A 72,089-nucleotide genomic window follows, 5' to 3' on the forward strand; every position below is an offset into this window, starting at 1 on the left:
ATTATTAATTTTGAATTAATTATTATTTTAATTGGTTTTATTGTTATTATTATATTTATTCTTAATGTAGGGTTAAATTAGTAAAATTAAAATTAGGGTGTAGGGTCATATTGGTAAAATTAGAATTAGGGTTTGCTCTATCAGGTTGACATGTGGCTAGGGTTGCCATCATGACAACCTTCCATTTATACTATTAATTAATTTTTTTAATGTGAAAGATAAAAAATTTAAAAAAATAAGATAAATTGTTATTAAAATAGTTAATCAAATAATACTTATTTTTTAATATTTAGAGAGAAAAAAATGTTTTATTATTTAATTGATTTGTGTACTTTTTATGATTCTAAATAAATAAAAGTTCGTAAATTTTTTAGGCAAATATAATATTATATACATAAATTAATAAAGGAGAAAAACATGATTTTTTTAAATTATTCTAAATTACTTATATAGATGATGTTATATTTAATAGTGGTAGTTGATATTATATTATTATTTTCATTTTATTATTATTATTATTATTATTATTATTATTATTATTATTACTGTGGCTTAATATTCTATTATTATTATTATTATTATTATTATTATTATTATTTTATATTATTATTCTCATTTTATTATTAAATTAATATTTTAGCTTAATATTCTATTATTATTATTATTATAAAAAATAATATATATAAAATAAAGGAGAAAACATGATTTTTTAAAATTATTCTTAATTACTTATATAGATGATATTATTTTTAATAGTGGTAGTTGAATATTATATTATTATTCTCATTTTATTATTATTATGATTAATATTTTAGTTTAATATTCTATTATTATTATTATTATTTTATATTATTATTCTCATTTTATTATTATATTAATATTGTAGCTTAATATTCTATTATTATTATTATTATTATTATTATAATGTAGAAATAATTTAATAAATAATATTATTATTGTTATTATTAATAATTATTAATTTTGAATTAATTATTATTTTAATTGGTTTTATTGTTATTATTATATTTATTCTTAATGTAGGGTTAAATTAGTAAAATTAAAATTAGGGTGTAGGGTCATATTGGTAAAATTAGAATTAGGGTTTGCTCTTAGATTTGCTATCAGGTTGACATGTGGCTAGGGTTGCCATCATGACAACCTTCCATTTATACTATTAATTTTTTAATGTGAAAGAAAAAAATTTAAAAAATAAGATAAATTGTTATTAAAATAGTTAATCAAATAATACTTATTTTTTAATATTTAGAGAGAAAAAAATGTTTTATTATTTAATTGATTTGTGTACTTTTTATGATTCTAAATAAATAAAAGTTCGTAAATTTCTTTGAGACAAATATAATATTATATACATAAAATAAAGGAGAAAAACATGATTTTTTTAAAATTATTCTAAATTACTTATATAGATGAAATTATTTTTAATAGTGGTAGTTGATATTATATTATTATTTTCATTTTATTATTATTATTATTATTATTATTATTATTATTATTATTGTAGCTTAATATTCTATTATTATTATTATTATTTTATATTATTATTCTCATTTTATTATTATATTAATATTTTAGCTTAATATTCTATTATTATTATAAAATATAATATATATAAAATAAAGGAGAAAACATGACTTTTTAAAATTATTCTAAATTACTTATATAGATGATATTATTTTTAATAGTGGTAGTTGAATATTATATTATTTTTCTCACTTTATTATTATTATGATTAATATTTTAGTTTAATATTCTATTATTATTATTATTATTTTATATTATTATTCTCATTTTATTATTATATTAATATTGTAGCTTAATATTCTATTATTATTATTATTATAATGTAGAAATAATTTAATAAATAATATTATTATTGTTATTATTAATAATTATTAATTTTGAATTAATTATTATTTTAATTTAATTGGTTTTATTGTTATTATTATATTTATTCTTAATGTAGGGTTAAATTAGTAAAATTAAAATTAGGGTGTAGGGTCATATTGGTAAAATTAAAATTAGGGTTTGCTCTTAGATTTGCTATCAGGTTGACATGTGGCTAGGGTTGCCATCATGACATCCTTCCATTTATGTATATTACGATTTTTTTTCTAAATTTTATAATCATAATAATAAATATAATAACAATATTTTAAAGTTTAAAATATTATACAATGGCAATAATATATTATAAGTCAACCGCGCAACGCGCGGGTTATATACTAGTTAATCTAAATGTTAGTTAATCTTGTGTAAAATATAGAAATGACAAAATTATACTACTAATATAATAAATAAAATTTGAGGTTAAAGCTAGTGCATTGATCGTGTAAAATAATTTTAAATTGTCATTTAATTGGGATTCATCATTTAGCCATATCACATAATTTTTTAAAAATAACACTATGGTTTGGCGCTTAACATGGTCGTGATTGGTTGCCAATGTAAAATTATTTTACACTGTCAGTGTATATCTTTTTTCTCATAAAATTTTAAGAGAACTAAAAAAAAAACGTAATAAGCATAAGAAAATAAATAACTTAAAATAAGTCAATTTCTTAATCCACTCATTGATACTATTAGGCACTTAGCGCAATTTCATTTATGTCCTCAGTTTCGGGAGATGCATACCAGAAAGTATCTTTTTTAACTAAAATTTGGTTTTTATTAGAGCTATGTAACACCATTCTAAACCCCCGCGATAATTAATAATTAAATCAGAGTACATGCAAACAAGGGTGCCACAATTGATAATAAAATAAACATTATTTGTCACTGTCATGCATTTATTATGGAATAATCCTTCATAACTCATCAATCTCATGTTTACACAGCGGAATAAATTATCAAAATAGCATTTCATCATCAATACCCCCAATCGTCAAAATTAATTCAAAACAAACAGAGTTATTAAATTAATTTCAAAACATAACGTTCCCCAATGTTACATCTATCAGAGCATGAGACCTGACGCTAACTAAACGAAGACTCATGAGCTAATCCTCCTCACCAAGTCGAAGCCGCTATCCTCAATCTGAAAAATATAGTGTAAGGGTGAGTCTCATCGCAATTAACAAATATTATTGCATCATAAATAATAACACATCATAGTTACATTAATCACCCAATTGTATTATATTCAGACAATTCCACAAATACACAACCAACACATCATCACTTCATAACACCGAAACACATTCAATCATGTTATGAAAATCATGCATATGAATGAACTGACACTATGCATGTGGTACCAAACATCATCAATGAGAATAACCCACCGACCGATCCAACATCTTCAAGATACGACCCTGCCAGCACAAATTCCACACGATGGGAATTATGCCCTTCACTAATCCCCTCATCATCAGGATTCAACCCTCAACAAATGATTATGAATGAATGCAACATATATAACATACTTATATCATCATCATCATCAAGTATGTTTGAATATATATTAGCATCATTCAAATATCGTCCAATTATCATCATCATACAATTCATAAATCATCACACGATTATTACTTCAAACATAGCATGTATTAACACATCGCATCACATATATGTACAATACATCATTCATCAAGAAATAAAATCATGTTTCAAAATAATTTAAGTTACACCTCATTTCATCATTTATACACATAGGTTATCTCATAAGGTTCGTCATGCTCGAAACAGCACCAAAAACGGACATACGGTCTGAAAGTTATGGCCTTCGAAAAATTTGTTAAAAATTTGTATGTTGTAGGTCGACACACAAATTCCATAGGTCGATGCATAGAATTTTCTGTCCCCCTCGGGTTTGATCAGGTCGACCCATGAGTCGACTCATGCTGGCCTTTTGGGAACCTATAGGTCGACGCATGACTTTCATAGGTCGACGCACGCTGCGCTGATACATAATTTTTTTCTGTGATTTTGACATCTTTCATCTCCCAATCTCAATCCAATCGCACCATAACAGTCCCCATACCAAAACATCATCAAATAACATCACATAATACAATTATAACACATTTTAGTGGTCATCTAACACTAAAATCATTCGTCAATTCATCAATCACATCGATTCAACAAAACAACCTAAATCTCCCAAAACCCCAAAATCTAAACATACAATCCAATCGTTCTAACTAATATGCCTAATCAATATCATTACTTAGGATACGATAAGAGAAGTTAATCGGAGAGTCCCCCCTTACCTTAGCCAAGTTCTTGATTTGGTCCTCTTCCTCTTTGGTTCCTCTTTCACGTTCTTCAGTTCTCTCCTTCAGCTTCCCTTCTTTTCACGTTCTAACTCTTTTTCCTTATTTCCTGTATTTTATGAAAACATAAAATAATTAGTAATGGGCTTACTCACTTAGTACCCCCACATTACTAACAACATTCGGCCCAATGGTCCTTAATCCATAATTCTCCAATAATCCCAATTTAAAATACGGATATTAATTAATTAATTTAAAATTTCAATTAAATTAATAAATCAGAATTTATGGGGTGTTACAAACTACATCTACGAAAATATTTTAAACTAGTAAACGTTAGAAAAAACTTCAAAATAATTCAGTTCAGGAAAATTTCCATAGACGCATATCCTAAAATATAGCTCCAGAAGTTTCTGCTATATTTTAAACCTACTGTAGTTCACTCCTGAAATTATATTCTAACTCTCTTATGGGAAATACTCGAAAATACCTCAGAAATTTGAAAACTTATCGATTATATTGAGCTTGAGTGATTTGTAGTGTGTTGACCATTGAAGTTGGTGCTCTCTGTCGAACTCGAGTGAAAATAATCTAGTTTGGTGGAAATAATTTTTTTTGAGGTTTTAGAGAGTTTGAAGATGAAAAGTGAATAATGAGGGCGATACCGAAATCTTGGAGGCGATTACCACAAATTTCACGGAAATTTGAATTTTCGAGATTTCTTACTGGAAATTTTAAATTTTCCAGTGCTTTTTTAAGGCAATTGTGACGAAAATTTCTATTAGTTCAATTTTTTAAAAAAAATACCAAAAATTATGAAATTTCCGTTAATTCATTTTTTAATTAATTTTTTGCCTTATTTATTTGTTTCAGTGAGGACTAGGGGTAGAGATAGTTCCGTTGTGGGCAGACTTGTTGATAAAGCGGAAGCTAAGGCCCTAAGGGATAAGACAGAGACTTCCCAGCTATGGGTTGGAAGATATCCTCTGACTGGTTCTCATCGAAAACGGTTGGCTAAGCAGGCGATGTTCCGCGCACCTCGACTCCGGACTACCAGAGCTGCTTCAACGGCGGAGACATATGTCCCTGTTTTTTTGTCTGAGCAGGTACCTTTGGAGGGAGCCAGCTGTGCATGCACCCAATATGGAGGAGGAAACTGTGAAGGTATCGGTTATGGATGAGTCAGTTATGGAGGAGCAGGTATCCGATGTGGAGGAGCAGGGGTACCTGTAGACGTGGTTGTTGAGGAGGCATCTGTGGCAGTTGATGAGGCATTTTCTACTGATCCAAACCCCACGACATGTGCGTCTACAGAGCCACCAGTTCACAATGATAGAACCTTTCCAAGAGGACCTACTGACAAGTCCGTGCTCACAAGATATACTGACCATGTCGCATTCCGTATATGGCAGGGGGAGGTATATATGTTATATTTTTTATTGCAAATTATTCATCATGGTTCGATTGACTATCTGAAAAGCTTATTGCTTCTTTTTTTTTAATTTTATTTCTTACAGGAGCTCCTAACGTTGAATGTCGCATGCCATGGTTACATTTAATGACATGTACTCTCTTTACGGACAAGTCAGGTGTTTACATAGATGTTTGCTACCTTTGGCTATTAAGTAGCATAGACACTCCAAACTAAGCTCGGGGAGCGTCGGCGTTGACTATGCTATACACGATACTTCGAATTGCTTCCCAGCCTGAGACCAGATAGCCAGCTGGTTATTTAAGCCTATTACATGTATACTAACATTTATTTATTGATTTTTCTTTGGTATTTGAGTCTATTAGTAATTTTTTTGGATGTCATATTAATTATTTTTCATTTCTTTAGTGTTGAATATACGAGCATTTCTCCCGCATTTGTGATAGGAGTCTGCAGTCTGTCCCAGCGAGTGCTCCACTAGCAAGGAAATGGAAGGGAAGACAGGCGATTCATGCTGCTTTTATGGAGTACATGAAGAGGCTTGATGCTTTGATAGTAGATAATGTCGTTTGGACACCATACTCGGCGCACCGTCCTCATCGCCCATTTGATGACGCAACATTATATTCATGACATATGAGGTGGGAGAACCACGTGGCTAGACACCTGTCTGAGAGGTGTCTCTGATAGTTTGGTTTTGTCCAGGGTATCCCTCATCAAGTACTTAAGGATCTAGCATGTGGTATTGACAGATGGTTTTAGAGCCACATTATCAGCTCTGTCTGTGGGGGGGCTATGTAGGTGTATTATATTTTACTAATATTATATTTTGCATGTGTATATCTATATTTTTTACATAGACTTCTTATCATCGTACTTATTTATTGCATAATATTTTTGGGATTACATGATTCAAAGATGAACACATCATGAAACGGTATAACAAACATAAATTAAAAATAGTAAACATGAAAACCTAGGTACTACCAGATGGTTCTAGACATTTCAACATCTTTATTATGTCATCATCATCTAGTTATCTGTGCATCCAACTCGATTGGACTTTTAGGTATCCTACGACGAAATGATTTCCACATGGCCTTGACATCTTCGTCGGTCTTCAACTCAATCAAGTTGTATTTCACACTTTCATTACTATCAATCCAATCTTCACGAAACTCGAGCTTCCTCACCCTTTTGTTATCAGTATCCGGCAGTAATTATTTCAACTTGTTTGTCAAATTGGCGAGAGATGTGATGTCATCTAGAAGCTTGAATTTAACTGGAGGGTTATTTCCGTTGAAATACACTTCCACCTTAATCAGAAATCGAGGAAGAGACATTTTTTAGATGTATTTTTCTATAACATATGCCCCTATTTATAAAAACGGTGATTCATTCTAGACCAACTAAATTTGTCGGCAAAATCCTGATCATTGAAAAATTCCAAATGACTACACTATCGAAAATTTTAATATACCACTAACTTTCTGGTACTTAGTTGTAAATTTGAAATTTTCAGTAAAAATTTACCAATATCCAAAATTTTAACGTACTGGAAATTTGGTCTGCACTACCAAAAATTTAATCTGTACCAAAAATTTTGTTTTCTCTACCGAAAAGTTCGTTCGAAAAAATTGTTCTACTTTTAATTACCAAGGACATTTCTAGAATAATTAAAAATTAGGGGTGCCATATATAATTCGGGAGGTGGTAATTATAATTCTCACTCTATGAGTGCTCACTTAAACCATGTATGCAGAGCTCTAGCTTTTTTTGTGTTCTTTCTGATTTGTGGTGGGGTTGTTTCTCATGTTCTTCTCGTTTGTGGTTGGGCCTTTAATCGCTAGTGGACTTTTTTTATTTATCTGTGGTTATGTCCTTGGGATTGATATTTCTTATACCTTCTCCGGAGATCCTTTGTAATGCCTCTCTTTTATAATATATCTCTTTTGTGCCTTTAAAAAAGTGTTTTAAAATATTGATTCAAACCGACCATTTGAATTAGAAATTGAAGGGATAATCAACTTTTTGAATTGACTATTAGATCAATTATGTAAACAAATCGATAGAAACTAATGAAAATTGTAGAAAAATAACACTAAATCAAGAGTTTATGCAAACTAGCGGGGAGTCAATGATTTTTTTAAAGTAAAAAAGACGTTGTTTTTTATAAAAACAATTAAAAAATTCTTAAAAAATTCAAAATTTAAAATAGAATTTAGAAATTTAAATTTAAAAAGTACACTATTACGGAAAACACATATAACAACGGTCGCGAAAGACGTATAATAACAGTTGAGCAATCGTTGTTAGGCATGATGTCGTATTAAGTAGGTTATTTACAATCACAGTCTATTTTCTGTGGTAGTAAACTCTATGGCGCGCTACATACAACAACAATTATAATAATAGGCTGTTGTTGTATGTCTTCTAATAAAATTAAAAAAAAAATGCAGCAGTATAACAAGAACAACACCAGTAAGAACAACAAGAGCAACAACAACAACAAGAAGAATAACAAGAACAACAACAACAACAACAAAAATAACAACAAGAACAATAAGAACAACAATAAAAAAAGTACAACAAGAACAAAAACTAATATTGCTAACTCGAATCCATACTTTCCTTGTCTCATTCTTGTTGGAGAAGAGATGATGGTATTCTAAAATTTGTTAATGAAAGAAATTATGTTTTTGAGTTTTGTTTATGAAAGAAATGATATTTTCAACCTTGATTTAGTGGAGAAATAAAGTGTCGTAAATGAAAGACGGCGTTTGAAAATAGAAGATGTAGTTCGTCTAAGTTTTAGGTTTCACGCGGATCACTAATAGTAATGTCTTGAGCATTGATAATCACTAAATAGACGACTAATATTTGTTTAAGGAGAGTGAAAAAACTCGATAAACGTGCTACATACAGCAACAATTGTATTAAATAACTGTTGTTGTAAGTCTTTTAATAATATAAAAATGAAGTAGTAGAACAACAACAACAACAACAATATTTGAACTCATGACATTGCGCTACATACAACAACGGTTGTTTTAATCAACCAATATTGTATGTCTTTTGATCAAATATAAAAAGTGCAGCAGTAGAACAACAACCGTGGTGTAATAATCTTATGACCATGTGCCACTTTTTACCACATTTGGAATTTCAAACCGTGGTGAAAAGTGGCTTACAAATAAATTAAAAAAATTATATGTGTTAGGATTTGAACTCATGACTAGGCGCCACTTTTCACTACGGTTGGAAGTTTCAATCGTGGTGAAAAGTGGGCTTAAAAATGAAAATAAAAGAAAAGCGTCTAATTAAAAAGATTCTACCACGGTGAATCCTTTGGTCTTAGTGAAATAATATTCGATGGCGTTATGAAATGTGCTTTTTGTAGTAGCGATAATAAATAATTGAAATATTTAACTTTAGTTAACTTCTCTCTAGTTTTTGCATGCTATTCCTTTCTCATGCATTCTTTTCCATTCATCTATAATCATGTAAATCTTTTTTGGAACAATTGGTTGGTATCCCAATCTTGAGTTCAATCTCTGCTTTATATAGTTTTTATCTTTAAGCAGTCTACATGCATTCAAAATAGTTCCAAGCATTTTAGAAATTGTTTTCTCTTAGTTTAGGTTGCATTGCATTGGTGGTAGTTTATTTGTATTTCCCGTCGTGGCGATGGCTTTCCGGGGAAGGTTGTTGTGTTTTGTTCGTGCCAAGAAGGAAATGTGGTACTCTTTTTTTCATTTCGAATTGATACAAATCTACGACTGAGTGGGAATTGAGAATAGTTTTTGCTCAATTTACTTTCGTATGAGCTTTTTACTTTCCAACTAGATGAGATAAAATAGGCAATCAATTTGGATTTGTAAGATTTAAAGAGGTTTCAAAATATATAGTGAATTTTCTTTCTTGAGTTGGAAGTCAACTCTCTAGATGTAGGTGCAAGTTGCATCAAATTGGATTATCAATTAATTATGTTATTTATTGCTTTACTGCTCCATCATCTTGTACGAGTTGTAGTGAGTCTGATTCAACTTGTCTAATAAGTTGTTAGGACATCGCGTTTGACATGTGTTCCTAAGAAACATTATTTCAATAAGATTAGATCCTATCTTGTAAGTATAATTCAAACATTATGGATCTATCTAGTTTATCAAAATTAATGTTATGCAAATTCATTCAATCATTTCGATTTTATTACTTCATAGATCTATCTAGTTTAATAAAATTTATGTTATACAAATTCATTCAACCATTTATATTTTATTACTTCATATTATGTTATGCAAGTATTTTTTAATTCATCGATTAAAGATAAGTAATTAGTAATTTATGTGACATTGTTTTTTCTTACTCCAAATTAGTTTATTATATTTCTTAAAAATCAGTCTGATTTTCTTATCAACTAACTTACATATGACCATCCAATGAAATTGACTTATTTGATTTTATCATATTCTAAGTAGTATAACTTTTTTTTAGGCGTGCAAAATAGGCTACCGACTTCAGAATTATGAGTATTAAACTATAGCGCCATAAATTCTCATAAAATATGTGTCCGTTAAATCTTGATTAAATAAGATCCTTATTTATTATCATAGTTAAACTATGACTAATCAACACATAATCTCTAAAAACTTGAGACATCTCTACTAAGTAGCTAAGTAGCATAAGATGTTTTTGAAAATTATAACTGAATATTATTAAATGGTGCATTAAGCTTACTTGTATAGTTAATGCAGAATAGTGAATACTCCATCAGGACAGAGAATGGGCCAGAACTTGATTTGCTATGACATAAGGCTATAACATAAACTGATGCAGACCAATATTTTAACTTGTATGGAGCAAAGGACTAAGATTAGTTGGATCGACAAAACCACCACATTGAAAATTTATAGATGATAACATGATTGCAAATGAGAGACCGAAAGTGAAGAGAATGAATACAAGAAGATAGATAAAAATTGTAACTAATCTAATCTAATCTATTGATAAAAATTGTAACTAATCTAATCTAATCTAGAGATAAAAATTGTAACTAATCTAGTTTTGCCAGAAAACACCTGAAACTTAGTCCCACCTTGGGTCAATCCAGCAACTATTCAAGTGTTCTTTCACATGATGAAAATTAACAACTTCATTTCCAAATGTGTGGTACTTGTTTGTTTCTAAACAATAAAACACGATACTCTCATCATAAAATCTAGTAAAGTAGATTTTGTTTTCCATTCCAGGAATCTTTGCCACTGCAGAAAATGATGTATGGTTGCCAACAAAAAGCATTTGATTGTTGAGGCTTTCAACTTTTATCCATCTCATTGTAGATTCATTCAACTTGAAAACTTTAACCCATTTTCTATAACAACATTCAAATACTGACAAGAGACTGCCATTACATTCAACTAGAAAGCTGTCGAAGAAACCAGTGCATGGAGATTGAGGCTCCACAAGTTCTTTCCATTTTGGTTCTTCTCCTCTTGTTGCTTCTATAACTGCCAACTTTCCTTTAATGCTAAGATAATAAAACAATCCATTATGTAAAGCAGGACTAATGTTGTAGAGAGGAAATTCAATGTTTTCAAATGTGACCTTGTCCCAACCCCGAACACGATCCGAAGGGATATACGTGAATGCCATCATACGGGAAGATAATTCACGTTTATCCAAGTCAATGATCACGCACTCAGAAGATGTTGGAGGATGTGAAAGTCCTACGCACCGGGTATTCCTGATTGGAAACCTTAATTCAGGTGATAACACTTGTTTTTTTGTAAAGGGATTGAAGAAAAATGCACGTCTTTTAATTCCTGCAGCTAGTAATAGCCAACCATCTTTAGAACAGCAAATTTCCCAATCTTCCATCCAGGTCCAAAATTCATCATATGGAAAGTCTATGTTATATTTGTACTTGAGACCATGTTTTGGATGCACGACAGTGAATATCCCGTCCTTGTTCTCTGAGAACACAAGTAAAGGAGATAGTGAAAGATCATCAAACCTTGACATTGACATGTTACTAGAGGATGATCTCCATTGAAGTGGTGGTGCTGCTAGATGAAAGAGTCTATTGGTAGCGCGAAACTGCAAATAATCAAATACGTCAACAATTTGTTTTGCGATCACTTCAACAATGTCTAGAGGAAGTGCAAATTTTTCCTCCGTCTCCTTTAAATGGATTGCACCATACATATTTTCTTTTTCTCTAATTTGTTGAACTTTTCCATTTTCACCTTTGAGTGTATCACTTATTCTACAAAACACATATATATCATTTCATTATGTTAAAAAAAAAAAACATAATCAAATTAAAAAACAGTCCTAGGAAAACATAATTTTAAACAAAAAAAATATAAAATAAATTACCCTATATTTGGCATTATCCATCTTGAATAAGACCGATTTTTGGGTAAATTAGAGAAAGACTGAGATATCATAAGACTCTCGTCTTCAATGTTGTAAATGTAGACAAAGTCCTTATCCTCTATAGCGATATAGACACGGCCTCCTTCAATTTCTGGATTAATTGCTTGACAAGCAAAGGATGAGTCAAGACTTGATACAAAGAACATTCTATCCTTGATGCTTTTCACTTTTATCCACACGGGTCTAAAAGAGTCAAATCTATAAACAGAAACAGCAATAATCCTATCATGTGCTTGCAAAATCTCTATTTTAAAAATTTGATGGTTGGATTCTAATATCCAGTCCATAGGTGTCTGGAAAGCAGGTGGCCACGGAAGTTTTGGCATAGGAAAAAGTATAGGGTTCAATTTAAGACGACCGTTGGGTTTTTGTATTAGGATTTGGACTAATCTAATCGCATATGGCTCCACCGCCGACAAGGATGCATACAAGCAACCATTGCAGTAAACTGGTTTAAAAAAAGAGCCATTGAATCGACCCGGAGACTCTGTTGATCTTCCTAAAACACTCTTTATGTCCTTGTCAAAGTTTACTTGAGTCCATTGTTTGTCACCAAGATGGTAATATAATATTGAAACGGAATGCGATGAGAATAAAAAAATGGAGCGGGGTGGTAGATGATTTAGATGATTTAGAGGTGGTGACAAAATATAATAAGCAATGGTATTTCCATTGAGATTAAGAGATGGAAGTCTGATTTTCCTAAGGTAATATGGGTGCCAGAGAAAGAATTCCCTAAGATTATATGCTATGTAATTTTCTAAAAGATACCAACCATGTTGCACAGTACATATTCTTGATGCCCCAAGTTGTATTGGATTAATACTTGTTGAATATGTTTTGGTTGGATCTGATATGCTGCAAAACGTTTGTTTCTGTCGAAACCCTACTCTAGTTGAATACAGAAGCAAAGGTTTCATCTTCTTCTGCTATCGTTGGTACCAAGGAATTAGGTTCCGTCTACTTCAAAACGATCCTATGTTAACGATTTAGGATTGACAACTACTACGTTGTTATTTCCCCAAAACCCTAATTAGCTTCCCTATTGTTGCCTCAATATATATATTCGCAATTTCGAGATTTAAGGTAACCAATTACTATAAACTTGGATTTTTATTGATTGACATTTATACGCACACTGTCCTATCAAAACTGTTTTATTTGCATTTTAAATCTTAGAATAATTGTCTATTTAGAATATTTATGATTTTTTTCTAGTAATATATTTTTATTTATTATCGTTTATTTTGCTTAATTATTCTACTAATTATAATTTTATTTGCAAATTCGGGAATTTTGTTATTTTTAACAAAATAATCTCCCACTTATTTAATGTTGTATATGAAACAAGAATTACAAAATAATTTTAAAAATGCGATTACAAGATTTGGTGAAGAGAAAATTAAAAAAGACATATATATTTTTGTTCCGCTAGGGTTTGCATGTTTGAGCACTAGGATTTGAATGGTTGGAAATTCTCTACTAGAGTGTGTAGTTGAAAAACATTAAGAGTCTATTTGGTAAGGCCATAAAAAGATTTTTTATTTTTTAGCTTTTAGCTTTTAACTTTTTTACTAGCTTTTATCTTTTTTTTTTTTAAAAAGCTATTTGAAGTAGCTTTTGAGCTTGTGACATTTTCTTCCATTTATACCCTTATTATTTTAACAAGAATGAATTTTTACTCTTCAATGTAGTATTAGCTTTTACCCTACAATATATATTATGATTCAATGTTTAATATTTTTAATAACATCTAAATTATACAATAAATTTTGAAATAATGTTGATATTTCTCAAGTTAGTGAAACGTAATCAAAGAATCAATGAGACTAACTAAGACGGAGAAAATTAAAAAATTTGTTGTATTTTTATGGTATATTAAATAATAAACTTATTTTTATCATTAATTTTAATTAATTTAATTAAATTCAAATTTCATGTATTTCGTTAAATTTATTTATATAATTTATATACAAACTTAAAATATTTTGATGTTTCTTAAATTTTTCACATATTAAAATTGTTTTGTAAGTTTGTATTAATATATTTATTTTTATCAAATAAAAATTAATTTTATAATATAATATGATAAGATAAATAAATCACAAATTTTTTAATAAGAATGTTCTTTCGTGTCATTTTGTATTTATCAGCTAGTGTAACAGCTAATTTATCAAACACTCAAATTAGCTTATCAGCTACCAGTCATCGGCTACCAGCTACCAGTCATCAGCTACCAACTACCAGCTAGTTTTACCAAACAGAGCCTAAATCTTGCAAGATCAACAAGATCTTTTGGAGCACAGCTCTAAAAAAAGTCAAAAGTGATGATTAAAATTTCAAGCAAGATTTGAGTAGGAATTTAGTGTATGAAAATGTGGTTGCAATGGAGTAGAATTAGCAAGAAATTCCTACACCCAAAAGTCCTATAAGGATTCGATGATGGGTAATTCTAATGAAAATGAGCAGAATAAAGGTACTACGACTATTATTTTGACTGATGAAAAAATAGATAATCTCTTAAAGGATGATGAGGAAAGGTTCTGCTGCTGGTAGAAGAAAGAAAGATGAGTCAATATGATTGTATGTCTTTCATATTTTTGGACAAAGAAGAGGAAATGATACGTCAAACCATGGAAATCAAGAGTTTATTGTTAAACTTCTTGCTAGGAAGATTGAATACAAGGCTCTGGAAACTTGTTAGTCGTTTGAAATAGATGTGGGTGAGGAATGAAATTATCAATATTATTATAGGTTTGAGTAATGACTATGTTTTTGTGATAAAGATGATCAATATCATGCTTTAATGGATAAATCTTGGTTAACATATAATCACTATCTAACTATTAAATAATGGAGCCCTAGTTTTCATCTTGATAGTGATCAAACTGTGAAGGTGGCAGTTTGGATAAGATTTTCAGACTTACCAATTAAATATTATGATGCAAAATTTTGTATATTCATTGGTAACATAATCGGTGGAGCAGTGAAGCTGGACAAGAACACTCTTCTTCGAGAACGGGACAAGTATGGGAGATTGTGTGTCGAGGTTAATTTAACAAAAACACTACTTGCTATGTTCACAATTAGAGATAGAGTCTATACGGTAGAATATGAAGGAGTAAATTTGTCATCTCTCAATTGTAGGAAGTTTGGTCATTATATGGAAGATCGTGGAGAGAAAGCAGCTCAGGTAACTAAGAAGGAATACGGTGCCTAGGAAGGAGAAAAATATGTGCAAGAGTGTTTTTGTTCTGTTGTCAATAAACAGCGACGTCCAAAAAAAGAAGAAGAATGATTTGACGATGGTGCACAGTGGTCTGATGATTGTTCCTGTAGTAGTTACTCCTAGATCAAAAGTAATTTATCATTTGTGAATATTTTTCCAAGTACCATCAAATGATTTGTCATGTGTGAAAATCTCTTTTGCAAATAAAAAATTGTTTAACTAGGGTGTATTTTAAACATCTCGTATTCTTAGAATAGAGTGTTTAGTTTGGATCTTTTTTACTTCTACTGTGTCTTCATGTGTTGGTTTGATTCAAGAAAATGGGGAGAGAAGAGGAAATAAATGTTTTTGATATTTTGTGGAAATTGTTGGTGAATGGAAAAAATAAGGGAAAACAATATTTATATTGGGTTTGAAATTTGAAATTCAAATTTCCCTCCTAAACGCCTTTTTAAGCTCAATTTTTGAGGAAACGCGGTTTGGTGCAAAAGTTGGAATCGGGACCACCAGCAAATTGAAGATGACGATATTTGTGAACCGTTGCCGTCGGAATGGGCTCAATTCGATAAATGGTGAAGAAGTTATAAGGATTTGAACATCGAGAAATTCATCTGATCATCTGAGGCGGAAATCTTGACAGTGCAGAATTTTCGTGCATACTGCTCAAAGAATGCGACAAAACTCGACCTTTTGATCAAAATCTGAACTCAATACCTGAAGATAAATTGAAGCAAACGAAATTTGTGAAAGTATGTTGTCGGAATGGGCTCAATTGGATACAAATCGAATAAGTTATGCAATTTTGAATCTTGCCAGACAATGCCCGAAAACGCATTTCGACGTTAAAATAACGATGCTTTTGCAATATTCTGGAATTTCTGGTGCATAATTGGTCTTAGGTCCCAAAATATGAAATGCCAGGGACATTGAGACGGAATTTCTGTTAAAATTTCAACACAATCGGATAAACATTGCAAGAGTTATGAATTTTTTATCGTCTAGAAGATAGCGGTTTAACACGTTTTGCCATTGTAAAACCTCAAGTTAATTGCGAATTCGGGGACCTTCCTCAAAGAAACAATTGTCGACCCCAACACATGAACTGTAGTAGACCTCGAGACGAAACTTTTGGCATATGGCTCGCTTCAAAATGATATCCCAGTAAGAAATTATGAATTTTCAAACATGTGAAAGACAGTTGAACGATAAATTCAAAACTCAAGTAAATTGCGCTTTCGGACATCCTCCTCAAAGAATTGTTTCCGTCCCGAACGCGAAAGATGTAGATATCGTCGAACTAGTCTTGGATTCGTGAGAACCAAGCCCGTACGACCTTTCAGTCGAAAGTTATGAATTTTGCAATTTCACCGTGAAAACAGACTTTCACACTAAACTGTCTTGAAATAATGGAAACTCTTTATTATTTTCTCTTGCTTTTTGAACGAAAAAATAATCGTCTACCATAACTTATGTCGAAAATAAGATGACAAATTTTGGGGTGCAACACCGCGACACCACATAACTTGAACCAACGTCAAATATGGTTCTTGTTCCATTAACTCGAGCAATTTGACTTAAAACATAATGATCATGCTCAAATACAAATAGTTGAATTATGTATGCTAAAAAGAAAGGATTCAAAACATAATCCAAAGATTTGCAATTGAAAAGGAGACTCGATAAATAATAATAAACAAAATGAAAGCTCAAGAGACAAGAAATGAAACCGTATTGGGGTTCTCCCCTTAATATATTATAGACATGCAACTTCATGATCAATTTTTGTTAACGCACTTCGGCCAATGATGCATATCTCTGCGGTTATATAACAACTATAATTTCATTTTATTTTTGTGATCAATTAGGGCTACAATGTTACAAACAAATATATATATACACACACACACACACACACACACATATAGGTTAAATACACGTTACCCCCTGCCATTTTAGCGTATTTTGATTTACCCCCTTAAGAAAATATTTTATGATCCGCCCTTATCTTTTCCAAATTCCTCCATATAAAACCTTGATGGAGAATTTGGCTAAAGATTCATTCCATTTGTCCTACTTGGCCAAGAAATGCTTTGCTGACTGGGAACTTATTGACACGGTGGATTTGAAAAGGGAGAAATTAACTTAGAAAACATAAGACTTTTGATTTATCCCCTTAAAAAGCTAGGGTTCCTAAGTGATACTCATTTACAGCCTAAAGTAGCAACTGAAGATGGCGAAGAGAAGATCGAAGAAGACGACGCCCTCGAAACATGTGAATCAAAAGAATGTGGCTGAACAATCGAAGGAAGCAGATTAATCGAAGAAGATGCAGAGGCTTCTCAAACCCAACAGGTTCGTATTTTTAATGTATGCTCTGTTTTCCCAATGTTGTATGTTGCTAGGTTTTCATCATTTCCCATTTGAAATTTCAGAATATGCAAATCTTCAATGTTGTATTCCACCATGGAGGGGAATTTATAAGGTTGGTTGATGGGGTTATGATTTATAGAGGTGGTGTCTCGACTTTAGCTTATGGGCAACACATTGCTAAGTGGTTAATGGTTTTCATTTATAAGTTGGTGACTGGGTGGGGTTACTTAGAAGGTACCTATAGAATATGGACTAAGATTCTTGAAATCGATGAAAACTATATTCATATTAGGAACAACGATGACTGCTACGATTTTGCTGCATACGCTTGTGCGACCCAATTACATGGTGAAATGTTTGTGGAGCATGACATAACTAATATTGAAGTCCCAATAAGGGCTCTTAGGTGTGTAAATGAGATTGTAGAGATAGATGGATATGATGATGAGGGAGTAGAAGAGTTTGGTGATAATGAGGATGAACGAACCACTGCTATATCAGATGGCTTTGATGGTATTGATGTCAGTTTACCAATTAATGAGGGAGTAAAAAGTATTTAATGAATAGGTGTTCCACATCTACCATCAAACTTAATTAGTGGCCACACAAGGTTATGCCAATTCCTAGGAAGTGACTAGATAATGAGGTTGTTTTGAATGGTCATTGGTTGCCTACTTGGGCAATGGATGAGAAATTTCAAGTTACTCATTCCTATAACACACAAGAGTTTATAGTAGATATTGCCAACAGGTCTTGTACATGCAATTTCTAGGAGTTGGCGGGAATTCCTTGTAGGCATGTTGTTGCAGCCTTAGGTTTTAGGCAACAAAATCCCGAAGTATTTGTTGATGAATGCTAGTCTAGAGAGAAATATGCACTCTGTTATGGTTTTTCTGTGAGTCCCATTAATTGTCAGGATATGTGACATAAAGTTCAAACATAAAAGATTTTACCATCTATGTACAAGAAATTAAGGTCCTGACAGACTAAGAAAGTTAAGGATTAGGGAGTATGGTGAAGATGGTTCTAGAAGGCGATTGCCTAGTGTGTCTTACAGGTGTACAAAATGTGACAAGTTTAATCACAATGCTCAATCATGTAAAAGCACAACATAATATCCAAATGGATTGAAGAGAAAGGTATAACAAATGTCTTATAAAAGCACAAGATCCCCGTTTGCAAATATACACAAACATCATTAAGACACAAACAACATTAACACACAATGCGACACAACTTTTCCACAAGAACTTACCTCTGCATTACGACATTTCCAAAATTTCCTACTGCAGTTTGGAATAGTGTCTGTGACCCAAATCTTCATGGCACGATCGCATCCACACATGTGTACGGTTTAGACTCCAAACGACATACTCTCATTTGTATTGCTGCTTCTAACATTGTTACTTCCAACCATTTCTAGGATTTAGAACTTTCGAATCTAACAGGAAGAGGGATGTGGCTTTTTGAACAAACGATGAAGAAAAAGATAAATTTTTGAACATGACAAGAAGAAGAAGATGCAGCCAATTGCAGAAGAAGAAAATGTTGAAGGAAAATTTAAGAAAATTTTGAAATTTCTGGTAGTAAATATCGAAAATTTCACAAAATATACTGTAAGTCTTATTTGTTTTCGTCAAATTTCCGGTAAGCCTTCGAAATTTCTGATATCGTCAGAGAATTTGAAAATTTTGGTTCTTCCAATAAATATTTGAAAATGTGGTAATGAAAATCGGTTGGACAATTTGGTCTTTTCATAGGTTTGGGAGGTGGCATGTATAATTTGGGGGTGACATGTATAATTCTTGAGAAAGAGCATCTATATTGTGTCAAGAACAACACATGAGTAAGAGAGCCACCATATATTCATCAAAAGCCTCAAAACATTAAGTATACGAGTCTTCTCACTTATAAAATGCCTCAAACAACATGTGACTTCTAAATCATACTTGTATCACACCAATCTCACCTTCAAATGTGAGTTTATCCATTTATATGATCATCCTCAAACCAAAAAAAAAATAATTCCGATATATCTATATCATTATTAGCACATTTACCACGTCAGACACACTTTAACAAGACACAATGCCTGAACATCACCTTATCAAGAAGACTTTTATAACAACAAATTGATCTCTTACCATCGACTTTAATAAATTTAATAAAAATATCCTAGAAAATAAAATAAAAGAAAAATTTAATAAAAATATGGCAACCTTAGTAATAAATCATATAGTGTAAATGCATGCTACTATAGTATAGCTTTAAAAAAAAAAAGAGAGAGAAGAGAAGAACGCTTATCGTGAAAAAGAGGAAAGTTATACAAGGCACTCCTATACTATACTATCACTAGGGTTTCTTCTCCCTTTCTTCATTCCACCGTCGTAGCTCAATCGGAATCGGATCGGTGCTGAGCAGTCATGAAGCTCACCGTCAAGACTCTGAAAGGAAGCCATTTCGAAATCAGGGTTCAGCCTTCTGATTCTGTCAGTTTTCGTTTTTTTTCTTCTGCTTACGCCAATTTTATGCTGTTTCACTTTGATTCGTTTATCTCCCACATTGAATTGAATAATTGAAACAGCTGCTATGTTTGATTTTAATCCAGAAAAATTAATTACTTTTTTTTTAATCATTTATGTGAGTAAATTGACATAGACCTAATGGCCAATTTTGAATTTTGTTGCTACTTGTTAATGTTACTGCTTTTTTTTTCACTTTAGATAATGGCGGTAAAAAAGAATATTGAAGAAATCCAAGGCAAAGATAATTACCCTTGCGGCCAGCAATTGTTGATTCATAATGGGAAGGTGTTGAAAGATGAAACTACATTGGCAGAGAATAAGGTTTCCGAAGACGGATTTCTTGTTGTCATGCTTAGTAAGGTATATTTCATTCTTCGCTAAACCATTTTTAAACAATGTCTCTTTATTATTATTTGAATTATACGATCCCGGCTCAAATAGTTGTTGTATATTTGTTGGATAGGATTAGACTAAGAATAATTAGCTGTATAAGAGACATACTGGTAGACTAATGATGATTTACTCGAATCAGTTTACATGTATAAAGATGATTGTTTATACTAGTGATTTAGATTGAGTGTTACTTCATTATTAAAATTAAATGTTTGATAAAGATGAAAAACTGATAAAGTATACACTTTGTTCTTGGCAAGCCACCTCAATGCCCACCATAGTGTTTGTTTATCTTATTATTGACCATATGAGAAGCATTAGATCTTTTCAAATGGGTTACAGTTTGCCACCTGTTTAAATATGATACACTAAAGTTTATGTTAACATTTGCTTTTGAATAGTTACCTTCATAGTTTCCTTATGCTTTCCAGCATGTATTGTTTGTTTGTGATACATTTATTGCCTCTTTAACCATGATATACCATTGTACTGTTTTATTTGCAGAGTAAAACCTCGGGCCCTGCTGGAACTTCATCTACTCAGGCATGTTTCCTACTTCTTTTTAATATTTTTTGGCATTTAAGTTTTTCCCTGTTGTATGAGCTGGTGATTGTGCATGTGTGACAGACCGCTAGCAACCCACCTATAGCTGTGCCAACACCAGATTCCACACCTGTAGTACAAACTCAGTGAGTCTATTTGAAATAGTTTTCTTCATATAACTTTTTTCACCAAATTCTATTTTTTCATAACTTATTTTATTTGACTGAGCAGATCTGTAAACAACAATGCATCCGCAGCAGATGTCCCAATTACAAAGTATGGTTTTTGTCTCTGTGTTTCTAACCAATTTCATAGTCGTTAATGTTCCCCATACTATGTATTTACTTTTTAAGTAGTTTTTTTTTTCTCATGATGGCTATCAAAAAGCTATTCTTTTAATTGTTAGCAAGATTGTAAGTAGGATAGGAAGATCCTACCTTACTATTTACCGTTTTACAGAAGGGGGTTGCAAGACCGTAAAATGTAAGATTGCAATCAAGATAGTAAAATCCTACTAAATTAAAAAAAAAAACTATATTAAAATCATATATATTATTGACTTGGCCAGATATTATTGGAGAACCCTTAGTTTATTACGTAGCCAGTTATTAATGGAAGTTTTTTTAAATTCATATTGTTGGGAACTTAGACACCCTTATTATAGTAAAAGTAATTTACACCATACTATTTATTTGTTGTTGGGCCGGACTCATTTAAAAGCAACACTAATTATTTTGTTTCCTTTCTATTCCAGCATATGTAAAGCTTTCAAAATCTTCTTCTCCCATTGTGTCAACATCATTCTTTCTACATTTTTTCTCTCTTGCTTCGCAATTTCATCAAAATGTGATTTTACTCATGATCAAGATCTCTAGTACGATGTGTGATTGTGAAATTGTAAGATCTTACTATTAAGATCAAGGTTTTGATAACATTGATTGTCTTCAAGAGGCAAAATGTCATGGTTGTAATTTGAATTTGGTCTGATCACTTTTAGGTTACCCTGATCTAATATTATAATTCAAATTTTACTGATGCCTTGTTCATCAATTTTCTCATTCCTCATCAATCAGACACATTACTCTTGAACGAGTCTTATGGGCTTGTACTGTTGCGGTAACCCAAATTTTACGCTGAAAAATTCTAACTTATAATGAAGAATAGAGTGCTAGTCCAACCATGGGGAATACTGTACCAAACCGAAATAACTAAACCTAAATCCCTACTTACTAACTCAAGCCTCCTAATTATAATTACACCTTGAATAAACATAGCTATCAAATCATAAGAATCTTACCCTCTTGCTGCAATCAACAAATTGAGTTGTTTGCCATTTTCCTATTTCCTGTAATCAAGGCTTCTGAAATACATTTGTATGGCATTTCTGCAGTGTTACCACAGATACTTATGGACAGGCTGCTTCAAATTTAGTTGCTGGGAGTAATCTTGAGCAGACTATTCAACAACTTGTGGATATGGGTGGAGGCAGCTGGGATAGAGATACTGTTAACCGTGCTCTTCGTGCAGCTTTCAATAACCCAGAACGTGCTGTAGATTATTTGTATTCTGTATGCCTAAACTGCTCATTGTTGACTCTATCTTCTTGAACTTTCTGCTGTATCTTATTTGATTTAACAATTATTTTTTATTTTCAGGGGATTCCTGAAACAGCAGAAGTGGCTGTACCGGCTCCTCATTACCCAAATAATCAAACTGGAACTGGTGGTGTCACTGCTGGAGTTATTCCCGGGGCCCCTAACTCGTCCCCCTTGAATATGTTTCCGCAGGTAAAAATTATATTTTGAATGGATTAACAAAAGTCACCCGATTCATGTAGCCGACCCTATTTAGTGGGGTAAGGCTTCGTCGTTGATGTAACAAAAGTCACTACCTTGTCATTTACATCTTTTGCTTTTACTTTATGCTTTATTTTGAGTTGAAATTCTCTCAGGAGACAATTTCTGGCGCTGGAGCTGGAGCTGGATCACTCGATTTCTTGAGGAGCAATCCCCAGGTGGGCATTTTATTCATAAATTTCAACACACTAAATGTTAAGAAATTCATTTTTGACACGTCCATGTTGAAAGAAATAGTGTTTGTATTTAAACTTGTTATACTGATGGAATCTGAGAAGTGGGTCACAATTACAAATACCATAGCATGTGCCACTGTTTGACAAATTTTTTATACCGCACATCACATTAATATTGGATAATGGCTACCTTGTTTACAAATCATATGCTTAATAGAGCAAATGAAGTAGAAAAAAATTTTAGAAAGGAAATAAAAAATTCAATGTTGTGTGCTTTATATAGTTTCACCACATTAGCTTATGCTAGATATTGCAAGAAATCTTGGTTTTTGGTGTATTGTCTTGGCTGGTAAATTGATTTTGTTTTTATACGATTGGAGCTAGTTCAAAATAAATAGCCGTGCGTAGTCAATATGGTCAGATCATTAGTATGTTCATTAGTAGAGACAATATTGTACTGCAGAGCACTCAATATTCTTTATTTGTATCCAACTTCAATAAATTGTTAGTAAATGTTTCTATGTTGGGCATACTCAGTTTCAAGCATTACGGACAATGGTGCAATCCAATCCACAAATTCTCCAGGTATCTAAGTATCTATTTTCTCACTCACCCAATACCCGACTTTTGGTCATGTGTCAATGTCTGATATAATTTCTATTGCAGCCTGTACTTCAAGAGCTCGGAAAGCAAAATCCCAGTCTCTTGAGACTTATTGATGAGAACCACGCTGAGTTTCTCCAGTTGATAAATGAACCCACGGACGGTTCTGAAGGGTGAGTATATACTGCTTGCCATGTATGGTCTGAGATAATTTAACATGTCATCTGTGCATTTTATAATCATTACTTGATCCCATAGTTTATTTATGAATGTAACTTTCTTCTATTATTTAGAGAGAACTTTGATGAGCCAGAACAAGACATGCCTCATGCTATCAACGTGACACCAGCTGAGCAGGAGGCAATTGGAAGGGTATATCTATTTTTACAAAGTCTGACTTCGCTCTTTTCATTTAAATTGATTTACCATATGTACTGATTCATTTTTACTGATATGCAGCTAGAGGGTATGGGATTTGATAGAGCCTTAGTTATAGAGGCATTTTTGGCATGTGACCGTGACGAGCAATTGGCGGCCAACTACTTACTGGAAAATGCTGCAGATTTTGAGGATTAAATTTTTAACCTACATTGATTCATAGTTTTGTTCAGGCTTTTTTCTTTTCTTCTTTTTGCAAGGAGGTGGGTTTGGAAATTTTCTTCTTGCCGTGTCTTTCTTAGGGAGATTTATGTGGTAGAGTTTCTGATTTGGGTTTGTGGTATTCTACTACATATTATTAATGATTTTGATTTTGGTTTTGGTTTGGTTTAGTTTGTATAACAGCGTTTGTATCTTCCCTGTCATAGACTTTTGGTTCCTCTTACAAGAGGAAAACAAAATATCTCATTAATGATAATTCTATTATTTTTTTCTCCCCAATGAAAATTGCACTTTTAGCTCTATTGAGGTTGAACACATGAAAAATTAAGGTATAACTTGAAACCACTAAAAGATTTAAGGTGATAATTTAAATTTAGTTCACATTTACTTCTTTTCGTTCATGCTTGTTTATATATTCTTTCATTTTCATTCTTGGATCTATTAATTTCTTTTATTTAAAAATGGAACCGTTTAAAAATGAGTTTTTCAGATCTAAAACAACAAAAAATGAAAAAGGCTTTAATGTCCTCTATCATATATTCATAGTTTTATTTCCAACTATCTAATGAAAAAGTTATTAAGTTCTGGATGACATTTTTTGCATTTTAACTCATTTATTTTAAAATTTTCTTGACATAATTAACAAAATAAAATTTGACAAACTATTTTTTTTAATAGCTAATCTAAATTATCTCTTTCAACAAATAATACTATTGGTCGATTTTATTAAATAATTTCAAATGCAATTACTCAAATGATAATGATTATATTAATATTCTACTTGAATTATTTGACAATACATTACTAATTTTTTTACTATCATACTCTGCAATCCAATTATCTTCTTCCATCCTGGCACTAGAAACTTCTTAAAAGAAAGATAGAAGATAAACAGAGTTTATAATTGAATTTAGAAGAATCATTCTATCCTCAAGACTCATAAATTTATTCTTCCAAGAAGCTAATTTCTTAATGAAAAATCCTATTAGACGCTTTCAAGTACCCTCCTTCCTCGAATAAACTATAATCGGAAGTCCTAAATACTAAAAAGGAGGTAAGAGACTCCTTCCTCGAATAAACTATAATTGGAAGTCCTAAATACTAAAAAGGAGGTAAGAGACTTGAAAAAGACACTCGAACATTAATACAAAAGAAATACTACTCTTAACAAAATTCATATTCTGATACCAACTTTAAGTTCTTAAAAATAATCTTAATAGTCAACAAATACCTCACCTAAAAGAACTGTCGTCAACATATTAGAGCCACTAACCCTCCCAAACCTATTTTAAATTCAAAGAGGACTCCAATCAAAGTCACACTAAAACACTCCACTATCATAAGGAAAAGAAAATGTGCCGACAAACTCCCTTGGTTGAGTCTCCTTTATTTAAATTTATTTATTCTATAAGCTTACCACTCTTATAAAAAAGTTGTGTTAATTAGATATCAAAATCCACACAATAGGTCTTATAACATATTTTGTATATTTATTTTTAATTCTCTTACTTTTTATGTATTTATATTTTTCAAATATATATAAAATTAAATAACACATTATTTGACATCAAAATATTATCCAACATAAGTTGACTTGATGAATTAGTATATCTTCAACTGCGCCAAGAAAATATATTTTGTCCTAATAAAAGTTTCTACTAAATGATACAAACCCCACTCAAAAGAAGACAAGGGTTTTGTGTACTTTACTTGTGTTCAAAAGTATCCTTTTATGTACTAAACTAAAACATGAGAGTGAGATTGAGTTAAATAGTTACCGTTAGTATCACCAACGACAAAACCACAAATCTAAATAGACACATTATTGCGTTACCCAAAGCTTTTTTCAAATTCAAACCAAAACATAAAAAGTAACATATAGGACCCACCCACTAAAACCACCACCAATTCAATTCAATCATTCAAATATCCAAACACCAACAACAACATTGTTCAAAACAAACCACCAAATGAAGAACAACAACCAAAACCAAAGCCTCGCTCGCATGTTTTCAAATCCACTCAGCGAGATCCAAACCAATAATACTCGTCGTAGTTGCAGCAACATCGTAACAGACAACAAAGAAAACACCAATGTCAATGTTGTTCCTTCTCTTCCAAAATCCAAATCATTATCAACCAGAATTGTCAAGCCTTCTTCATTACAGTTCTGCATGCAAATCAATGATTCTTCTCACTTTTCCAACTCTCTCAAAATCTGGGACTACTCTGATTCCGAAGCTGCTCCTGCTTCCTCTTGGTCCACTTTACCTAACAAGTAAACCAATCTAATCTCTCTTTTCTTGCTTAACTTTTCTCTGTAGCACCAACACCTCTGAGGCGCCGATGTCTCAGTGTCTGTGTCATGTTTCCGGTGTCTGTGCTTCGTAATAACTTTTATCCTGTATTTTTCATTTCAGGTCTTTGATTTGTAGACCATTGCCTATAGATATTGGAAGATGTACATGTGTAATTGTCAAAGAACCCATCCCTAAGGGTCTCTCTGCAACCACATTCTTCTCTCTATATACCTACGAAGGTCAGGGACGGCAGAATAGGAAACTGGCTGTAGCCTGCCACAGGCGGCGGAGAAATGGAAGATCACAGTTCACAGTAGCTCAGAATGTAAAAGGATTACTCTCTTATTCCGACGATACTTTCCTCGGGACAGTAACGGCGAACCTCACTGGATCGAAATACAACATTTGGGATCAGAAACATCGTCCTAATTCCAAATCCAAGAGTAATCAGTCAAATTCAAAGCAGCCTCTTGCTGTTGTTGAGTATGTACCTACAATACCAACATGTACAGGAACTCATAGAAGTATCAAGGCATATATACCGAATCATCAATCTATGTCTTTCAAGAATACTTCACAGGTGCAACATATTAAGGGTTTACCACTGAATTGGAAGGGAAAGTTGGAGAAAGTTCATCAACTATACTCAAAGGATCCACTCTACAACAAGGTAGTTTTATTTGTCATTTATAGTTTTATATGGAACTATTGGACTTTAACTAATTTGTATTTCTAATATCTATTATCTTCCTGAAGAGTACAAAGCAATTTGAGCTTGACTATAGAGATAAAGGAAGGACAGGACTTGTAATTCAGAAATCAGTTAAAAACTTTCAGCTCACTTTAGAGGTAACAATCATCATCATGGAAGTGTTTCTATGTTATATTTTCATGTTTAGCTGACTTGTCATTACTGTGGTTATTAGGAGAATGGGAAGCAGACAATTTTGCAGCTAGGGAGGGTGGCAAAGTCTAAGTTTGTTATGGACTATAGGTATCATTATCAATTCAAATACTTTACTAGTTTTGTTGAGCTTCATTTTTTCACACCATTGATTTCATCTGAATTTACAAAACTGTGCAGATATCCTTTGACTGGTTACCAGGCGTTTTCCATATGTTTGGCTTCTATTGATGCAAAGCTTTGTTGCATAGTGTAACGGGAAAGCCTCGTTTCCACACAATCGATTCAACCTCTGAATTCAAGAAGATATCTTCTGGTAGAGAGGAGTTCTTTACGGGAAGAACTAATAGTTGATTTTGTCTAATCTTCAGCTAGGAAGATATAATGCCATCAAAATATCACAGGAAACTAATGTATAATCATTGTGTTCAGATGAGCAATTCATTACTATTACATGTTTCAGACTTTGTAAACATGGCTACTATTTAACTAAATTAAATTCTACTCTTTGTTACTGCAACAAATTGTGTTCATTTCAGCTAGGTAGATTTTTTTTGTATAATGCACTTTACAGTGCCAACAGAAAAGACAGAAGAGGTACACTTAGGGGAGGATCAGCACAATAAAAAAGACAAACGAACAAACGAATGAAATTGAAACGAAACTATTTGGAAACAAGAGAGACGGCAGACGAACAAAACTAACTAATAATCAAGCCACTGCTATTGATTCATAGTTTTCCACAAGGTTATGATTTTCCATACCGGATTGAAAAACTACAGACAATACAGCAAACTTAACAAAACTCTTATTACACCGAACTTTATTTATCAAAGTAGTTTATGTCGTAGACTTTAGATAACTATATTATGACGCAAACTTAGTAAATTTTCTAGCTATATAAGCTACCACTACTACTTAAAATGGTTTCTTGGCTTGAGTTTTACGAGCAAGGGATGAAGCCTGTGGGTGGTTAGGCCCATTGTGTCAACATTCTCTTCTTCCCCATGTCCCAGCTCCCACTCGAATTCCTGTACCAATCTGCCGATGGCCGTGCAAGCTATCAACATGGCCTGAAGAGAGCCTGCACATACCCTCTTCCCTCCTCCAAAGGCCATAGTCTTGTACAAATCCGCTTGGGCATATTTCTCATCAAGAAATCTCTCTGGAATCCATTGGTCAGGATTTTCCCACATTTCGCTATCCATGTTGCATCCATATATGTTTATTCCAATCTGTAAATAGGAAATGGGAATCAATCAATCATCAATTATAAAGAATATAAGATAGTAAATTTTATTCATAGGATTAAGAGAGCAACCTCGCTTCCAGCAGGAATATGATATCCTCCCAATTCGGTATCCTCTTCAACATATCTTAGCGGGACAATCGGAACAGGACTATGTTTCCTTAATGTTTCATGGAATACAGCCCCCAAGTAAGGTAGCTTAGATAAGTGGTCATCAGTAACCTTTTCATGTCCACATACATTTAGGAGCTCCTCGTACAGACGATCCTGCCATATTAAGATGTAATCAGCGACAATTTGTCAACGTGACAGGAGAAACCACCAAAATGAACAACCAAACAACCGCTAGATGGGATAGGCCCGAATCTAAATTCTAAGAGTCAGATAAAGGCAAAGTAGAGTTATGAACCTGGCGATTTTTGTCTTTGGCAAGTTCATACATAGCCCATTCTGACGTGACTAAGGTAGTATCAGATGTCTCAATAATTGGCTCCCAGAGCAGCATGACCATTTGTTCTTCGGTCACTTCTTTAGCTTCTGATACTAAGTAATCATAATAACAATCTAATTCCTGTTACATCCCATTCAATCAAGTTAGGATAACTCTATCATGGTTTATGCCTAGTTTTGCAGTTGCAAACAAGAAAAACTTACTTTTCCTGATGCTAACCGCTTCTTCTGCTCATTAAGTAGTGCCTTCATGATAACATTTCTTTGGCGATCCACTCTACGAATTTTCATCTCGAAGCTCTTATTTGGAATCCATTTCAGGTACGGAAAGAAATCTCTCCAATCCACCTCAATTGCACCCTCCATAAAATCAACCACTAGAGTGTTATATAAGTCCTCTCTTGATAATGTAGTCGTCAAATCCTCAACATAAATGGATTCAATATCACTTCCCAGAGCCTGCAAATTATCCACAAGGTCAGAGTTTTGTAAATTTTTATGTCGCATTATTCTATTCTCCGAATTTTTTTTGTTAATTTTATATATAAGGAGAAGACTCACTTGCTTTAGTGCTAGTCCGAAAAGTTCAGACACAAATATTTTCCTAAAATCAACAGCAGAATCTGAGAGGGTCTTCACATGTTCATTAAACTTCCTGGACATATTTTCCATCATAACTTCTCTGTGAAAACGGAGTCGCTTCTGTACAAACAAAAATACACATCAGAGACACTTTCATCCAAACCATAAAAGAGAAAAGAGAATGTGTGTGCGTCTGTGTATATTCTATTTACTCAAATACTGAGATAACCATCAAGTTTCGTAACCAACCTGTGCATTGGCTCCAAGAACACTTGCAAGAATATGTTTTTTAACCATTTTGTGAAAATCATTGTAATCACTCATAGCAACCATACATTTATCAGAAGTTAGAATCGTCAGTGCAGTCGATAGCTTCCTTTTTGAAATTGATGGATATCTAGTCACCATTGCCTGAAATATAGAACAATATTATAACTTAGGTAACCAAATTTACAAATAACTTCATGGACCATAGTAACAAACGCTCAATATCATTATCACCGTCTCTACGTACTAATCATGACCGTCTTTGAGGACGTGCAAGACGGACTCCCGCACAGGGCCCAATATTTTTCACGATTAAATCTTGTCTAAATAGAGCCTCATAAATTGGACCGTCTATTTGTTTTTTCATAATTAAATTGGGACTAATTTGCACAGGACCTCCAAAGATTTGAGACTAGCTCTGGTACTAATTAGTCTCAACATATGATTCAAATGACATGTTAATAAAAATAAACACTTGAGAGATTATGTGAAAGAGTTTATGTCAGTGACAGATCTGGTCTAAAACATTAGGTGGAACAACATGTGAATTATAATGAGTAAATGAGAAACAACACAATCCAAGGTTTGATTCAAACTAATAATCTAAGCATGATTAAAACAAAAGATAATAAACTAAGCATAAATTCATCAATTTGATGCAGGAAATGAACCTCTTTAGCAAGTTGAGCAGTATTGAGAACAATGATTTTGGAAGCACCAGCTTTGATGGAAAAAATGGGTCCATATTTCTGAGCCATCTTTGAGAATGTCTTGTGAGGCTTCTTCTCTTTCAATTGCAGCAAATTCCCAATCACTGGCAAACCTGGAACCACTGCAAACACCAAAACACACTTTCATTATTCACCTAACAATTCATTCATACAATACAACAAAATCAAATGAGTCACTGAATTATACATAACATAACATAACATATATATACCTGGTACATGGTTAAGCTTAGAATGTTTGTGAGTGGATCTCTTTAGAAGGAAGAGGAACAAAAAGAGAGAGAAAAAACCCAAAGAAAGTGTGAGAGTATCCATGGTTTCCACTGCTAGTTGCTTCACCAGTTATTTTTTGTATGAAAATATTTTGACACAGAGATTCTATATATAAAGATAACACAGAATCTAAATTCAAAGAACATGAATTTACCTCGTATTTTATTTATTTCATTTAGTTTAAGGAAATTTATTTGGAGTAATTGAGTAACTAAATATTATCTTAATAATTTTATTATTTGATCAAGTTGATTGAATTTGGAGGCACTCTCTATAGAATTTCTTTCATCAGATTCTTTGTCTTACCAATTATATATAGCCAGGTGTGACAACAGTATTTTTATGAAAATTAATTTTTTTTTTGTGACATTAGAGATTTATATCACATAGAGTGTATAATTCAATATATGTTATATTTATTAATTCAATATATAGTAATAACATAAAAAATTATTAATTTTCTAAAATATTTATTTTAGTAAATTAGTAAATCCTTATTTATAGAAAGACTCATGTTTAATATTTAACACACCTCAAATATAGTTATTTTAAATGAAAAACGGTAAGACCAAAAAAGAAAATAAAATAATAATAATAATAATAAATATTAAAAAGACTAAATACATGCATCGACTATCATGATAATATTTGAAATTTTTAAATACTATGTTGACTAGTAAAATTCAAAGAAAATATATAATTTCAAATCATTATTATCTAAAATGTGAGCCAACCCCAATTTTTTTTAGTGAAATAAGTTCATTTTATCACTAACCTTTTTTCTTCTTTATTTATTAGAGGCAAGTTGTTTTGAATATTTTTTATTTGGAATAAAAGATCGACATCGTTTTTTTATGTGTCATTTTAACTAAATAGATATTATTCACATAGATTTTGTTTGAGTTATCCAAATCCTAAGAAATAGGACAAACTAGCGGTTAGACACACCTAAAGACACACTTGAATATGTATGACCACCTATGAGACCAACAAATAATATTTTATTAAATACCTTCTATCTCTAGTCCCTTTAAAAAGTTATCTAGAGAATGTTCAAGGGCCTTTTGTACCCATAAACTCATATTATAAAATTTAATCAATAATTTTGACTCGGGTACATATTTTTTAAAATCTTAAACATCACATACGATCTTTAGTGACTTAATTGTCAGAGTATTTGTATGAATATCCCACCTATAGAACAATAGATTATCATTTGTTGTCAAGTATTCATCGTTACTTAAACTCATATATTCAATTGGTGTAACCATGTTGTCCCTGTCTTTTCCAAAGCTCTAGTCCAACTACAGTGATTGAGGGGTTCTCCCCAAAGAACAAGAATTCTTGAAGTCCCACCCATCAATTAGGAAACCAACGAACTTCGAAGGATCTCTTGGTGGCCATTTAGAAACAACCAGAGGTCATCTAAGAATATAACGACTATTAAGTACTAGTTAAGAGTGAGAGGCATCCCCCTCCAACAGCACCCTTGAGCCTCAGGAGCCAACCACGACGTTGAAGATAAAGCTAAAGAAAATGCTTTATTAACTTAAGAATTCCAACAGCCACAAGTCGCACATTATGCATCCATGAGGCCAATGATATGATTATATGGTTTTTATGAAACCACTTCTCATTTCCAGAGGAGGCATTTAAGTCACTAAAGACTACGACCAAATACTCTGACAATTAAGTCACTAAAGATCGTGTGTGATGTTTAAGTTTAGTTTCGTCCAAAAAAAAGTACAAATGGTGTGGCTCAGGTGACGGTTCCTCGTCCCAATAATGCCACCCCTCCCCCTCTTCGAGGAAGTCTTGCACGAAGAAGAGCTCATCCAAAGGAACTCATTCACCTCATAGTCAATGATTATCCTATTTCTAAGGATCTTTAAAAACCCTTTTGTAAAAGCACCCTTGCCATTTGAAGATTCTGTTTTTTTATATCTTGGAGGAAAAAGACACACGCCTGATGCTTATTTGGCACGCTGACTGGATATTTTTTTTAATTTAATATGCTGACATGGAATAATGTATTTTTATTTGTAATTATTTTTAATTTAACATAGGCATTTATTTATTATTATTTTAAGTTTTTAAAATTTAAAAGATGAAAAACTATAAAATTTTGTGGTCAATGGAAGTTGAACACAAGTCCTCCGTATACCAAGCAAGAGGCACTACCACTAGGCCATGTTGGTCTTCTAAAACTTTTGATCTTAAATTGTATATCTTATATTAATCAAGAGTTATTTTATTTGATATATTAATAAATTAATATTGTTTTATCCAAATATACACTATACAATACAAATTAATTTCAATTTATTGTTATATCTTAAAAATTCATTTCAGTTTATTTTTAAATATATATATCATTTTATTATTATATATTAAAAACTAATTTCATTTTATTCAAATATTTTTATTTTAGTTTATCCAAATATATACTATACAATACAAATTAATTTCAGTTTATTATTATATATTAAAAATTCATTTCAATTTATTTTTAAATATATATTAGTTTATTATTATATATTAAAAACTAATTTCATTTTATTCAAATATTTTTATTTTAGTTTATCCAAATATATACTATACAATACAAATTAATTTCATTTTATTGTTATATATTAAAAATTCATTTCAATTAATTTTTAAATATATATCACTTTATTATTATATATTAAAAAATAATTTAGTTTATTCAAATATTTTTATTTTAGTTTATCCAAATATATACTATATATTACAAGTTAATTTCAGTTTATTATTATATATTAAAAATTAATTTCAATTTATTTATATACATATATTAGTTTATTATTATATATTAAATTTTTTTTTTTAAATATATACTACTATAGTTTATTTATTCAAATATATACTATGGATTGTTTTTAAATTAATTTCAGTTTATTAAATAATATCTATATAATAATGTAATATTAATTAATTTTAAATATATAATAGTGTAAAAAAATTATAATGAAAATATAAAATTTGATTTTTCTTAATTCCTGCATCTTTCATAATTTCATAATATTTAAATAATTGAAAAATAAAATAATATATGACATGGATTTTAAAATAATTATAAATAAAAAATAATAAATACATGTCAGCATAATTGAAATTAAAAAAATTAAAAAACAAAAAAATAATGCCACATAGCATGACACATAGGCACATGAGTGTATCATTTTCTCTTAGGTCTAAACAAACAGAATCTTGAAATGACAAGGGTGTTTTTACAAAAAAAATAAAAAATTACAGGGGGCAAAACCAAAAGTCGCCTATATGGTAGGGGGCAAAAATGCTATTAGCCCTTTTAAAAAAGGAATATGACTTAGTATAAATGTATGAAGCATGGGTCCTTCATCTCATGGACCAAGCATTTAAACTCTTTACAACTCATTTCATGTCCTCTAGGATACAATTCAAGTCTATGGATAAATTGGAATTCGTAAGGTAGAGGATAGATGAGCCGCTAGAAGTTACATTGAGAAATTCAACAAAAAGGTTGTCTTAGTGAAATACGCATACGATAGGATGAAGAGGTACCTACTACACCAAGGACTCTCAAAGGGAAACATGTTGGTAGAAAACATGGGAAATAAAGAGCCCATGACTATCCCTTACCCGCATAGGGATACCACATACTCCTGTACTTTTTGACAAGTACAAATTAAAAAAAGGGAAGATGTCTAGATTCACATTGGGAGATAATTCAAACTCTTGGGAGCACAACCGCGATATATGTATTCTCCATCCAATATAAAGGTTGAGAGGTCCAATAATGGTAAATAAAAGAGAACACCAGAGAAGGAGGACGATCAATCAAGATATTTTCTTAGCATATACCATATCTGAAGCAATGTTTAGCCAATGGGTCAATATTCCCTCCATTATGAATGATATGGTAATAGCCTACACCCCCATTAAATCCTTCACAAGTGATAGGTCAATATAGTGCGACCAATTTAGACCGGCCATATGGTATCTAAGGGCTCCTAACCTTTAAGAAACCTTCGTACAACTAAGTGAAAATGAGTTTAATGCATATTATTACCCCAATTGATAGACATGCATCGAAATTGAGGAAATGAAAGTATCCCCCACTATCATTTTAGGACAAAGAAATTATTAACACATTTGCAAACCAACATGTTCCATTGTTGGTAAGAGGCGTCATGGAAAACTTTGATATTGACAAGTATTAATGGATGCGAAGAGTTGTTGGGACATCATGTACGATGGTTTATTCCATAAGCTACAACTCAGTGATAAGTATCTTCTACTCAACAACGACTATGACCTCTAATGATTCAATGATTCTACAATTAAATCTTCAAACGGGAGGCAAGGAAGACCTTGGAAATCCAAGTTTTGATGACTTATTATAAGTCCATGTAAAGTTGTATAATTGGGTATCCCAGGTTAGCAAAGTTGAGGGTAGTGTCTTTGGAGGTTCATTTAAATCTAGAATATCACACTAGGAAGGAAGACGTCACATAGATCTAAGTAGGCTGATCATGAATCACCAAGAGCACCGACACCGATGTGAACTTTGAGAAGGATGTTATCGGCGACAATGAAATTGCGGAGGTCATAGCTCGATTTAAAGGAAGGAGAAAGATATACCGACAACATAAGCCTTGAACCAAAATTCTTTGAAGATGAATTTTAATATCATATAACATGTGAACAAATTAATAGCACACCATTTTCACTACTTCTACCAAAATGACTAACCATTAAATATTATTCTTAGTAGTATTATGTGGATTGAATTTCAGGTCCAAATCAATTTTATCGAACTTGACGGTTGACACCAAATGTACTCGTAAAAGCACACCAATGATAACACTATTAGTGAAGACTAGTAAAACCACAGTTGAATTCTCTTGTGAGTCGTGTGCGTTTGTTCTCATTGTGATCCTCCCCTTATATAGCATCTTTAACCCATGTTACGTGAAAGCTCGTCAGATGCAATTTAAGGTGATTGTCCCTATTTGTACGACATCTTAATTATGATTGAGAATCAGATTCGATTATCCAAATCTCTGTCTTTGACATCATCAATCAGTAATAAATATGTTTTGTATCATATCTCAATCAAATATCATTTTGCTCTAAGTCTGAACTGACATAACCAACTTGGTTCATCAACTATTTCAACCCGACCTTATACTTTTGGATATATCACTAATTAGGCGAGTCCTGTTGACTTAAGAAACCAAACATATACATGTATTATGCTAATTTAACAATTTTACTTCATGTTTTAACAAGTCCGATATAAGTAAGAATAATAGAATAATTTGTCTTATATGTATTTGTTTACGATGTTTTTAATTATACATTCAAAATCAATTTTATTAAAAATGGTTAAATATTCATTACTCCTGCTATATAGGCGAGATTTGGTTTACCCCCTTAAATATATATTTTTTTTTGAATTACCCCTTGAAATCTAAAAATTTTATGTCTTTTGTCCGTTATGGACACAAATTACCCCCTGTAAATTTTTTTTTGATTTACCCCTATGATTTTTACACGCTTAGAAGTACCTCAAAATTAAAGGGGTAATCCAAAATAACATGAGTTAAGAGCAATCATTATAGTTGAATTTAATTCAATTTTGACCTTTGAAAATCAATTGGACACTTCACCCAAGTCTTCTACTTCAGACTAATTTCATCATTGTCTATAGGCAGTTTAGATACCAATTCCATATATAGTGCAGAATTGTAGAACATGAAGAGGCACAAAGTAAATAAATCCAATTAAGATTCATGAAAATATACTATAAAACAAATGAATAGAAATATCATTACACTGCAGTTGATGTACTTTTTCCTATTTCCTCATCATCAACTTTCTTCTCCATTTTCCTCTCTTTGCAGTCATTGAAATAAATCACACAAGCCACCCATTTCAATGTATTCATCACACTAAGAACCCCAATTTGTAGAAAATTTCCACTACCTCCTTTATAGCATTCAAAGTAAAAGATACAAATTAGCCTCAAAAAACCACCAAAAACAAAGAAAACAAGCATCAAAACAAGTCCTCTTTTCTGGTTCCCATTGTTGAAGTAATATGAAACTCTCAAAGCTCCAATACCATAAACTCCCTCCAACACTGATATCACAATACTCATATCCCAAATAGCACTCCATTCCAAATACACCATCAACAATTTTCCAATAGCTACAAAACAAATCATTCCAAAAACTACATAGCACCAAAAAGTTCTAGCAAACATGAAACAATTACTCACTGTCCATGGAAATGCAATAAGAAGACAATTTGATAATGCAAGTGTGTACAAAGAAGTGATAAATGTTCCTTTCATGATTGATACATCAATTGAATTCTGAAACATGTGTTTGAGACTCATCTTGTTGTTGTTGTCTTGAGAATCTATAAGCTTTGAAGCTAAATCCATAGTTAATACTTTAGAACAAAATTCTAGAACATGAAGAGGGATAGAGTAGATGAATCCAAGTTGAATCAAAAGAGGTAAATAATCATGACTAAAACTCGGTTCATTTTGAGGAATGAATCTGTGCTCGAAAACTGAATAGAAACGAAGTTGATTTTGCTCTCGAAAAGGTAGAGTTGAGATGATTTTTGGAGTTAGAACTATGGTTTGTTGGAACAATGTTTCAAAGTAAAGCATGAGAAGAAAGAAAGGAAGTGAAATGAGGAAAGTGAAGATGATGAAATAAATGTTTTTGAAATAGATTGTTAGTGTTTCTTTGAGGATATCTATGACATCCATGTTCTTGTTCTTTTGGATAAAACTAACATGTTTGGTTTCACCCTCCATTGTTCTAATTAACACTAGCTGAATCTGAGAAGATTGATGAATGCATAGTCTTAGTTAGTTACAAATAATAGATCTTATATCTCTTGATTCTACCTTCCAGGAAATTTACATTCTTTAGGATATTTTTGACTATACAACAACCTGTCTTTTTCTATTTTATAATAATTATGACATGAAGAAATTAAATACTATATTTAATTATAATGGGTCATTGAAATACTATACAGCCTGTCTTGTTTGACTAGTCATATATTATATATTACTTAGAGATAATATGGGCAACATGAAGGATAAAATAGAAACACACTCCACTCATGGAAGGAACATCTATGGAAAAGTAAAAGAAGCAAAAATATGTTTGATGTATCTAGATAAAAAGGGATAATTTGTTAGGTTGATTGTACTTGAGCTGGAGGATTTTTGGCTAGTTTCTTCTCAACTATTCTCTTTATAGAGTTAATGCTAATGTGCAATGACAAAAGAAAAAATAACTTTGGCTCAGAGAAGGGGATACTAGTTTGAAAATTTTCCACAGAGTCCTGTCAGACAAGAGAAGGATTAATTGTATACATAATATTGTTGTCAACGTTAGGGTGGAAAAGGTTATGGGTGTTACAGAGGTTTAAGAACCATTTCATGCCAGTTAATGTTGATAAAGTGGGGGTGAATAAACTCCATTCAAGACTCTCAAAAGGAGCAAATCATCTCAACTAGTTTACTTGTGCTCAAAGGAGGCTGTACTACAAATAATATTTTTATGACGAAGCTTTCACCTCGAACATACTAAAAATCGATAGTATAGGTCCTAGGAGTACAATGTTTGATTTTTTTTAAAGAAAATAAACAACATATTCCCTCAGTTTTCTCAAAAACCGATGTAACATAGTTATAATTGACCGTTGTGTTTTATTCATAAAAAATAATTAACTTATCCCCTTGGTTTGTTTGAAAAACCGAGGGAATATAGTTATAATGGATCTCACTCTATTCAACTTCAATATTATTCCTATTAACTATCTCTAACTGAGAGAAAATTTCACAAAGAACTCATCCATATCCAGTTGATTGGTAGACCTGAATTCATCAATTAATAAGCTCAAAATGGTAAGAAAAGATATTTAGTCGTTACTAGTCGTTAAGGTGTTTTCCTAATCGATTAAGGCGCATTTTAGCTTCTCCAATCAATTTCCATAAGGTGTCAATCGATTGGCAAGATCAAAAACTTGTCCATATCTTTTCTGACGGTTCGTGACATGTCTGACACGGCTTCAATGCATTTTTAGAAATGTTTTCTAAAGAAAAATAAGTTTGAAAACTTGTTTATGTGTGTACGGTTAGCCATACACTTAACGAGTATACCCATATGCTTTTACAATATATTCACTCAAACATATTGGAGGCAGGCTTTCATACTTTCATAGGCTCCGAGACTTGTCAGATGCTTTATTCTTGTAGAAACTTGTTTGAGCTTGAGATGAGGCTTGAGTTATATTCCTTTTGGCTTCCATCATTAGAGAGTCAACTCCATCAAACCCTAATGAGTTGGTTTCATCTTTAACTACTTTTCGATTATCATTAAGGACTTGTTGTCATTATTATTGATACCATGGTTTTAAGATTGGCAACATTTTAGCTAAAACATGGTTCACAGCAAGATGTTGGTGAGATGTTCTAAACATTGAACACATATGTTTAAGATCAGGATCATTGAACACATATGTTGTGACATGTTGTACCAAAACATGAGTACATGTTGTTTTAATTCTTGATAGATTTGATTTTATTTGTGAGATTCCTTTTAGATTTATCTCACTTATTTTTGCAGGTCAAGAAGATTTAATCTGGAACAAGTGATTTGATCTCCAACTGTACATAAGTTTCTAAAATTGGATGTTGAGACAATTTAGGAAACTTAATGTTTTGTTCCAAGATTTAAGGTGATCTTTCTGCATAATTGGTGCAGCTTTCAGCTTGTGGATCAAGGAATATCTGGGTGAATATTTTGAAGCCCATGGATTGTTGAGTAATATTTCAAGAGAAACCTAAACCTAATGTAATCAAGTCTTTCACAATTATAAAATTAGGGGAAGTTTAGAGTCTTAGGTTTTGAGAGTCTCTTAGGTTTTTGTATGTCACCCATGTATCTTTTGATAGAGTGAGGTAGACTGATTGTTACTTGACTATTTGCCAAGTTAATGTTCTCACTCTTGAAGCTTTTAAGCATATAGTTGAGTATTATTCTCAGTAAAAAAACCTTTTAAGAAAATATGATTTGTTTTTGTATTGGAAGTGTAATATTCTATTTCTTTGTTTTGATACAGTCACTGGGATTGTGAATGGTTTTTATCACTTAGGTGATTGGTTGTAGGAAGTGAGAAGGGGATCTCATATCTAGAGGGTTCTGGATAGAAGTTGCACAAGGTAGTGATTAGGCGAGAAGTTGTAAGTTGTGACTGTTTAGGCTTTGAGCCAATACTATCATAGTGAATTTCCTTCCTGGCTTGGTACTTGGTAGCCTCCAAAGTAGGTGACATTGCGTCGAACTGGGTTAACAATTATCTATGTTGTTTATCATTCTGTAATTTATTTTTGCATAAGTTACAATTTTGATATGTTGGTTATGTATATCAATAGATGTTGTAACATATGTCTTGACATTATATTCTGATGTTGGGACATCCATATTAAGATGTTTTAAAAGTGCCAGAATTTTAATTGGCATCAAAGAGACACATTTTTCTATTTATTGGGTGAACTGTAGGAAGATAATATCTTGTACTATGTGTATCTTGGAAAGCTAGAATGATAGTATTATGGAAATCAATGGACACCAGAATCTTGAAGTTTGTCAGGATGGGAGAATCTTGGTGTTAAAGATATAAAAGGGAAGAGTGTGAATTGGCTCTTTGTAACTCTAAAGATGTTAATGCCATAATCAATGGTTCTGATAATTACATGTTCAAATTGGCATCAACCCTCGTAAGTGTTTTTCTTGGGAGCCTGTGTTGGTTAAAATCAGATCCAAACTATCTTCTTGGCGAAGCTGAAATCTGTCACTTGGTGGTCGTGTAACACTAATTAACTTAGTTCTTAATTCAATCACTCTCTTCTTCTTTTTAGTTTTATAGAGCTCCAAAAACGATGATTCAAGGTATGATTAAAATCCAAAGGGAATTTTTGTGGAATGGCAAAGAAAACAAAAAGAGAATTAATTGAGTTGGCTAGTCCATCATTTGCGAACCTAAATCGTAAGGTGGGCTAGGAGTGAGGCATTGTGAATTGATTAATATATCTTTGCTAGCGAAATGAGCTTAGGGAATTATCTCTAACATTGATTCTGTTTGGAGGCTTCTATTGGAGTTCAAATACGACAACTTAAAATTCCAAATGATCAATCCGTCTTGGCCTCTCAACATCAGGAAATTCTCCATTTGGTGGAGGGATCTCAAGTTAACAATGGGAGTTTGGGGAACTAAGCTTAACTCTCGAGGGACTGTATGATGTTGAGGTTTAATACTCAAAGCAATTCACCCTTATGTCGCTCGTACTTGATGGACTGTGTAAAGTTGGGACTTACCACTCAAAGCACTTCACCCCTACATGCGTTGTACTAGATGATCTGTGCTATATCAAGGATCTATTGCTTAAAACACTTCACCCTTAAGTGTCTCATGCTTGAGGGACTGTGTATCAAATTATCTAGAATGGCATACCTGAACGATCTTGCAAAGACAGTGACACAAAGCCTCTAATAACCATTAAATGAGATATAATCGAGGAACTTTGTATATAGGAAAAGTAACTGACATGAGAAAGTAGTTTATTATGAATTCCCGTGTTTTGATGCTTTAACGACTCATCACTAGTAGAGTTATAAAGGTGTACAATTTTTCAGGTACATTTCTAATCATTATTATCATCCAAATAAATCTATATCATAATACATCATGTTCTATTATCTAACGGTCCTCCTTCAATTATCTGTTAAAAGCAAGTGCTTTCTTAAGGCACGTTCAGGGTCGGCCCAACGTAATGTGAGGCTTAAGGCGACTATTAAAATGCAAAATATATTTAATTAAAAATTAAATATGAAATTGGTATTATGATTATATAAATAAAAAAATATTCACTAATCATTTATGTGTTCAAATTACTCTAAAAAGGGTCCTACGAGAATTGAACACATGACCTTCTAAATAAAACATTATTTTCTTACCAACTAAGTTAAACAAATATCTTTGTCAAAAAAAAAAGTTAAACAAATATCTAAAATACCTTTGAACAAATATACTGAATTAAAATTTTTTTTAGACCTAAAATACCTTTAACCAAAAAATGAGGCCCAAGGCGAGGGCCTAGCCCACCTTACCCTTGGGCCAGCCCTGGGCAAGTTCACGCTTATTGCCTAGGATCTAATACATTCTTTTAGGTGATTGTCATAAGTCTAATATTTAGTCTTATTATGTCATTGGTTTGACATCATTTAGGAAATTCCGTCATAAATATTTTCTCCTTGTTGGACTTTATGTTTTTGAATCGAATTTCATAGTTAATATTGAGTCAGAATTCTTATGATCATTCATCGATACTGAGTCACAATTACTATAACCTCATAGTCTAATGGGCCAATATTCTTCGGACCTCGACCAAAGTAAGAACAAATTTTATTTGTTTCACTTTTTGTAATTAACACAAATCAATTTGCGAGCTAATTGACTATTGGATAAATTTGCAAGTTTTGTGATGCTAGTGGATCATTTTATAAATATACAAGTTTTTATGATGCTAATGTGATCAAAATAATTGTAAGATCGCTTACATGAGTACATATATCGGTTGAGGAACATCTTTGACACAAAAACAAAATTTGAAGCAATCATAAATCTTGTCCAAATGTGATGTCAAATCAATCATGCACTTGTTTCTATAGAATTACATTACACACTTTTCCAAACCATATACTACTACTACATGATTACCAAAAACAAGTCAGTGATTGTGCATGAAAAGTATATCATCAAAAGATAAAACAGAAAACTAGGAAAGAAAAAACAGCCTTAGAAAGGTTATAGCATTCCCAAAATATACCCAAATGAGTATATGTTGAATGAATGAATCCCTCAAATATCATAAAAAAATTCTTGAAACAATTTCATCTGCTCTGGAGGCAGAGCAATTGCCACAGACAAGCTACCATCATTTGTTGAGCTTGGAATGATGAAAGATAGTCCTTCATATGCAATTCCACCAGGTCCCATGAATATAGGTCTTCCCCAACCAAAGTCCGCATCATGAATCGGTAACCTTGCCCAGCTAGTGATACCAAGATTTGGACACTTAAAAGTATGTGCTCCACGAACAAGAGCTTTTAAATCAGGTTGTAGCTCAAGATAGTCCAAAGCAGATCTCAAATAATCATTATCCATTCGTAACAATGCATCGTGGATTCTGCTAGCAGCATACCATGTTGGTTTTGACATTAAATCCCCTGCCACAGCTATTGGAGTTGTAGTGAATATCACATTGCCAAAGTAACCTTGTGGAAGTGGAGGTTGAAGCCTTGATCTTCCATCTGTTGCAATGTACAGTTTTGTTTCTTGATCATCAGGAAGTGCTCTTGCTTTGCTTACACTTCTCCATACATGACCTGCCAACATCTCATAAGAGCTATAGGTGATAGTGTTTCCATCTTCTTTGGACTTACCCTTCAAGATATTGAGTTGGTCACGGGTTAATTTGAAGATCGACACTGCAGCAGTAGCATCTGAGTCTGGTTTTGCAGGTTGCAGCAAGGGATGACCAGTTTTCATTGCTGGTGGAGGTTTGTATTCAATGTGATCAAAAACAGGTCGAGGTGGATCCCGAGCATGGAGCAATGTTCTGTCAATGAACGGTGAAACGGAAACATCAATGCCACGAGCCATATCAGACCATGAATTGATGAAGTGAAGACCAGAGGCTCCATCAGCCACATGGTGTTGCATACCAACTCCTAAGGAAACTCCTCCACATTTGAAATATGTTACCTGCATGCATTGTATTAGGGGTGATCGCGGTGCGGTTTGGGCGGTTTTGACGAAAAAAATCATCCGAACCACAAGAGAAAAAATCGTGCGGTTTGGTTTGGTTCGGTTGGCTTTTAAAAAAAATCTGAACCAAACCAAACCAACCTAATGCGGTTTGGTTCGGTGCGGTTGGTTCGGTTTTTTTGAAATATTTTATTGAACCATTCATATACATATAGATGATAACATAACTTTGTATTTAGACATTCATACACTATTAAATAACAACAAAAACCCGTCATATTTTGACAATAACTTTCTATTTAATATGTAAAAATTAAATTAGACAAAAGTGGAATAATAAACATAAAATAATAGTATAAAACAATATAAAAATTATTAGAATGAAACAAAAAAAATAGAAGATACGAGAGATTAGTGAAGGTGAAAAAGAAAAAACAAAAGAGTTGAGAGATTAGAGAAGAAGATGTGCGATAAAAACGAAACTGAAATAGGGAACATTTGCCTAAAAATGAGAAGGTGAAAAAGAAAGAATATAAGAGAGTAGAGATTATAGAAAAAGAGAGAAGATGTATGTGGCAAAGAAGATGCGATAATGCTATTAGAGATTTGAGAAGATCGGGACTAAAATCATGTGTAAGGATGAGAAAATTGTTCGTAATCATAAGGTTAAGGTATTATAGATTTAAGTTTGGGTTGGATGTGAGTTAAGTAAAAGTTAGGTTGTAACATAATGCGGTTTGATTCGGTTGGTTCGGTTTATAAAATACAAACCGCAAACCAAACCGAACCATGCGGTTTTGTTAAAAGATGACCCAAACTAATCCGAACCAAATGCGGTTTTTTGCGGTTTCGGTTTGGTTTGGTTTGGTTTGCGGTTTTCTATTGGGTTGGTTTGGTTTTGATCACCCCTACATTGTATAAAGTCAAGTCAAGCCAAGCCAAATTCTTAAGTGGGTTGTTGGTTCTTCTACAGTTCTACTATAAATGGGAGGCACTATTTCATAATTGTTCCATCATATCTTAGGCTTAAATTCTTGCGAATCCACTAAATTCATTAAAGTTCTCCACTTAGAGAAACATGTGATGTTAAAGGTTGCACCGAAATTTAAATTTTAGAATAGTACCTAGGATATCGGTTCAGCTATCTCAATTAATAACATTGAATCTTATGCTAATTTATGAATCTTGTTCAAATCAAAATGTCCAATAAATTATATACACAAAAATGAATTCAAATCAAAATTTCCAATAAATTATATATACAAAAATAATTATGTATAATTATTCTTATATAACACGATTTTTATATAAAGATGTTCTCTTGCATTGCAGGCAGCTACACTAATCTCTAAAGTCAGAGAAAAACTTAATAAATTTATAAAAAAAATCAATAAAATTTATTATTGTGTAGGCTCAATTTGAAACCAGAATTTATGGTTAAGCTTAAATACAATTAATACTACTTATTAGAGTTTGACCTAACTCATCCTTACAAAACCGGTTGGTAAGGTGAGGAGTGTCCCTCTATATATATTCTTTGAAAGCTCTATCTCTAGCCAATGTGGGACTTTTAGGATGGGACTTTTAGGATCTTCCTAATACACCCCCTCACGCCCAGCACTCTTTTTTTGGGCTTGGTGCGTGGATATTAATGGTGGGCGGCCCATGGTCCGATCGATAGGCTCTGATACCATATTAGAGTTTGACCTAACTCATCCTTACAAAACCGGTTGGTAAGGTGAGGAGTGTCCCTCTATATATATTCTTTGAAAGCTCTATCTCTAGCCAATGTGGGACTTTTAGGATCTTCCTAATACTACTTAATAGTATTTTTTAGTATCTGAATCTTCCATGCAAATTTAAAAAAAAATAAATAAATAAGAAAAGAGAACGTTAATTAGTCCATTGCATATATTAAGGTCTATTTTCATGTTATAAATTCAAAGGAGTGAAAACAATATTTCGGAGGAAAGACAAATAATATTAATTAGATAGTTTAATTAAAAAATAAATAACTAAAATTTACACTGAAAATAAAAAAGACCATTTTTTAAGACAAAATGTTTTTCTAAATATGATAAATATTATGAAATCGAAGGAGTAAAATATAAATAAAGTATTTATTTAGGAATAAAATATATTAATAAGATTTAATATATTTCTCATTCCAATTTATTAAATATTTTTCTTGTAAACTCAACCAAAAATAATACATAAATAAAATTTATTCAAAAATGTATAAATAATTATTTTCATCTCCAATTCAATGAACTATATTCAAACAAATCCAGACTTATTTAGAAAATTTGACTAATTTATAAATAAAGAATATAACTAGGAATATAGTAATAGAATTAGTTATATAAGAAAAAAGAAAACTCGTAATATATATTGATTAAAATGTTTTTCCTGCAATTTTTTATTAAAATATCATACTAAATTATAATCCTATAACTTCTTCCCTCCAAAATGTTACCACCAAATTTTCCACCAATAACAAATCATCATATTTATTAATAATGATAAATAATAATATAATAATAATACTATAATAATAATAAGAAAATAATAATAATAATAATAATAATAATAATAATAATAATAATAATTTAATAAATAAAATAAATAATTAATTTAAAAGTTCCACGGTTTCATTAAATCACACATCTACTAACCACATAAACGACACTACTAGCAAATAGTTTTGTACATAATTGTATGTATTTGTAATGTAGATTAACTTTTTTTTCTACTCGGTTCTCAACGATGTTACAAATTGAATTAAAAAGGTTAAAGTTTCTATACTCATAGCAACACCTAGCTCAAATTTATAAAAATTGTCATTGATATTTAAATAGAACCTATCCTTACATTGTAAATTTAATTTTTAAATTATTTTTTAAATAATAATAATTATTATTATTTTTTAAATAAAACAAATTTGTGTACATTTAATTTTTTAAATTATTTTATAATTATAATAGTATCATTAATATTTAAATAGAACATATCCGTACATCGCACGGGTGTACGTCTGATTTTTTTTTTAAATTTCGAAAGAAAGTAATAGATTAAAGTTACCTGACAAAAAATAATCAATTAAAGTTAGTCAAAACTATAAAGAATTATTTTCCTAAAGCAAAAAAAAAAAAGCCTATTAAAAAATAATTATGAAAAAGGTAATCATTTTTAACGCAGAAAAAATAAAAGATACTAGTAATTGGATGGACAGAAATGAAAAATGTCCTAAATTAATTAATAAAATTAAAAAGAAAAAGAAAAAGAAAAAGAAAAGAAAAAGAGTTTTCTGAAACGTTTTCTAGAAAGTGAAGTAACAGCAACCGAACAAACACAAAAGAAAACGCACCTGCAACACTAACAGTGCATACGTTTCAATACCGGCAGAATAATCAACGGCTGGGATCAACTCACGTAATCGAAGCGTGGGAGCGAAGTCTCCAAAATCATCAACCGTTGCAGTTGTCTCAGCCTCAACGAAAAGCACTCCCTGACCGTCGCAGTAAAGCTCAACACGACCGTCGTCGTCACGGCGGAGACGAGCTGCCATTGGATAGAACGGAACCAGCACCTTGCTCAGAGCCTCCTTCATGACGTTAGCGTCGAAGAAATTGGACGCGCCGTTTGGTCTGTAAAAGTAGACGCTGGGAGTGTGAAAATTCGGAACCACCAAATCAACGTTGGAGTTCCATAAGGCGGTTCGCGGTGTCTCCTCCGCCGGACGCACCATCGTCGAGTTTTTCACGTTGATCAACATCGCTGCTCTGCTGCTACTACAAAATCTTTAATGAATTTATTTAACTAATATTGTTAGATTGTGAAAGTAAAAGAAAAATTGAAATTATGTAGATGCAAGAAATGAAGGAAAGAGAGAATATTACATTACCGAAAAAGGAAGCGAAGAATGATGAAATGAAAGAGCGTGGGTTGAAATTTGGTGATGCCAGGTGCTGCACTCACTCATATGATATGATTAATGCGCTTTATCTCATCTTTTTGAAATTTTATAGTGCTTTTCATTTTTTATTTTTATTATTCTCATTAAAATAATTATTGAAAATAGGAGATTAAATAAATTAAATTATTATATTATTAGAATTTAATAATTTAATAAAAATTCATCACAATCATACCATAGTATTAACTTAAAAATTAAAGTGTAATTTAACAAAAATACATAATAATAATAATAATAATAATAATAATAATAATAATAATAATCTATTTACCTTATGAAATTAATTTACACCGTTATTATCCGTTATTGTTATAAACTTAAAAAGTAAGCAAATAAATAAGTATATGTTGGGGCCACTCACCAACCCCACCAACTATGTTGCAGTGCTAATGTGCCATGTGCATGGAATCATAGTCATAGGTATAAAATGGGTTCTAGTTGGTAAAACCGGTAAGACCGCGACCTCTATTCTAATTTCATTTTTTTGGTTTTAGTCACCATTGTCTCTCTATTGTAAAATAAAAATGGATGTATGTTTGGCTAATAGAGTTTATCTTTTGACATAAACATTATAAAATTAATATTTTTTTAATGGGTGAATTTCAAATCTTATACTAAAACATTATTAAGTTAGTCTAAAGTTATTCAGGTTAATCCATCGCCAAATAAGTACTCACCCGTTTCACAAAGTTGACAAAAATAGTTTAATTGTTTTGTTTCTGAACTTTAAATTATTAATTTATTTAAACATTATTTTATAAATTTTATTAAAATAATTTATGTTATTTTTTCCAGTTTATTGGTCGTTTACCTATTATTTTTATATAATCTTAACTAGTAGAAGACCCGTGCGTCCGCACGGGTAAGTCAAATCTTAAGATGGATAATGTATTATAAACGCAAAAAATAAATTTAAAAATTCGAATGAGAAATGTTAATTTAAGATTCACAAAACATTATACAGATGAAATTGATTTAAATATAGTAGGTATGTAATATTAAAAAATAAATATTTATCGAATCACCAACATGATAAATTTAATATGTCTAATAACTATAAATATTTACAAATATCACAATTAATTATAAATATTTATAATATTTTGTTATTTAAATAAAAAAGATATTGTGGTGGTAGTGTCCCGTGAAAATAGTGAATTTATGTTAATTATATCTAATAACTATAAATATTTACAAATATTTTTTAATTAAAATTTAAAAAATATATTATGGTGATAGTGGCCTCTTAAAATAGTGGGTTTCGGTGATAAAATTCACAGGAGTTGATAAAATATTCACTTGAGAAAATTTGTGAATAATTCATAATACAAAACAATGATATATAAAATCTATCTGAAATGCATATTACCAACATGGCTCTTTTGTATAGATAACAATGATTAAATCAAAATAATTGTATTAAAAAAATTTAAAAAATTACAATTTATTTATACATTATAATATTCAGTTGAGAAAAGATGTGAATAATTCACGTTATAAAGAAACAAAATATAAAATCTATTTGAATTGTCTATTATAATCAACATGAATGTGAAGTTTCATAATGGAAGGACAATTGAAACAAACATCTCAAGTTTTAAAAAATATATCAGCTACTAAATGTCAACATGAGTGTGAAGTTTCATAATGGAAGGACAATTGAAACAAACATCTCAAGTTTTAAAAAACCTATCAGCTACTAAATGTAGATAGAAACGTGATAGTGAGAGATTTTAAATAGATATCTCAAGTTGAAAAAAACATAAATTTTAAAATATCACACAAATCCATAATTTAAAAAACATTTGTGTTCATTTCATATTACTTAGAGCATAAATCTCAAGTTTAAAATTGTTTTACATGTACACATATTTTGGCTCATTGTGAATAAGCATGTCCGCCTCTTTTGTGTGATGTGTCGTCCACTCACATGAAGTAACCGGAATAGGACACCTCGGTTTCAAAAAAACTTGTATAAAATGGCGCGATTTTAGATATCCGATACAAATCTCGTCACACACCCGGACATACGCACTTGCTATAAGATGGCCCATCTCAGGGAAGGACATCCACTTTGAAACAGGTGCGTGATTGGTAAGGGATGGAACAAGGGCATTATGAATTTTATCAAATTTTTCTTTATTCTCATAAAGTCGGGTGTAGAGGTCCTTGTGTGAAGTCAACTCCAAAATAAATGCTCGGCAAATAAGCGTGTGATTCTCTTCTCCCTTACTGAGTAAGCCGGCAATGGATCGATACCCACAATTACCATCGGTCTCCACATCAGCTATATTTTCAATGTGTTTGTGCATAAATAGAGGCATCTCATCAATGTAGATCATCGATGGTTTTTTAATAGGAGGTGTGTGAGGCGGATTGAAAATGCGCGCTCCCTTCGTAGCACTACACTTGGATTTTGGTGTAGGTGAATCCTAGATCGAAGAATCAACATATTCATGATAAGAAGGAGTCCGCTTAGTTGATGTGTCATCTTGGGTACTTTTCGCCTTTTTAGGCGCACCCTTGGTTTTAACTGGTTGATAAGGGGGTTTTAAATCAGTTGTTTACGGAAAAGAGACTTTTCTCAATTGGACAAGTGCCGCAAGAGAATGCCGGTTATGGAGGAAAGGACGAGTTCTGTGCTTTTGGAGACTTCCTAAGGTGCAATCCGCCGACTTTTGAAGGAAAGTATGGATCGGAAAAAGCACATGCATGGATGAGAGAAATAGAAAAGATTTTTCAATTCATGATTTGTATGGATGTACAAAAGGTGCAGTTCGGTACTCACATTCTGACGAAAGGAACTGACGATTGGTGGAGTAATACTGTTCGGAGATTTGAAAGAGAAGGTATTGAAGTCACTTGGAATCTTTTTCGTGATGCATTTTTGGAAAACTATTTTCCAGAAGATGTGCGTGAAAATAAAGAAGTGGTGTTTATAAAGTTGAAACGAGAAAGAGAACAATCCAGTGGGAGACCTTATGATGTCAAGAGGAAACAATCTGGTTTTAGCAAGAAGCTAAGTGGGGGAGGGACTCCTACTCCACTTAAGTGTTTCAGATGTGGTGTTGAAGGTCATCGTGCTGCTGAGTGTAAGAAAGAGGTTACTACTTGTTTCAAGTGTAGCAGGGCAGACCACATAGCTGCTAATTGTAGAACGGGTTCGAGGGTGACTTGCTACAATTGTGGAGAGCAAGGTCACATTAGTACCAAGTGTGACAAACTGAAGAAGGAACAAGCGAAAGGGAAAAGTACTTGCGTTGTCTGGTGCTAAAACCACTACTAAGGATAAGCTAATCTGAGGTACGTGCTTTATTATTGATAGTGGTGCAATGTATTCATTTATTTCTTTGGATCGTGCTAAGAGGTTGAATCTTGTGTTATCTGATATGCGTGGAAGTATGGTTATTGATATGCCTGCTATGAGTTTTGTTTCTACTTCTTATGTGTGTTTGAATTGTCTGTTGAGTATCTTTGGTAGAGATTTTGGGAATTGATTTGATTTGTTTTTTTTCGTTAGAGCAAGTTGATGAGAATTTGGTATAAATTGTTTGGAGTTGAAGCAAGTAATTGTAATCTTAAGAGGAATTTTGGATCTTGGTGTTTTAAGTAATTTCGAGTGCGAGTTCTGAAGGAACACTATTATGGTTTAGTAACAATGGTTTATGTTTCATTATGATTTTCGACTGTCTATTGATAAATTGAGGACTTGATCACCCTTAATCTATTGTTGATAGAAAACGAGATCGTATTGGACAAGATAAACTTCTCTTACTTACTTGGTATTGTGTAAAGCGACCGAGGAAAAGTTGAAGATTCGAATTGAGGAGTTGTTGAGAAGAGGTTCATTTGTCTAAGTGTATGGTCATAGAGTTGCACTTGTTTTGTCGAGTAAGAAGAAGGAATGTCCTAATGAGGTAATGTTTTGAGGATGTTTTGATTCTAAGAGTGGCGATGATCATGTTGAGCATTTGAGAATTGTGTTGTCGGTGTTGAAAGAGAAGAGGTTGTTTGCTAAGCTTTCTAAGTGCAAATTTTGGTTAAAGGAAATGAGTTTTCTTGGCCATGTGATCTCTAGTGGAGGTATTTCTGTTGACCCGTCGAAGATTGAAGCTATATCTCAATGGGAAGCTCCTAAGTCTGTTTCTGAGATTAGAAGTTTTCTTGGTTTGGCTGGTTATTATAGGAAGTTCATTGAGGGATTTTCTAAGTTATCTTTACTGTTGACGGTGTTGACTAGGAAAGGTCAAGCTTTCATTTGGACTTCGCAATGTGAAGCGAAATTTCAAGAGCTTAAGAGAAGGTTGACTTCTGCTCCTATATTGATTTTGCCGGATCTGTTTGAACCGTTTATTGTGTATTGTGATGCTTCATTGTTGGGTTTGGGAGGCGTTTTGATGCAAAAAGGGTAAGTGGTAGCTTATGCTTCAAGGCAACTTAAAATTCATGAGAGGAATTATCAGACGTATGATTTAGAGTTGGCCGCCGTTGTGTTTGTTTTGAAACTTTGGAGGCATTATTGGTTTGGATCAAGATTTGATGTGTATAGTGATCACAAGAGTTTGAGGTATTTGTTTGATCAAAGAGAGTTGAATATGAGGCAACGAAGATGGTTGGAATTCTTGAAAGATTATGATTTTAGTTTGAACTACCATCATGGAAAAGTGAATGTTGTAGCCGATGCATTGAATAGGAAATCGTTGCATATGTCTATGTTAATGATTCGAGAGTTGGAATTGTTGGAACAAATTAGAGATTTGAGTTTTGTTTGTGAAGCGACGACTACGTGTGTTAAGCTTGGTATGTTGAAGCTTACGAGTGGTATTCTTGATGAGATTAGAGAAGGTCAGAAATCGGATTTGAGATTGGTTGACATTATGGCATTGATTAATCAAGGTAAAGGTAATCACTTTCGGATTGACGAGGTTAAAGTCCTGAGATGTCGTGATCGAGTTTGTATTCCGGATGTTATGGATTTGAGAAAGAGAATTTTGAATGAAGGACATCGTAATGGTTTGAGTATACATCATAATGCTACTAAAAGGTAACAAGATTTGAGGAAAAATGTTTAGTGGTAAAGTACGAAGAGGGATATAGCGAAATTGTGTATTTGAGTTGGACTTGTCAGAAACCATTTAGTTGGTACAACAGTTATCTATTCCCGAGTGGAAGAGGAATCGTATTTCTACGGATTTTGTTTCGGGTTTTCCGAGAACGTCGAGTAATTGTGAAGCGATTTGGATTATTATGGATAGACAGACAAATGTGTTCATTTTATTCCGATAAGGATGGATTATTTGATGGAAAGACTTGCTAAGTTGTACATCGAGAGGATTGTGTGTTTGCATGGTACTCCGTCAAGTATTGTTTTGGATAAAACTCCGAGGTTTTTTCTTTTGGATTTTTAAGAGGTTTGCGGAGTGATTTGAGATTAGAGGAGAAGATACTTGAAGGTTGAATGAAGGATTTGTACTTGGGGTTAGTGCTTGAAGATAATTTTCGAGGACGAAAATCTTTTAAGTGGGGGAGAGTTGTAACAACCCGATTTTATTAGATATTTTATTTATTAGCTTATTTGTGTGTTTTATTAATTATTTGTTTATTTAATTATTATGTGGTATTACTAATTAATTGAAATATCTAATTATATGCATATTTGTGTTTTATGATATAATTAGGATATTAGTAGTATACTATGTATTGGGCCTAATTAATAATTGGATGGGTGGGTAATAACATAACTAAGCCCATTAAGAGAAAGATAGTAAGAAGAGAAAACTAGGGTTTTAGAGATAACACAATTTGGGGAAAAGAAGAGAAAAAAGAGAAGAGAGGAGAAAGAACAAGAGAAGAGGAATTGTAGATTTCTTGAAGAGGGTGGATTTAAGAGTTAGAGGTAAGGGTCAGAATCCAAGTTCTTATAGACTATATGATTGGGTAATGTGTGTTGTTGTGATTATCTCTTCATCTTTACCATTTCATGGAAACATAGAAAAGTTAGGGTTTATGAACAAATGCATGAATTTATGATTTGAAATGTGTTTTAATTGATGTTTGATGATGTTATGATGTTAGAAGATCCATAATATGTGTTATATTTGTGGTTATAACATGTATTCTATTGTTGTTCGTGATGGTTGGTGTTTTTCAACTTGATTTGGTTGAGTTTAGGGGATTTGGGATGAAATTTGTATGCTGTTTTATGTGATTTGAGATTTTCTAAATTCGCCAGTTCGCGCCGCGAACTGCTTGGCAGAAACTCAGGAAGATTTGATTCACTCAGTTCGCGCCGCGAACTTTTTTGGCACCGCGAACCCTGCTGTATGCAGAATTTTCCAAACTTTGAAATGTCATAACTTTTGATCCGTAACTCCGTTTTATGCGCCGTTCGAAGCGTTAGGAAGCTAATGAGATTGTCTATATAATAGAATAGAATGGATTGACACTTTTTTTATTAATTATGATGATAATTGAGAATAACATTTACCTATATGTGTATGTTATGGATGAATTGTGCATGATCAATGTTCATGGATGTATTATGTGATATGATAACCGTGAATTATGTGATTGAATTCTAAATGCTAGTTGATGTGGAATAGTTTAAATTGGATGTTAATATATGGATAACATGTGATTACTTATGTGTGTATTATGAATTAAGACTTGTGGTTAATATTCATATATGTGTTAAGTGATGTGATATCCATGATATGTTGGAATGAATATAAATATACATTTATATGTACTATTTGAATGTATATTGTTGATAATGATCATTTAAATGTGTATGTATCGAGATGTGGATTGAATAAATGATAATGCTATACTTGAATACATGTGATTGATTGTTGCGTGTTAGTTGATGCATTGTTTGAAAGAGAAGTCATGTTGCGTAATGTTGTGCAAAGTTGTAAAGATGTGATTGTGTAGTTCAAGAGATAGAGAGATCGTCTTAAATGCATGAGTCTTATTTTGTTGCACACGTATGTAGCAACCTGCCCTAAAAATTAATATTTTAGAGTCGCCACCTATTCTGAAGGGCGAATAGGAAACCCTACGCAGTTTAGAGATCAGGGTAAGTTATTATAATCAGGTCGAGGGAAGGTGTTAGGCACCCTCAACCCTTTCCTAAGGTTTTAAGTTCAAAGTAAAGGTTAATGGCTAAGGAATTGAATAGGGGAAAATTTGAGATTTTAGGGAAGGGGACTCGCCTTGGTTATCCAAGTGCCTACGTATCTCCTTATGGAGAATCAGAGTCAACGTAGTTCGGGCGCAGGATTGTACGCCTTAGAATTTGATATGGAGGTGTTTGAAGGCTTTTTGAATGGCCTATCGTAGTTTTGAAAAGGTATTTTGAGTTACCTTCGTAGTTTCGCAGTATCGAAGAGATGAAAATCTGTGGTTTGTGGTTTGATGTGTTTTAAGTGTTTGAGCGTACAACCCTGATTTGATATGGCACCGTTAGATGCGATGATCAATAGATTTGATCAGTATAGCTAACGGATTAATGGGGCATTGCTGGTTACTCAGATCGATAGATTCGATCGTCGCGGGCAGCAAATTAAATGTATTTTAATTTTGTAATTAAGTCTCATGTTTTATTCTTTTATCTCTCGTCTAATGCGACCAATAGCTTTAGTCGGGTCGAGGAGAGAATTATTCAAGAATTAATTAAATTAAAATTAATATGTTTGCTCGATTGTAATGGGATTGGGCGAACCCTAATAATAATGATAACCTTACTAGGTTTTTTATTAAAATTAACTAAATAAATTAAATCGACTAATCGAAATAATCAGGAAAAGTCCTAATAATTACATCCCTAATCCTAATTATATTGTTCTAGTCCTAATTTTATAAATATATTAAATTAAACATGATTAATTATAATTTAATTTAATCTAAATAATAAATAAGAATATAGAGAAAAACCAAAATTAACTAAAACATAATTTATTTATTTATTTAATCTAAATAATAATAATACATAAAAAAACCTGGCTTTGGTTGCATGTGGCATATCTTTTGGAGTTCCATGGTAGGGATGCATCCTTGTACGTTAGATCAGAATTGTAGGAGATCTAATGGTCTTGCTACGAAGGTGCATAGTGGGCATACGGAGACTGGCTGCGCTGGATTTCATGGGAAATCCTCATAAAAATTAAAGGAAGGGTCCTGGGTTTCGAACACAGGACTTCTTGGTTACCAACACTTCCTCTTTGCCATGCGTGCCAATGGATATTCGCTGATGGTATGATGAACAAGAAACATAATATATGAAAATAACAATAATTGGAATATTCAAAGAATCAGTCAACTTGGGCCCGACCCTGCGCTTGGCATCCAATGAGATTTGGAGAGAGGTCATTGACCTTTTGACCGTCCACTCACAGGATTGCACGCGTGGATAAAGAAGTAGGGTTTTTGACCGGCCAGCAGTTCCGCGCCATGTCTCCCTCCCCTTCATCTTCTTCGTTTTGCAGCACCCCTTTTCCTGCGGATTTAATCACAAAATCTGTTGGGGATTCACCTGCGGATTTTTCCGCGAGTTCATCCTCCACCACACCTGCACTTTGAAACGTAAATAACAATAACCAAACAGCAAATCCTTTCGCCCAGACCTTCTAATTCGAACGCTGTGAGTTCAATGGTGCAGTTAGTTTTGTTTGAAAACGCCTATGGTTATGGAAACGAAGCTCCACCATGATTGAACCCCAACAATGGTGTTTTTTGATCCCTGCGTTAAACTTCAAAAGTAACGGTTCAAATGTGTCCTAAACAACCATATGAACTTGCAGGCATGGTTAGTTTCCATTAAAAGTACATGAATTGCTAAAAACGATTTAAAAAAATAGAGAGTAAACCGTGGAGATGTATGAAGAGGTTCTGGCGCGTGTTTGGCTTCAAATATGATCTGGATGAGTTCCTGGGACCTTTGGGAAATCAATGGAACAACTCAACATGGTTAAAAATTGTTGAGAAAAACTTTTAGAATTGCCCTAGTTTTTCTTATATTTTTGGAACCTTGCAACCCTAATGTTTGCTCTCCATCCCCCCTCTCTCGTGGCTGCATATTTTCCTTATATATGTGAGGTAGTTTAGGTCTAATAATATGGGAAAGAATTACATGATTTGATTTGAAAATTTCCTTTCCAAACTTTCTATTTTTGAACTTAATCTATTTCATGCACTTTTCAATTCTTTCTTGGCCCTTGGATCAAGCTGGGATTTGATTAAATCAAAAGGAAAAAATTAGAACAATAATGACATAATTATTTCATGACTTTATTGGATTTTATTTGAAATTAAATGGTTAAAATAAAATTTAAATAAAATAAAAATCATAAAATATATAAGAATTGGTTTATGGGCCTCTTTTATGCTTGTAATCACGTCCACAATCCATAGTCATAAGCCCATTACTCAAAATCCTCAATTTCATCAATTAGGGTTGTATGGTTCTCTTGAAAATCGACCAACTTGCACGCCTCGTATCTCCCTCCATTTTAAACATATGAATCCACTCTAGGGCTTTTTAGAAAGCTCAAAGAGTCCTCTATATGACATTTTTGGTTTCATCTCAATTGAAGCTTCCATGTTCAAGTTATGAGCTTTGACCCAAAAGGTGTTTTTATTGACTTTTTAAAAGGACATGTAATGTTTTTGTCCATATCACCTAAATGGTGCATTTCTTGACCTTGGGCCCAACATAAAAGTTGTAGAGGATGAAATTTCCTTGAGAATAGACTTTGGTTGGAGAATTTCTGACAAACCATGCGAGAGTTATGACCGGTCAAATTTGAGTTGACTTTTAGTTAAAAAACCCTGATCTGAACCTTTGAGTAGGAGAGAGTGACTTGAGTTTAACCATTGAGCCTTGAACCCTTGAAGATGAAATAAGACGGTCAAATTTTGGGGTATGACAGCTGCCCCTGTTCAATCTTCTTAAACCTGAAGAGTCAGATAGGCACGTCTGCCTATCAAAATCTGAAGGTAGAAGATGATTGGACACTGAAATGCCCTGAAATTTGCATTTGTCGGGAAAAGTTCTGTGGGAGATGGGCTTACAGATGCCACCCAAGGTAAATACCATTTCTCAAGATGTGAAGCAGATGCTTTCGAAAGGAACCACTTACTTTGATTGTAGTGCGGCCTAAAAAGGCAACCTGAATTTTATGCAATATTATGATGCATGCGATGCCTGATGCATTGAGCTTCTCAAAATAAATGAGAGCCATGTATGTATATGCATAATGTATGAATGAGGTATGTTAGTTGAATGATGCATGATTGTTAGTTGAAGTATGTTAGTAATTCTGAAAAAGAAAAAATAAAACCTTTGTTTGTTATTGATGATGTTTTGGAGAATATCACTGCCTGGGGACTCACGTGATAAACCCAATTGAAGAAACATTTTGTGAAACCTTGTGCTCGAGCGTGAGAGAAAAGAACCGTCCTGCTAAAGCCTGAGTCTTACATAGCGAGGACTTGTAAGAGGGATCACTTGTTATGATTCTAACAAGCTTACCTGCACCAATAGGATCATTTGCGAGGGTTATCGCAAACTCACCTGCACCAATAGGATCCTTTGCTAGGGTTATAGCAAACTCACCTGCACCATTAGGATTATTTGCTAGGGTTATAGCAAACTCACCTGCACCAATAGGATCATTTGCGAGGGTTATCACAAACTCACCTGCACCAATAGGATCATTTGCGAGGGTTATCGTAAACTCACCTGCACCAATAGGATCATTTGTGAGGGTTATCGCAAACTCACCTGCACCATTAGGATAATTTGCGAGGGTTATCGCAAACTCACCTGCACCAATAGGATTATTTGCGAGGGTTATCGTAAACTCACCTGCACCATTAGGATAATTTGCGAGGGTTATCGCAAACTCACCTGCACCAATAGGATTATTTGCGAGGGTTATCGCAAACTCACCTGCACCATTAGGATCATTTGCGAGGGTTATCGCAAACTCACCTGCACCAATAGGATTATTTGCGAGGGTTATCGCAAACTCACCTGCACCATTAGGATCATTTGCCCTGGTTCGGACAAATTTCACTTGCACCATTTGGATCATTTTCCCTGGCTCGGACAAATTTCACCTACACCATTTGGATCATTTTCCCTGGCTCTGACAAATTTCACCTACACCATTTGGATCATTTGCCTTGGTTCGGACAAATTTCACCTACACCATTTGGATCATTTGCCCTGGCTCGGACAAATTTCACCTACACCATTTGGATCACTTGCCCTGGTTCGGACGAGTTCACCTGTATCAAAGGAATTGCCTGCCATGGTTCTGACAAGCATACCTGCATGGAAAAGATTCACCTGTTTGGAGACTCACGACTCGAGGGTCGGAGAAAATAGCATGTCAAATATTCACGACTCGACGGTCGGAAAATACACCTATCACAACACGAGGGTTGGAAATCTCACGACACGTGGGTCGGAAAATACACCAATCACAACACGAGGGTTGGAAACTGGGCTCGGGGGTCGGAAGACTTTTGTAGTATGTGAATGCACTAGTTGATATACACATGCTAATGCGTATGTATATATGCTGATTATGACGTCAATCCCAAGATTTTATCTCCTTATTGAATCTGTTTAATCCATGCTTGCACCTATGCCATGACTATGCTTATGCTCATGTATGTGTGGATTGATGTAACGAATGGAACGAAGTATTGTCTTCTGAAAAGGTTTTGGGAATGGATACGAACATTTGTCTTAAAGAAAGACTACCTGAAAAGGTTTTTTTTAGCAAGGATGAAGAATGTCTTTAAAGACGACTACCTGAAAAGGCTGAAAGATGTCTTAGAAGGACTACCTAAAAAGGTTCTTAGCAAGGACTGCAGAAATGTCTTTAAAGACTACTATCTGAAAAGGATGAAAGATGTCTTTAAGAAGGACTACCTAAAAAGGTTCTTAGAAAAGGAATGAGGAATGTGTTTAAAGACTACTACCTGAAAAGGCTGAAAGATGTCTTAAAAAAGGCTACCTAAAAAAGGTTCTTAGAAAGGACGATTAATGTCTTAGAAAAGACCACCCATAAAGGTTCGTAGAATGTCTTAAAGAAGACCACCTGAAGAGGTTCCTGAAAAGGATGACAAATTGTCTTAAAGAAGGCTACCTAAAAAGGTACTTAGAAAAAGAATGTCCTGAAGAAGACTACCTAAAAAGGTTCTTGGAAATGACGATGATTGTCTTAGAGAAGACTACCTAGAAAGGTTCTTAGAATGGATAGAAATTTGTCTTAAAGAAGACTACCGAGAAAGGTTCTTAGAATGGATAGAAATTTGTCTTAAAGAAAACTACTCGGAAAGGCTGAAAAATGTCTTAAAAGACTACCTAGAGAGGTTCTTAGAATGTCTTAAAGAAGACTACCTGAATAGGTTCCTGAAAAGGATGACAATTTGTCTTAAAGAAGACCACCTGAGAAGATTCCTAGAAAGGATCGTGCAATTTGTCTTAGAGAAGACTACCTATAAAGGTTCTTGGAAAAAGAATGTCTTAAAGAAGACTACCTAAAAAGGTTCTTAAAAAGAGAATGTCTTGAAGAAGACTACCTGAAGAGGTTCCTGAAAAGGATGAAAATTCGTCTTGGATAAGACGGCTTGAGGAGACTCCTAGAAAGGATCATGAGATTTGTCTTAAAGAAGACTACCTAAAAAGGTATGGTGTAATGTATCAACCGATGTATATAATGCATGATTTGCATGATGCTCCAATGATAGGTTGTTGGTAACCAAAGCGTATATAGTTCGCCGGAGTTGTAGGTTTGTTTGTTAAGGTGGGGTGTGATGCTAGCGCGATTCCCCAATACTTGTTTTTGAAGATCGTGGTCAGGAGAAGGATTTGCTCGACGTTGTAAAGTGTGAGAACGCCTTTTCCTTTTATTGTTTACCTTATGGATTTGATATCCAATGCCCCAATGTTTAGTGGAAAAAGATGCCTATGATTTCCAAGCCATGAGGGAAGTGCCCCGAGAAATAACCTTGTCATATGCTTCGACATTTAGATTAGAGGGTATACCCTTGATCTCCAGGATATGGAGGTCTATCCATAGTGTTCTATCCTTTTGAATTTGAATTCTTCCCATGTTTGACATGCCCCTGATTAAGATTGCTTCGAGATGTGACCCAAGTCGATTGGACCTTAGGAAGAATGTCCCCAGTTAATAGGATTTTTGCTTGTATGCCCCTGTAACCCTTGAAATTTTGCCCCTGTTTAGGAGAACCCCCTAGATGTGGTTCCCCCCACTCTAGAGTCTTTATTAGAAATGGTCATCTTTGATTAACCAATTTCGAGACCTCCTCGATGCTAAGTGTATATTCGTAGATGGCGTTGTACCCTTTAAAAAGTAATTCTAATGTAATGCGAATGCAAGTTTTCAAATCGAAGTCTGTCATGAATTAGGAGTGAATGATTAGAAACGAATGTTTGAAGAAGCGTAGTGATTAGAAATAGTTTTAACAAACATAGGAGTCAGTATAGCAAAATCCTGCTAGTATGCTTTCGTAGTTAACCTTGCCTCAATTAGGACTTTTGAATGTTGTAACTTGGCCTGGTTTACGGTTTTAAGAAACAATGGATATAAGGCTCAAAATTTATCTAACCCACCCCTTTCTCCTTGATGTTCTCCAAATCCTAAAAATTTGCTTAATCCAATGAATGTGCTTTGTTTGCAAAAGAATCGTTTCAGTTTTGATGTTAAGCAGAAACCTCAGTAGAGATCGAAGCATTGATGAAAATGTAGAGGTTCAAGCATTGATGGGAAGCTTCGATGATTTAGCAGTCACAAGACTATCCTTTGTATTTCGCCTTTGTCTTTATCCCTTATTTTTGCATGAACCAATTCCCTTGAATTTGATCCATCGGGATGCCCTAAATTTTGCCTGAGTCATTTTATCTTCTTTCATGGAATTTTCATTTTGACTTAGCGGGCGTTTTCCTCCTTTTTTGAATGCTCCTTTTGATCTTTGGATTTTGAATATTGTGTCTGCCATGTCGACTTTGATTTGCAAGCTTCGACTTTGATACTTCCTCGATCTTGAATGATGTATTGAGGAAGAAGATGTTGTGAATGTTATCTCCATTGCTTCCTCAATCTTGGATGAACGCGGGGAAGAAGGTACGCCTGAACCTTTGCTTTGCTCGATCCTTTGCTTGAACCTTTGCTTGACCCCTGCTCGGATTGACTGATTCTCTTGACAACCAAAACACACCATTGAATTAATCGAAATCTACCCTGCCCCTGGTTGAAATCAAGGTTTATTTGAAAAGTAGAAACAAGCTCCAACTCCTGGCTCGAGGGGGTGACGAGGGATTAACATCCTTATGTCTCCAGTGTTTGGGAATTGAAACAATGCCTGTACATCATCGGTTCGGTCTTACCTTGAAAGCATATGTCTAGCTGGACTTAGTTATTTGTATTCGTCATTCTCCCTTAAGTTTGTTAATAATCCTAAAATTTGAAATTGAAAATAGCATAGAAGTGTGCGAGTGGAAAGTCGTAATGGTGAGCGAATGAATTGACTCCAAAACCTGTGCAGTCATCCCATTAGAATTGCTAATCCGAAGGTACAACTTTTATCTTGAGTAACACTTAGCGATCGTAGGGATTGGAATTCTGAGCGTGGCAAAACCTATTGATCCTAGGGGTAATCTCCTTTGTAAATCCGTTGACCTTGTTTACTCCTTGGTTCCCAGACTTATAGAAGTAAAAAGGGTAACCTCGAATTCTCCTTGGGCACGTCAAACCTGTAGGGAATAAATTGTTAGCGGTGGGTTTTCGTCGTATCGAAACTTCATGAGTTTCCTTTGACTGAACCTCTTTTGCTTTTCCTAAGGATAATATCACACCATTTGCAATCTCCAGGGTTTGAAGATTGATAAAGAAAATCTGTGACCCTTTTGCCCCTTGGTGTGGATTTAGCATATGTCGCATTCCCTCCATCGTAGTCATGCCTTTTTGTTCATGACATTGCCCCAGTTGGACTGACCCTTGCCCCCAGATTATCGTAGAGCGTCCTCGTAAGTTTGATATGTTCTAAGATGAACCCCTTTATGACTAGATACATCTTGAGTGTATCTATGAGGGAACTTCTTTGTTGAACTAATCCTTGCTCGATGACAACCTTTATTGTATTTATACTCCTATTATGACAAGGCATGGACATGCGGCCGACATGGTGAAGGGCATCCCTTTTTTTTCTGTTGTAAGACCAGGCTCATTCCCCATGATTTATCCTCCTTTCTCCATAGTTTGTAATCCTTTGATTTTCTTTGGGAGTTCCGGGAAATCGGCTAGCACGCGATAGGCGAGGATGCGGGCGAAGATAGAAATATAAATGTAAATGTAAATGAATGCATGAAAATGCAAATGCATACGTATGCGAGAGACTCCTTGTATTGTACCTCCTTGTATGCAATGCAGACGTGTGACGTATAATCCTAGGGATAGCCTTAGAGGCGACATTAGACCCTAGTGAAATATATGCAAGTTAGATGTTATGACACGCCAATGGAAATCCCTTAGATTAGGGAGTATGCAGAAGGTAGCAGCCGGTGACCGTTCATGACAGTCACCAAGTCTTATGGCCATCGAGAGGCTGTTAGACGTGTGCCCATGACGTTGTCCCTCGTGGGAATGTTCTCACAACCTATCTAAGGACGATATCGACGAAGTGAAATCCCTATAGGCTAGGGATGAAAGATGTATAGATGGAAATCCAAACCCTACAAGTTAGAGGGTGCGCGGGAATAAGCACGGGGTGACCGTTCAAGATAGTCACTAAATCGCATGGCCATCGAGAGGCCAATCGACATGCTTTAAGGAGGGTGTCCTTCAGTGGAAGGACGCATCATTGTAAAAAACACATGGACGTAAAGGAACATCCCTGCAGGCTAGGGAGTACGTAGGAGTAAGCACTGGGTGACCGTTCAAGATAGTCACCGAATCGCGTGGCCATCGAGAGACCAATTGACGTATGCTAACAAAGATGTCCTTCGTATGAAGGATGCGTTTTTAGAAATATAATCCCTACAGGCTAGGGAACGCGTAGATGTAAGCACGGGGTGACCGTTCAAGACAGTCACTAGATCGCATGGCCATCGAGAGGCCAATTGACGTGCGTAAACGAAGATGTCCTTCGTGGGAAGGACACGTAGTTGTAAGAGTACAAAGGTATAAGAAGAAAATCCCTACAGGCTAGGGAATGCATAGATGCAGGCGCGGGGTGACTGTTCACGACAGTCACTAAGTCTCATGGCCATTGAGAAGCCAATCAACGTGCGTAAATGGAGGTGTCCTTCGTGGGAAGGACATGGTCTTAGAAATGAAGTCCCTGCAGGCCAGGGAGCACGTAGGAGTACCTGCAAAAATTACACGCAAGACATTCGCAGTATATAAATTGCATATATAATAAGCATGTAAGCACATAAGCCCTAGGTTCATAGGTTCGACGTAACGGCTTAGGGTGCCTACCCTTCCCATAGGAATGTTCTAGAAGGTCTCATGGGGTCGTTCGTAGCCGCCGAGACTTTTTGTCTCTTTGGATTTTAGAACAACTCATTTGTCCATGAGGTTCGAGTTTTAGGGGTAGGTTCCCAGAGAGATTAGCCAAATACCAAGTCCAGCCCTCAACAAGGTCAAGCCTCGTATCAGACCTTTCCGGATATTCAACCCACTCTGAGTGGAATTATAATAAGACTCGTAGGCGATGTATTTCCCCTTTGGTCTTAAATATAATTCCCACGCTTAGGTTTAACTGCAATTTATATATCCCAAGAATGCGATAAAAGTAACAACTATTCAAATAATCAAATATTTAATTAAAATTGCTATAAACAAATTAAATTGTAAATAAATAAATAAATAAAATTAAACAATTTAAATATTTATATACAAACCATAAACCCTGGAAATTGCAAATAAATATATAAATAAATATTTAAATATTTAAATATAAAAGGAAAGAAATAAAACCTAAACCCTAATTCACAACCCTAATTTTGGCAAATTTGCCAAACCCTAAAAAAGTTCGCCGAAAACCTAAAAAGGTTTGCCAAAAACCTAAACCCTGCCAAAACCTATAGGAGCATAATAATTCACCTATAGTGTATCCCCAGCAGAGTCGCCAGCTGTAGCAACCTGCCCTAAAAATTAATATTTTAGGGTCGCCACCTATTCTGAAGGGCGAATAGGAAACCCTACCCAGTTTAGAGATCGGGGTAAGTTATTATAATCAGGTCGAGGGAAGGTGTTAGGCACCCTCAACCCTTTCCTAAGGTTTTAAGTTCAAAGTAAAGGTTAATGGCTAAGGAATTGAATAGGGGAAAAATTGAGATTTTAGGGAAGGGGACTCGCCTTGGTTATCCAAGTGCCTACGTATCTCCTTATGGAGAATCAGAGTCAACGTAGTTCGGGCACAGGATTGTACGCCTTAGAATTTGATATGGAGGTGTTTGAAGGCTTTTTGAATGGCCTATCGTAGTTTTGAAAAGGTATTTTGAGTTACCTTCGTAGTTTCGCAGTATCGAAGAGATGAAAATCTGTGGTTTGTGGTTTGATGTGTTTTAAGTGTTTGGGCGTACAACCCTGATTTGATATGGCATCTGTCATACCCCAAAATTTGCCCATGCTATTTTCATACACAAAACCAAATCAAAAGACAAAGCTCCAAAACACAGTCTCCCACACAGAAGTTCTAAACTAGGGTTTGAATAATTCAGAGGAAAATCATTGAATCAATGGCTCAAGGTGGTTCCATAGGGTCACTAACATCCCAAAGTATCTCCATATAAAGTTTCAAGTCAAACAGAGCAAATTTAGTCCCTCAAATCCTGATTAGGTCAACAGTCGACTCCCAAGGGCAAAACAGTCATTATACAGTCAAAACTCAAGATATTTGGTCAATAACATCCTCATAACCCTAAAATCATCATTTGATCAAGGGTTGATCATGATGATGCAAGGAAAGAACAGAGAAGTCAAAAGTCAAAAGTTACTATTTTAGGCATGAACTGAAAAAATCAACCAAACTTTGAAAATTCACCAAATATTCATACTTCATCAGAAAAATTCCCACCAAAGCTTATTTTGAAGAGAATTCATTCCTCTATCCAATGGTCCAAGAATCAGAGCCCATAGGTCAATGGTTTAAGAGATATGGCTTCATACATTATAGGTCCTTTTCAAAAGTCAACAAAAAGACATTTCTTTCAAAAGGTCATAAAATAAGAATGGAAAAAGATTTTGATGTGAGACCAAAGACAATGGTTAGAGGACTCTCTAAGGTTTCTAAAAAGTCTTATAACACTTCCATACCTCAAAAAATGAGAGAGATAGGCTTTGTCAAAGTTGGGCTATTTTGGAGGGAAAAATGTGGAAGAATTTGGATTTTTTGCAAGTGGGCCCAAAATCTTTTGATTCAATCTTGCTTCCCAAGTCATCTAGAAGATCCAAAACCAATGCCACGAAATTTTGATGATTATTTGATTTTTTATTGGTTTTTTATTTATTAAAATATGATTTAAATCAAATAAATCAAAGAAATTTGAAAAGATTTGGTTCAATTATATTTTTCAATCAATTCAATCACCAATAATATGCAATAATCATACAAAATTCGTGCAAGGGTTAATTGGTAGAAAAAGATGGGATTTGAATCATATTTAGAAACATATTTCAATCATATTTTCCAAAATTGCAAATCAAAGATTCAACAAGATTTCTTTTGGTTTTATTGACCTAAATTAGTCTCTTATAAGTACTGAGCAGAGCCAAATGCTAGGGGACAGATTTCTGCAGCCTCAAAGAACCATAAACCCGAGTGAAAAATCCAAGAAATTTTCAAGTTCGATTTCCAAGTTACAAGTTAATTGAAGAGTTCTCTTTGATCCTAACACGTTCCTAAGGATCCTCTGAAGCTGTGCCAATCGTTACCAGTCCCTTAACCACGAAGATACACGTTCAAGAGGCCGAGGTTTGTTCAAATCTAACTTGAGTCGATTAGGTTAATTCATCCATTCATATTAAAAACTAGTTGCATATTTATGTTTGTGATGGTGTGTTAATCATTCCTGGAACTTTAATTGCGTTTCTATGCATATCTGAGACTGATGCCATTGTTAAGGTCGAGAGAGCTCCAATTGGGGTTTTCCTTCTCAGGTAAAATTAGGCTTAATGGAAGGTACCATTAGACTCGTGATCCTTGGACGAAGGTAACCAAGGGGTCGCGATAAATTTATTTTGCATATACGCGTTTTCGTGATTTGCAGTCTGATCTGCTACGAGCCATAATCGAGGCAAAACCGTAGCTAAATTTCCAGGGCTGGTTCGTGAAGAAGATGACGCCGTGTCATCATCTGATTGGCGCGTTTGAAACAAAAAAACGCGCGCTGGTTGTTTTTGTTTTTTTTGATTCGGTACATCTCACACACGCGTGTACCATACGCCTTCGTCCACAAAGCCGTCAGATCTCTCGCCCTGCAGATCCAACGTTTCTGAAGATGAGGGTGTACCAGATTCCCTATGCGCGCGCAACACGTAATCAAAAGTTAAGTTTTTCTTAATTTTTTATTATTATTTTTAATTATATGGCATAGTTTTATTTTATTTATATATATATATATATATATATATATATATATATATATCTATTTAAATTTCTTTTTTTTTCTTCTTAATAATAAACTAATTATATGTTTTATTATAAAAACCTCTTTTTAATATTTATTTATTTAATCATTTTATTCATTAATTACATACATAGTTTTTTTATTATATTTATTATATTTGTTATATATTATTTATAATATTTTTATTTTCTTAGTTACATATTTAATACTTAATTGCATATTTATTTTAATTATATATTTATTTATTTTTTCTTATTTAATTTATATTTAATAATTTAAATATTTTCAAAATTCATATGTTTCTTATTTAATTCACAAAAAAATTCCTAAAAAATTATTTTTACACACGATTTAAGTTCCTTATCCCGATTTAATTAATTAGGTCGCGAGACCAATAATTAATTAAATCAATTTACTATTATACTCAATTTGAATTCTAATTAGGATTTGCCCTACACTGAATATTTCTTTTCTATGCCTTTTCAGGGTTACCAACAGGGTTTCTCCCGATAACGCGCCACACCCATTACGAAGCTAAGTCCCGATTCAATTCTCTTTATTTATTTATTTTATATATTTAACGCAAAATTATTCTCTCCGTTTGTTTATTTTCCCCATTTTAAAATTAGAGTTTATTTTTAAATACCAATGAACTGCCTATACACTCAAGCCTTGATGTTTCTTCTTTCAGTTCTTAATGGTCAGAGTCAATGCTTTAGGCAAACCTTGGCCCACCAACCCTGTCAGGGCAAATGCCAAGCTAAGTACTCTTCATTCATTTACTTTTTAAAATTCTTTATTCTTTTGTTTTTTAGGGTTAACTTCATTTGCCTCCGAACCGATAATGCACTCACCCCTCTGTCTATTCTTTCTTTTCCAATTTTCAGGGTTTGTCAACTGCCAAAGCTACGAGTCTTGGTAACCCTAAACCCTATTTTCAATTATTACTTGTGTTAAACCTTTTGCCTTTTATTTTTATATCCCGCTGGTTTCAATTCCCCTCTCCTCCGCTGGTTACAATTTCCCTTCCCCATTGTTATTGTTATATTATTGTGTGGTTAGTAATTCTAGGGAGTGCAAGCCTGTTAATTGAATTAGAATGCCTAATTATAAGATAATTTGATTGAATTAACCACGTGATTGTTGCACACACGCACGCTTTTTGGGTAACCCTCTCTGTTGCCTTGTTGCCTGTTGCCTGTTGCCTATTGCCTTTGTGTTTTTTTGCAGAATAAGCCATGTCCCTCGAATACGAGGATACCTCAGCCATGCTGCCTCGATAAATAAAGGTCATACGACCCTAAATGATGCTGCCTTCGATACACAATATGACCTCGACCCTCGGAAGTTGCCTACGGAAAAAGGCTGAGGTATCTTCTGGCTGCCTACGAAAATGGCTTATTCTGATCCTTGCCTTAGAATACCTGCCCTTCTATGGCATGGGACAGTCTTATGGCAAAGGATGCTTCGATGACCCTTCAACCTCCAAACGAAAGGCTTCCTGCCCTCTTATGGCAAGGATAGACCCTTTCATTCTGAAAGGCAAAAAGAGACCTATCATCTGAGTTTAAGGTAATTGCCCCTAATTGCCTTGCAATGCTCAAACCTTTTTATTATATTCTTTCTCATAATTTTTCAAAAGGGCAACGCTTATTCACAAGCTAAAGTCCCTATCTCTTTCATCTACATTTTCTAAACAAACGAGCAAGCAAAGCAATTAAGAGCCCATGGAAAACCATGGATGCAAAGGGTGCCTTACACCTTCCCTTTGCATAAATTACCCCCCGAACTTAGATTTCTTAAAAGGTTTTTTTTCTGTTTCTTTTTGCCTTTCCGAATATTGTTTGGATAAAATAAAAGTCGGTGGCGACTCTTGCTTACCGCGACATTTTCGATTATAAAAAGTCAGTTCACCGTGTTACAGAACTGGCGACTCTGCTGGGGATTAATTTTCGATAAAAGAGGGGTTACCTTAAAAGTTTAGGATTCATTTAAATGTTTTCTATTGTTTGCTTTGTTTGATTTAATTTTGCAGGGCTGTTTTGGGTATTCTGTTGTGTGAAAGATCCTAACCCGGATCTGAGTACCTTAGGTATATGGCATGAGATCAAGGAGACTGCACAGCGTATACTGATGTGGTTGATCTGATGGCCATCGTTAGTGTGACACATTGGTTTGTCCTGGTGTTCCTCGGGATCCGACCTGAGGAAATGCTTGGCTGCCGCGTGGTGTCATTAAGCACTAATTTGCCCTTAGAACCTTAGTCGAACTTGACTTTGGCCTATTAGAAAGTAGCGAGATGGCCGGCTTTGGTTCCGACTGAAGTTGGTTGATACTCGAAGCTACACTCATATGGACTGGACTTTCAGGACCTTTTCGGTTGGCGATTCGATTGCCGAACTGAGATAAGCGCCTTCGAGAAAGGTCAATGATATGAGCTCCTTAGAACCTGATCTGTATATAGGACAGGTTTGAACCGACTAAACTTCAGTGGGGAGGGTACGCGCCCCCAGACCACATGCAAGCCTAACCTTAAGGCAAAATTGTGTGACTTGTTTGTGTTTGTTATCTACTTGACATCATGACATCATAAACATCATAAGCATCATAACATCATGACTAACCATTCGAGGACCAAGGAATTCATCTTTGTTCTGTTTTGTAGGTCATGGAGACTAGAAACACCATTCGAGTTAACTTTGTGAAGATACCTTCCGAACTGAAAGAATTGGTATTAGAGATTCCTGGAGGTTCCCGATTCTCTGAAAGACATGGTCTCTTGCCCAGTTTAGTTACTTCAGGTTTTGATGAAGAAATGATGAGTGTACTATTTCAATTCTTCGATCCCGAGCATCATTGTTTTACTTTCCCGGATTATCAGCTGGTGCCTACTATGGAAGAGTTTGCTGACATACTTGGACTCCCCATCCGAGATCAGATTCCGTTCACTGGTTTGGAAGAAATTCCAAAATTAGAAGTTATCGCTCCCGCTTTACATCTTAAGAAGTCTGATATTGATGGTCATTGGGAAACCAGAAGTGGAGTCAAAGGATTCCTCGCTAAGTTCTTATTCGGAAAAGCTCGCATGTTTTTGAAGTCCATGAGTTATCAAGCCTTCGAAGACATATTAGCTTTACTCATTTATGGTTTGGTATTATTCCCTAATCCTGATCAGTTCATTGATGTGCACGCCATAAAGATATTTCTGACACGCAATCCAGTTCCTACCTTGCTTGGAGACATCCTACACTCTCTTCACACTCGTACTATGAAGAAGCGAGGGACTCTTATGTGTTGCATACCTTTGTTATCTAAGTGGTTTATTTCGCACTTACCTCGCTCAGTAATGAGGAACGACCAAAGGTTGAAGTGGCACAAGAGAATAATGTCACTTTCACATTCTGATATCCGTTGGCTGTCTTTATCCAAGGAGAGTTTCACCATGATCGACCGTTGTGGACAATATCCTAATGTGCCTTTACTTGGCATACGAGGGGGTATCACTTATAATCCTTGCTTGGCTTTACGACAATTTGGTTACTACAAGGGATTGTGTTTGATTATGAAGATGACACTCAGAATCACCGCCGGAAGTTCATACGAGCTTGGGATATGGTAAATAGAATTGATAACAAAAGCTTGGGACAAAGAAACTCCATTCCTTTGGGGCCTTACCTTAGATGGGTACGCACTCGTGCTCAACGTCTCATCATGCCTTATCCGTATGTCTTACCTGTGATAGTGGAGCCTGATTGCGAGGAAAGAGTTCCTCAAGTTATTACTCATCCAGATATGCCAACTGACATCGAAGAATTAAAGAGATCCTGGATTCAACTAAAGGAAGAAAGAGACACTTTCGAACCTCAGTTTCGTGACAAAGAAAAGAAAGTGTTAGAACTCACAAGATTACTTCAAGCAGAGCAAGGCATCAACAACTTCATTGGTTCAAAAAGGAAGCGTCCATGGGAGACTTGAAGAATTTATCTTTTCTAAGTTTTATTTTATTTTCTAGTTTTATACTTTCCTTATTGTAAAAGACAACAATAAAACAATTTACAATTACTTTCTCTTAATTATTATTAATAAAGTTTCTTTTTGTTTTGTTTTAAACAAATTTAAATTCTAAGGTCCTCGAAACATTGCATATGCATAATCATATCATTCATAAACATCGCATCACAGGTTTCATAAAATCAAACGCCTCATCTTTGTACTGTTTATTTCAGTAACAAAGATGAATCTCGAACAATCTATGAAGAATCTCCAAACTCAGAACAACCAATTCCAAGAAATGATCCTTAACTTGGCCAAGGGGCAAAAAGAATTGAAGGCACTTCTAATCGAGAAGGAGAAGAATCAACATAAGCTCCAAGGCGGTCAAGATAATCAGAGATCCAAGCCTAAGCGGTCATTTACTCCGT

At 33.6% G+C, this 72,089-nt stretch overlaps 6 protein-coding genes across 9 annotated transcripts; 2 read left to right on the forward strand and 4 right to left on the reverse strand.

Annotated features, from left to right (window-relative positions):
• Positions 1-10,749: 10,749 nt before the first annotated feature.
• Positions 10,750-12,389, reverse strand: LOC131651384 (uncharacterized). Its single transcript, XM_058921050.1, has 4 exons — positions 12,043-12,389; positions 11,728-11,929; positions 11,380-11,628; positions 10,750-11,256 (listed from the first exon to the last, which is right to left on the reverse strand). Exons 1-4 carry the CDS (start codon positions 12,387-12,389, stop codon positions 10,750-10,752), a joined length of 1,305 nt encoding a protein of 434 aa, XP_058777033.1.
• A 7,572-nt stretch (positions 12,390-19,961) lies between these two features.
• On the forward strand, positions 19,962-24,653 carry LOC131654003 (ubiquitin receptor RAD23b-like). Its single transcript, XM_058924378.1, has 12 exons — positions 19,962-20,190; positions 20,425-20,586; positions 21,124-21,162; positions 21,247-21,308; positions 21,394-21,438; positions 22,553-22,730; positions 22,818-22,949; positions 23,114-23,176; positions 23,732-23,779; positions 23,861-23,970; positions 24,091-24,169; positions 24,257-24,653. The coding sequence occupies exons 1-12, from the start codon at positions 20,125-20,127 to the stop codon at positions 24,371-24,373; spliced, it is 1,101 nt and encodes a 366-aa protein (XP_058780361.1). The 5' UTR covers positions 19,962-20,124; the 3' UTR covers positions 24,374-24,653.
• A 1,658-nt stretch (positions 24,654-26,311) lies between these two features.
• LOC131654006 (tubby-like protein 8) lies at positions 26,312-28,186 on the forward strand. Its single transcript, XM_058924380.1, has 5 exons — positions 26,312-26,675; positions 26,818-27,367; positions 27,454-27,546; positions 27,624-27,691; positions 27,782-28,186. Exons 1-5 carry the CDS (start codon positions 26,368-26,370, stop codon positions 27,855-27,857), a joined length of 1,095 nt encoding a protein of 364 aa, XP_058780363.1. The 5' UTR covers positions 26,312-26,367; the 3' UTR covers positions 27,858-28,186.
• Positions 28,187-28,294: 108 nt separating this feature from the next.
• LOC131654004 (ent-kaurene oxidase) lies at positions 28,295-31,332 on the reverse strand. The gene is made up of 8 exons (XM_058924379.1): positions 31,093-31,332; positions 30,821-30,981; positions 30,132-30,293; positions 29,862-30,002; positions 29,505-29,759; positions 29,260-29,421; positions 28,923-29,117; positions 28,295-28,836 (listed from the first exon to the last, which is right to left on the reverse strand). The coding sequence occupies exons 1-8, from the start codon at positions 31,193-31,195 to the stop codon at positions 28,516-28,518; spliced, it is 1,500 nt and encodes a 499-aa protein (XP_058780362.1). The 5' UTR covers positions 31,196-31,332; the 3' UTR covers positions 28,295-28,515.
• Positions 31,333-36,559: 5,227 nt separating this feature from the next.
• LOC131648292 (uncharacterized) lies at positions 36,560-38,079 on the reverse strand. The gene has a single exon (XM_058918073.1). The coding sequence runs from the start codon at positions 37,989-37,991 to the stop codon at positions 36,990-36,992; it is 1,002 nt and encodes a 333-aa protein (XP_058774056.1). The 5' UTR covers positions 37,992-38,079; the 3' UTR covers positions 36,560-36,989.
• A 4,712-nt stretch (positions 38,080-42,791) lies between these two features.
• On the reverse strand, positions 42,792-48,044 carry LOC131654007 (shikimate O-hydroxycinnamoyltransferase-like). Of its 4 annotated transcripts, none has more exons than XM_058924382.1 (3): positions 47,920-48,044; positions 47,388-47,811; positions 42,792-44,017 (listed from the first exon to the last, which is right to left on the reverse strand). In XM_058924382.1, the coding sequence occupies exons 1-3, from the start codon at positions 48,000-48,002 to the stop codon at positions 43,112-43,114; spliced, it is 1,413 nt and encodes a 470-aa protein (XP_058780365.1). In that variant the 5' UTR covers positions 48,003-48,044; the 3' UTR covers positions 42,792-43,111. The 4 variants fall into 4 exon arrangements, with proteins under 4 accessions (XP_058780365.1, XP_058780366.1, XP_058780368.1 ...); XM_058924383.1 differs by having other exon boundaries at positions 47,388-47,820; positions 47,925-48,036; XM_058924385.1 differs by having other exon boundaries at positions 47,925-48,026.
• Between the last annotated feature and the right edge of the window lie 24,045 nt (positions 48,045-72,089).

This window comes from Vicia villosa, linkage group LG2 (genome assembly GCF_029867415.1).
Source record: "Vicia villosa cultivar HV-30 ecotype Madison, WI linkage group LG2, Vvil1.0, whole genome shotgun sequence".
Lineage (NCBI taxonomy): Eukaryota > Viridiplantae > Streptophyta > Magnoliopsida > Fabales > Fabaceae > Vicia > Vicia villosa.

Coding starts and splice junctions, on each gene's coding strand:
- LOC131654003 (XM_058924378.1), top strand. CDS start 20,125: ATGAAGCTCACCGTCAAGACTCTGAAAGGAAGCCATTTCGAAATCAGG. Junction 23,177..23,731: donor TCTTGAGGAGCAATCCCCAG/GTGGGCATTTTA, acceptor GGGCATACTCAG/TTTCAAGCATTACGGACAAT. Junction 23,780..23,860: donor CCAATCCACAAATTCTCCAG/GTATCTAAGTAT, acceptor TTTCTATTGCAG/CCTGTACTTCAAGAGCTCGG.
- LOC131648292 (XM_058918073.1), bottom strand. CDS start 37,991: ATGGAGGGTGAAACCAAACATGTTAGTTTTATCCAAAAGAACAAGAAC.
- LOC131654006 (XM_058924380.1), top strand. CDS start 26,368: ATGAAGAACAACAACCAAAACCAAAGCCTCGCTCGCATGTTTTCAAAT. Junction 27,547..27,623: donor ACTTTCAGCTCACTTTAGAG/GTAACAATCATC, acceptor TGTGGTTATTAG/GAGAATGGGAAGCAGACAAT. Junction 27,692..27,781: donor AAGTTTGTTATGGACTATAG/GTATCATTATCA, acceptor AAAACTGTGCAG/ATATCCTTTGACTGGTTACC.
- LOC131654007 (XM_058924381.1), bottom strand. CDS start 48,002: ATGAGTGAGTGCAGCACCTGGCATCACCAAATTTCAACCCACGCTCTT. Junction 47,821..47,919: donor TCGCTTCCTTTTTCGGTAAT/GTAATATTCTCT, acceptor AATTCATTAAAG/ATTTTGTAGTAGCAGCAGAG. Junction 44,018..47,387: donor ATGCACTGTTAGTGTTGCAG/GTGCGTTTTCTT, acceptor CAATGCATGCAG/GTAACATATTTCAAATGTGG.
- LOC131654004 (XM_058924379.1), bottom strand. CDS start 31,195: ATGGATACTCTCACACTTTCTTTGGGTTTTTTCTCTCTCTTTTTGTTC. Junction 30,003..30,131: donor TTCTTGGAGCCAATGCACAG/GTTGGTTACGAA, acceptor TTGTTTGTACAG/AAGCGACTCCGTTTTCACAG. Junction 29,118..29,259: donor CCAAAGACAAAAATCGCCAG/GTTCATAACTCT, acceptor TTAATATGGCAG/GATCGTCTGTACGAGGAGCT.
- LOC131651384 (XM_058921050.1), bottom strand. CDS start 12,389: ATGGACTGGATATTAGAATCCAACCATCAAATTTTTAAAATAGAGATT. Junction 11,930..12,042: donor TGGATAATGCCAAATATAGG/GTAATTTATTTT, acceptor TGTGTTTTGTAG/AATAAGTGATACACTCAAAG. Junction 11,257..11,379: donor GGTGCGTAGGACTTTCACAT/CCTCCAACATCT, acceptor GTCACATTTGAA/AACATTGAATTTCCTCTCTA.